We start from the raw sequence: 51,375 nt of genomic DNA, 5'->3' as shown, positions 1-51,375 counted from the left end.
CTCAAAGCAGAACTGAAAGGATCAGGATTATTGCTAAAGCTGCAGGGAGATTCCTTGGAACAAAGGAGCTTGATTGGGCAGATATAGAAAACAGGCTAAAGGCGCTAAATGGGAGTCGGAGTGATGGGGGTCTGCTTTTGGGGAGTCAGAGTGATCAGAGTGACGAGATGGGGGTGGGGGTGGTCTCCTGTCCTCGCCCAGTCTCGTAGACGCACGGCTACCAAGCAGCGACATCAGTGGACATATTAAAGCCTATAGAATGAAGCCTAAAGAATAAAGCTGTACGGTGGAAGCACCGAACGTCAAAGAAGGAGAGGAAGATGAAGAAGAGTCTCCCTGGAATAAAGCCGGTCACAAAGACATATCATGACCTCATGGGCTTTGTAACACCAAAGCAATGGAAGGAGTTCTTTTACGGACTACGACAGAGTCTGAGGACTACGACAAAGTCTGAGGAATAAAGTCTGGCGGTAATGCAACACTTGGATGCCAACCGCCATAAAACAACAACAACAACAACAACATTTATTCCAGGGAGACTCTTCTTCATCTTCCTCTCCTTCTTTGACGTTCGGTGCTTCCACCGTACAGCTTTATTCTTTAGGCTTCATTCTATAGGCTTTAATATTTCCACTGATGTCGCTGCTTGGAAGCCGTGCGTCTACGAGACTGGGCGAGGACAGGAGACCACCCCCACCCCCATCTCGTCACTCTGATCACTCTGACTCCCCACAAGCAGACCCCCATCACTCCGACTCCCATTTAGCGCCTTTAGCTATGTTATCCAAGTGTTACATTACCACCACAGGCCAGCTGGAATAAAGTCTAAGGAATACCAACTTCTTTAGACTTTATTCTTTAAGTTTATACTTTATTCTTTAGAATTGATTCGTTAGACTTCACTCTTTAGACTTCTTCAGCTCCTCTAGACGTTGGACGTTAGACATTGAACTTTGTTCTTTAGATTCGTGGGCTTGGAACTCCTGTGCTTTGAACTTGTGAGCTTTGAAACACCAAAGTAGTAGAAGAAGAACTGAAGAATGGAGTCTATAGGGTAAAGTCTGAAGAATACAGTCTGGCGTGGGAGAAGGCCAGCTGGAATAAAGTCTAAGGAATAAAGTCTGGCGGTAATGTAACACTTGGATACCAACCGCTATAAAACAACAACAACAACAACAACAACAACAACAACATCTTTAGAATTTATTTTTGAGACTTTAGACTTCTACTTATTCTAAAAAAAGAAGCTACATCCTCTCATCACATAAAGGTTGTGACGTTGCCACTGTTTGGGACGCTGCTCTGCTCTGTGAACAACAGCGCCCTCTGCTGCCTCACAGTGGAACAGTCCCACTCTGCTCGGTGCTACAGCAGTGTGAAGATGGCGGAGGGTGAACTGAACGTGGACAGCCTCATCTCTCGGCTCTTGGAAGGTGAATGCGTTACTTTTGTCTTCTCACGCACAGACACACTTGTGACTGTGCTCTGGAGCGGTTTGGTGCACGCAGGGATGCGCTGGCGTCAACCGTGCACTTGCTGAAAGAAGCCGTAGTATGCTAGCGTTAGCCCGCGGTGTGGCTAACTGAGGCTAACTGTGGCTAACTGTGGCTAACTGTGGCTAACTGAGGCTAACTGTGGCTAACGGGACCGCTGGCTCTGGCCGTGTTTATAAACACTGACAGCGGTCAACGCCCACAGCTTTCGCGCACAAATGCGACATTGCTCCGGGGAAATGTGTCACTGCGGTGTCGGTAACACTTGTGCCGTGCAGTCTGCTCTGCTCTGCTCTGGGGGATTGGCTCTACTACGTATGAGGGATCCCCATTTCTTTTATTATTTGGAAGTCTGGATGTGAGTGAGGGGCGGGGACGTGAGGCTTTAGCGCTAAAGCATCATACAGCTGGAGCACACGCGCTCACTCTCTGACCGGGTTATTCATGCTCATCTGAATGTTTCACGTGAACTGTTGCTTAACTTAAAGGTGCACTATAAGGTTTTTTGCTGCGGTCCGTCACCTGCTCGGTCTCCATGGAGATGTCATTGCGTTGCCTAAAATATCTTAAGGCTCTTTAGCCACAAAAGTATGACTAAATATCCGTGTGTATCCCACAGCCCTTCACCGCTGACCTGAAATGCTCTAGTTAAATCCTATGCATCCTTGCAGTTTGGATTAACTGCACTTTTACACTAAATAAACTTTGCCAAATTAGCTACAATCAACAACCTGAATCCTCCCGATGGTTTCTGTGGACGGACTTCACACATGTGTGAGAGAAACATAAGTAACACAACCAAAAGACTAAAGGAGAGTGGAATATGGAGCTGTGTGAAGGTGAGGCGGCTTTAGCCTCGGAGTGATTCCAGGTTGTTGTGTCGTTTGTGTCATGTGAAAGTATTTATGGAGAATTCGATGAGTGGAGTGAAGTTGCCCAGTACTTTCCAGTGTACTTTGGCCCTTCATAAAAAATGGCTTCTTTATACCAGATCCTACTCCAGAAAAGTCACAGCTTTTAACATACATTTATTTCAGTTGGCATCAAGATATTCCATGATTTCTTGTTTATTCTTTCTTGCTGTTTTTGTAATGTGTCAATAATGTGGGATGATTGATTTGGCAGAGATTGGTGTCTTCTTTTGGAGCAGGAGCTCCCTTCAGAGATGTGTCCTTTTGAGTCACACCACAAAGACTTTGTCCTTGGCAGAGATCCCATCGGTTTTGTGTGACTCAGATGGACAAACTGTTGGGTTTAATACAATATGATAAAATAGAGTTGCTGTTAATCAGGATATTTGAGGCCGATCACTTATACCAAAATCTGACCGATCATATTGACTTTGTGTCAAATTGTAATAAATCAATTTTTTATATTCATAATTTATTAGAACGAAGGCTTTTTGATCATATGAAGTTTGACCAAATATCTCTAATTTATCGGAGCAAGAGTTTCCATGGTAATTGTAGGCACTAATGTGCTTGTGCTCATCAATGAACGGCGTGGGTTGAATAAATACTTGTGGCGTTCACGTCCGTGTCGTGCAGCCGTGCGTCTGGAGCAAACATGGTGGAGACAGGAGCTTTCATCCTCTGAGCAGTTTGGACAGTTTGAGGAAGGAACATGTGCAGAACACCACTTATGTGTTGTGCCACTTACAAACAAAACCATGATGAGCTTTGCACTTTCACTTTCCATACGCAGCTTTTTAGTAACTGCAGTTTCAAAAATCCTTCTCGGCAAAATAAGACGGGAAAGTTTTCACAGGCTCATGGCTCTTTTTACATTAAAAAAACTGATTTCTTCTTTCCCTTTAGGCTACATCACTGTAAACTTCATCATCAAAGTGCTCTGCTGGACCATGTTGGGACCATGGACAATATCACTAGAGCAAAGATCACTAGAGAGCAGATAATTGTTAATCTTTTCCCCATTTGTACTAAAACAGCTTTAAAATGCTGAATGCTGCTGAATCCTACGTGAAGAAACATTTCATAACAGAGCTCAAGATGGTGAACACGTGTTTGGCTTGAACAACCCTCTTTGAGAAGCTGTGGTTCATAGACAGCAAAATCATCTTTCATGATGGAAGGCCTTTTTTATAACAAAATGAAAATGTCCCAAAAATTAGGTACAATTTCAGATTGTCATCAATAGTACACTGTATTCTTAAAGGTTGAATGGACGATTTTTTTGACCCAAATCTGAGTCTTATTTCCTCGTGGCGTGGACTGCCGATTAGTCCTGCCACGTATCAATCATAAAACGCACCTACTGCTCACCTGCAGCCGCGAGCGGGCTCGTCCCCCCAACCAGCACGTTTCCGCGTGTCTAAGCGCATTGATCTATCATAATATAGTTCCCTCAGTGTACGGGACAAAATGAAGACGGAGATCAAATCAAATCAATTTATTTTTGTAAGGCCCAAAATCACAACAACAGTTGCCTCTGAGGGCCACAGGGAGAAATGAATCAACAATGTCTGTGGTGGCGATGAAGTCAGACAATGTCTGTGGTGGCGAGGGACGATGTCCCAGGGTCCTCTGTCCTTAGACTCTCCTTCTCGGCCAGGAAAAACTACAAAAAAAACCTCTTTGGGAAAAAAGCGTAGAAACCTGGAGGAGTTCCAGTGAAGGAGAGATCCGACTCTCACAGACGGACAGACGGACACAAGGAGACTGGAGCTGGACCCACTCTTCAGGCAGATGAGGGACCGTCTGAGTCGAACTGGACCCACTCTTCAAGCAGATGAGGGACCGACTGAGGCGAACTGGACCCACTCTTCAGGCAGATGAGGGACCGACTGAGGCGAGCTGGACCCACTCTTCAGGCAGATGAGGGACCGACTGAGGCGAGCTGGACCCACTCTTCAGGCAGATGAAGGACCGACTGAGGCGAGCTGGACCCACTCTTCAGGCAAATGAGGGACCGACTGAGGCGAACTGGACCCACTCTTCAGGCAGAAGAGGGACCGACTGAGGCGAACTGGACCCACTCTTCAGGCAGATGAGGGACCGTCGGAGTCGAGCTGGACCCACTCTTCAGGCAGATGAGGGACCGTCCACACAGGGCAGGGACCACTTCACCAGGGGAGGGGCATCTGGGTCCACAGGTCCTCAGGAGTGAGAGAAAGAAAAGAAGGCGGTGAACAGTTTGCAAGTGGAATCAAAAAATAAATATTGTTTGATAGCATAAGTAGTCAGAAGAAGAAGAGGATAGTGCTCAAGTCATACTTCCCCCAGCACAGTTACTCCTAGGGCAGCGTAGCTGAAGCTGTGGGTTTATCTTTCTGTTCCTAACTAGTCTGACCATAAGCGATTTCAAAGAGGAACCTTTTAAGCCTGGGCCGATAGACTGTTCGAGCTGACTTAGAAGAAGACTGAAATCTACGAGACGAGAGATGCGATGCAATCCGTCGCGCTAATAAACAAACGCACGTGTGTGTTGTATCACCCGTGCGGATTGAGTTCTCAAATCGCCGAAAAATCGTCCATTGCGCCTTTAAATATTCTTTATTGAGAAACCTTCGGTCAACATATTTAAACCTTTTTTGGTTGATTTATTTTAAGTGGGGATTTACAGTACAATATTCATTGCGATATTGTGGAGAGGCAAACAGAATTTTAGAAATGTTACTTTGTCCTTTTTAAAAATGTATTGCAAAGTATCAAGGTCTTTGTAGTCCCTAATGTTACTTTAGCTGCTGCTACAACACACCAATGAATGTAGCCCACGGTGGCGTTGAGTCTTTTGATGAGACGGTATTTTGGTTATTGTTACATCCCTAATTTAAAACAAATTCAACCTACAAGTTAGTCTTGTCGACTAATCTAAAAATGCTAAAATCTACTAAAATACATAAGAGAATGATGTGAGTGTACAGAGCAGTGGGCGTGTCTGGGGGGGTCGGGGAAACCTTGATTGCAGGAGTAAAAGGATTACTCAAACATGCTCTTAATGTTAGGTTTTATTTCTTCTCATTTAAGTTGCAACATGGCTAAAGCCCAAAAAAAATAATTGTGTGTTTCTGGTAACTCGACCAACCTGAATTTCAAAATAAAAAAACAGACCTTTAACATCTTATCGCATATTTACCGGCCGTACGTTTCGAGAATGTCAAATTCTGAGAGAGAATCCAAAAGCTGCGGGAAATAAATCATCTGTGGTGATCGTAAGATATGAAAATCGCTGCTCTTTTGATAGGTTTTGTTTTACCTACGGCCGTATCCATGTTTGTGCGGAAAAACCTGCGCAGATGCTCATATTCGGTCAGCGTGCAGGCCGGCTGTCATGGCCGTGGCGACAGGCAGCGGTGAAGATATTTTGCGTGACGGTCAAAAAGTGCTCACATCTTGTAGTGACAATCAGAAAAATGGCGCGGGACCGCAACAGAGCGGTAATTACTAAACTTTTTTTTAAAAAGTTGTTTGCTAATGGCTCTTTTCCTGTGGTTGGACTAGTATAGATGTAGAGAACTATTTTATTCAATATCTGCAAACCAATAAGGCCACTTCAATGCGAAGCGCTCACTTCTGAGAAAAGCAATCTGTGCAAAACCTGTGCCAGGATTTTAAAATACATATTAAAAAAAAAAATCCAACCTAGCTACCTTTTTTTTCCAATGTTACCGGAAATGCACTATTTATTTTATTTGCCCTAACAACTATTAAAGTTGATGATGTCTTAGTTGAAATAGTTCAAAACGGCTCGATAATCCCTCCAGTAGAACGAGACACAAATAAACGATTTCCCTGCTCCACTTGTGTCTAACGTTGCCTTTTTTGGGGGTGACTCGGCTCCGCTCTGGCCCCCCATGACCGTCCTCTTGACTGTTTTCTAGGTGAAGGGCAGAGTAAACATCAGGATAACGTCGTTGAACTTTTCTGGAGGATTATTAATGGCGATGATTAGATATACAAAGACGCTGCAACTGCGTGTGGGCGGTGTTGGCCGTTCAGAAATGTGCTAAAATATGACTGTAGATGTCCCGGTTTAGGTTCAAGTATGTGCAGTCGATCAAGTTTGAGATTGAGGCTCGGTTAGTCTGGTCAGCTTTGGTCTTTTTAATCGATATGTCAGTAAAACGTTTGGTTTGGAGCAGAGTTCAGACCTCGAAGAAAGATGGTCAACTGTTTTATTGTTTGATTGGCTATTATTAAAAGTCTGTATTAGGAGTGAGTAATGATCATTAAAAGTTCCCCAATCAAATCTTGACGGCGCCCGAGTTTGCCCCTGAGCATTAAACCTGAGTGACACTGCCGTATTTATGAACTAATGATACTCATAAGGTTTACTTTCAGCTAAGTGAAGAATAAACAGTGCGTTGGAACAGCGTGTTGTGCTCGTTCCACTGCTGTGTTTACTTCAGCTGTGTATTCTTGTGGACCACTTTTAGTTAGCCCTTTCTTTTGATCTATTATAAGTTATTTTAATAATATTTGCTCTTATTTACTGAACTAACTTGACCTGTAAACCTCTGTTTAAAGACATTTGATTTGTGTGCACTGTTTTTATGTGTCAGTGACACATAAAAAGACAGTGTAACGGCAGGTGCAGCAGCAGGTGTAGCAGCAGGTGAAACAGCAGGTGCAGCAGCAGGTGTAGCAGCAGGTGTAGCAGCAGGTGTAGCAGCAGGTGAAACAGCAGGTGCAGCAGCAGGTGCAGCAGCAGGTGCAGCAGCAGGTGTAACAGCAGGTGCAGCAGCAGGTGCAGCAGCAGGTGCAGCAGCAGGTGTAGCAGCAGGTGCAGCAGCAGGTGTAGCAGCAGGTGCAGCAGCAGGTGTAGCAGCAGCAGCAGCAGGTTAGCATCGCTTCATCCTCTTAGCTCCAGGACAATAAGCCCACACTTCTCTGTCCTCTGAGTGGACACAGAGTTAGTTTAGGAGACTTTTAGAGCCTTTCACATGAGTCACATGAAAAAGAACTTGAGAAAGTCACTTTCCTTTGACTCACGCCAACAGCAAACAGTTTTGTGAAGAATAAAACCGTGTTTACTGTTTATATTACGCTCTGGCACTACCTGTCTCCTCCTTTCTCTTTCTCTCCTCCTTTGAGTTTGTGTTTTCCGTGGCTCCACCTTCGGCTCGTGCTGAGTTGCTGCTTTACGCTCCAGCGCGGCCCCCCGCCCCGCCCTGCCCCTCGCTCGGCCCTTCGCCCTGCCCCTCGCTCGGAGGACAGGACAGGACAGGACAGGACAGGACAGGACAGGACAGGACATATTCTGGTCATATCTATAACTGCACTACAGCCCATATTGTTCTGTTTTTAATGTATTTTGTTGACACATTATAACCATGTGCTTGCATTCTCATGATGACCTCAGTCTGGACTCTGCACAGATGGTGCCCGTGCTGTAGCTCATGCTTTTATTCTATACACAGAACCAGTCTGCTGTGAAGTGACTAATCTTTCCTTTGGCCTTGTGCGCAAGTAACTACCTATACAGAGAATGAAACATAGTATTGAAGATTGATATAAGATATAACCATAGGCTAGGACGGTAATAACATTTGATTTTAATTAATCAATTTATCGAGATTCAGTCATTTCTAATCATCAGTGATCAGAGTTTAGGCCTTAGAGGAAGAAATATGATTTTTTTTCTGTGTTAATGGCAGTTATTAAGTCTGTATTGTGTAGGTTGAGGAACTGAATAGTGAAAGCCTTTATTTGTTTTTAATAAGACAAATCATTAATTTGAGTAAAATTAAGTCTGTACATTTGATCATCACCACTTAAATGATTCAGATCATCTGCCAAGTTTAGAAAGAAGTGATGGTATCTTCAGCTCTTGACGGAAGAACCCAGCGGGTTAGGGTTAACCCACATGTTCACTGAAGGATAAAACCACAGTCCAGGGACCCTCCTGCTGTGAGTGTAAGTGTGCTGACCGCCCTGCCAGCATGTAGTATGTAACCACGACATACACCCTGCTCTAAAGGCTTATTGTAGTGATGAGAATTAGACATAGAGTGCATTTTGTCCACGCTGCAGCTTCTGCTTCAGAGAGCGCTTTGTGGGCGTCTAGCTTTAAGGCACTAAAATAGTTGGTTATTACATAATACCATAATTCGCTGAAGGATTTGTTTAAAGATGGTTTCACCGGGCTTTACAGCGCTCACATATGATGACCTCACTGTTTGACTTGGAAATGCAGCTTTATTCCTTTTGTTGATGGAAAAAGACGTTGAATTATCCAATCACACCTGGTTATTAGAATTTAAAGTTGTGACGAGCACCAGAAAGAAAAAAACTTTGCAGCTACAACCAATTACACATCACGGGAAAGCTACAACATCCATGCTAACCGCGCTATTATTAGACACAGACAGCGCACAGTGGTCTTTTTTTCACCCTTAGAGCTACTTTAACAGTATATGTATCTGTACTGCAGAAAAACAGATGTGACTTTATCACTCTCAGTGCTCTGTTCACCAAAGCTGTGTCGGGCACGTTGCACAGGCACAAACATCCATGAGAGGCGATGGTCTATTGCGATAGTCCCTTGATGGTCTCCCCTTTTGTTTACTTGGTACCTTGAACCATTGGTCCAATATATGACTGTCAAAAACAATCAATGGTGTTACAGTTGATAAAATGGCCTGCTATACAGATACTTTTATTTGACCAAACCAGAACTTTTAATATTACTAAAAAACAAACCATTGAATCAAATGAAGTGGGCAACGTTTTTACAGTGCATTATTTGTGTCTTCTTTTTTTTTTTGGCTAAAGTTGTCAACACACAATCTGTAAGCGGGGAAAATAAATAGTGTGTTTCGAGTGGCAAATGTTTGAGGATAAAATGTGCTTCAGAAGCTGTTTTGAAACGAGACAATTCTCAGGTCATTGATTTATTCTGTCTATTGTATTATTATCACTTTGTTTGTTTTTCCCCCCTCTCTTTAAACTGTTCTAGTCCTGACAGTGGGTGTTGTTGTGTTGCAGTGCGTGGATGTCGTCCCGGGAAGATAGTTCAGATGACGGAGGCCGAGGTGCGGGGCCTGTGCATCAAGTCCAGGGAGATCTTCCTGAGCCAGCCCATCCTGCTGGAGCTGGAGGCCCCGCTCAAGATCTGCGGTCAGTAACACTCTCTCTCTGCGTCACTTCACCTCTCTAGAACTGGATCTATATTGAAGGGTAATTGCTTCTCAGAATGCTACAGTTGGCCTCCTCTCGGATTATCCTCTGATTATCACAGTGTGGGTGAAGTGTCTTTACCAAAGACGTGATTATGCACTAGTTTTAGCTCAACCATCGTTCCCTTTACCATGAAGAGCTTGATGCCCCACATAGTCTAAAAGCTTGTCTGTGGATTGGTGTAATAGTGTTTTGTTTGTTGATGTACAATGAGTTCTTAGGTCTGGTATTTAAAGGCGCAATGGACGATTTTTCGGCACATGCCACTCCCCCGTGTGGACTGATACAACACACATGTGCGTTTGTTTATTAGCTCAACGGATCGCATCTCTCGTCTCCCGTAGATTTCTGTCCACTTCTGCTTCAGTTCGAACCGTCTTTCTCCGTCTTCATTTTGTCCCGTACACTGAGGGAACTATATTATGATAGATCCATGCGCTTAGGCACGCGGAAACGTGGGGACGAGACACACGCAGCTGCAGGTGAGCGGTAGGTGCGTTTTATGATTGATACGTGGCAGGACTAATCGGCAGTCCATGCCACGAGGAAATAAGACTTAGATTTGTGCCAAAAAAATCGTCCATTCAACCTTTAAGAGAAATCATCAGGTTCAACATTTCAGAATTTCAAGTCCAAGTAGTTCCTGCCTGAGGTTAATGCACCAGCAAATTCTACATCATGAAAGCAGCAATGTACCTGATGTTGAAAATGTCCTCAAAACAAGTGCAAATGGAAAAAAACAAAACAATGTAATAATCTAAAGAAGTAGCCAACGTTATGAAAAACATGCTTGAAGATTTAATACCACACATTTGACTAAAGGATTGTCAGCAGTACTTTATACATTAGTGTGGAGAGGGGATGATGGCCATCGCTCCCGCCCACAGCAGCAGAGCCCACAGCAGCGGAGCCCACAGCAGCGGAGCCCACAGCAGCGGAGCCCACAGCAGCGGAGCCCACAGCAGCGGAGCCCACAGCAGCGGAGCCCACAGCAGCGGAGCCCACAGCAGCGGCGCCCACAGCAGCGGCGCCCACAGCAGCGGAGCCCACAGCAGCGGAGCCCACAGCAGCGGAGCCCACAGCAGCGGAGCCCACAGCAGCGGAGCCCACAGCCTGGCCCCGCACGCCTCCTGCAGCAGCATCCCTTTGCTCTGGAGCCGCTCTGCCTCGATCTGCCTGTTCTTATGTAACCACACCAGAGAATAGGGCATGAGCTGGTCTGTGCCAGTCTAATGAAACAAACAAGAGAGTGAAGAATAACAAACGTGTCACTACATTTGAACTTGTAAGTGTTCAGATCTCCACGAAACCTCGGGGGTAGAAGTGGATAAATTATCAAAAACATTATATTGTGATTGTTGTTTTTTAAAATAGCAAGCATTTATTTATTTTAATTGTATTTTATTTTATAAAGCTGCAAATAAAGGTGTTGGAAAAGGAATATTAGAAGTAGCATAAGACACACAGGTCCAACGAACAGGAACATTAAAATAACATTTGCATATTATTGATGCCATCTCCAACTTGGTTTGAAAGACATTTAAGGACAAGACCTCAGTCCATTTCTTGTCTTCCTGCAGCATGTTCCAAGCAAAAGAACCCGAAAGAACAAAGGCTTTCTTCCACTGCGCTGACCTTCCTCTTAGACCGTTAAATCATTTATTCAAGTTAAACCAGACTGTTAGAAAGTGCACAGCCTTGTTTTAGCTTCACTCTACCGCGGCAGGTTTCGCTCTTGTTTACCTCCTTGTTTATTCATCTGAAGTACCAGAGCGAGCCGTGGTCAGTAGAGTTCAAGCGAGCATGTGGCGTGAGGGTGACTCAGCGCTTCACCTTTTCAAAAAACACACCCTGATGAAGAGTAAAGAGCGGCTCCCCACGCTTTAACGCACAACATGCTCTTTACCGTTCAGTCACCAAACAGAACTGCTGACGCGGCGCCAGATGGAGCACTTCATTTTCATTTCAAAGTCAGACTAAACGGGAAGTATTCGCTGGTGATTGCTGACTAAACCACGGGCGGTTTGAAACTTGCTATCAGCTCTGCACCCCTACCGTGTTTTCCACACTATAAGGCGCACTTGAAAGCTTTTAATTTTCTCAAAAATCCAGTTTACCTTTTATATATGAATTCATTCTGGTGGTGCTTACTGACCTCGAAGCGATTTTGTGTGGTACACGTTTTGTTTCGCTTAATGCGCCTTATAGTCCGGTGCGCCTTTTTATATATGAAAAATGATCAAAAATAAACCATTCATTGACAGGTCACTTTATAATCCAGTGCACCTTATAGTGAGGAAAATACGGTACCTTGTTTCAAACGATCGGTCGTAGTTGGAGGAGCTGTTGGCAGAAAATGGCAACCGCGCTTCATCAGCCTGCCCCAGGACAAGTCTGACTACACAACAAGCTCATTATAGTTGTTTCTCTGAAGAGTGACTACTATACATTATTTCTAAAACATGAGACGTCAAAGTAAAGGTTTGTAAGTGCATATTTAAAGGCCAATCACAATACAAACTATGCACGTGTGTCCTTTTATGATGTATACTTGGTAAGAACTAAATGTAATGTATCTGTTCTGGTTGGTTCTCTAAACCGCTTGCTCTGGTCCTTTACAACAGGACTTTTATAGTACCTTTTTTATATAAAGCCTGCACACCACCAAGTGTTCCACAATTTGAGAATGGCGGTATAGGTAATATACTATAGTAGTTAAATATGTGACATACTGGTGTGGGGCTGGGCGATCAATTTGATTAATTCATGTCTTTAATAATCGATGATGTGAAAAAAAGGCTACATCATGAAATACTGAAAAAGACTGTATGCCCATAATAATACAGACTTTATAGCCTTGTATCCGCCCTTCATGTTTATGAGTTATGTTTTAAAGAGCAGCAGTCAGCCGTGACTTCACTTCAATTTGTCATACTGCCCAGCCCTAGACTGGTGTGTGGGGCCTGCTTTTTTTGCACCCAGGGCCCCTCAACCGCCACTCACACAAAAACGTACAAAAGGTGGGTAGAAGTTAGCGCTCGACTGAAATGGGTTTTTCCTTGGCCGACGCCTCAAAGTTTGGGCAGCCGATGGTTGATGGCAGTAGCCAATTTTCAAGGGCAATTTCTATGGACCATTTTCTTATTTTAATAAAGGAAAAACATAACCTTGGCTCACTCTCCCTGGCTCACGCTCCCTGGCTCACGCTCCCGCTCCCTGGCTCACTCTCCCTGGCTCACGCTCTCGCTCCCTGGCTCCCTCTCCCTGGCTCACTCTCCCTGGCTCACGCTCCCTGGCTCACGCTCCCTGGCTCACGCTCCCGCTCCCTGGCTCCCGCTCCCTGGCTCACTCTCCCTGGCTCACTCTCCCTGGCTCACGCTCCCGCTCCCTGGCTCACTCTCCCTGGCTCACGCTCCCGCTCCCTGGCTCTCGCTCCCTGGCTCCCTCTCCCTGGCTCACGCTCCCTGGCTCACGCTCCCTGGCTCACGCTCCCTGGCTCACGCTCCCGCTCCCTGGCTCCCGCTCCCTGGCTCACTCTCCCTGGCTCACTCTCCCTGGCTCACGCTCCCGCTCCCTGGCTCACGCTCCCGCTCCCTGGCTCTCGCTCCCTGGCTCCCGCTCCCTGGCTCTCGCTCCCTGGCTCCCTCTCCCTGGCTCACTCTCCCTGGCTCACGCTCCCTGGCTCACGCTCCCGCTCCCTGGCTCCCGCTCCCTGGCTCACTCTCCCTGGCTCACTCTCCCTGGCTCACTCTCCCTGGCTCACGCTCCCTGGCTCACGCTCCCTGGCTCACGCTCCCTGGCTCACGCTCCCTGGCTCACGCTCCCTGGCTCACGCTCCCTGGCTCACGCTCCCTGGCTCACGCTCCCTTGCTCGCGCTCCCTGGCTCGCGCTCCCCGGCTCGCGCTCCCCGGCTCGCGCTCCCCGGCTCGCTCTCCCCGGCTCGCACTCCCCGGCTCGCACTCCCCGGCTCGCTCTCCCCGGCTCGCTCTCCCCGGCTCGCTCTCCCCGGCTCGCTCTCCCCGGCTCGCTCTCCCCGGCTCGCTCTCCCCGGCTCGCACTCCCCGGCTCGCTCTCCCCGGCTCGCGCTCCCTGGCTCACGCTCTCTAGCTCACCGCCGTTTTAAAATGAACAAAATGTAAAATGATGATCTACCTCTACTACTAGATCAATACTAAGAACCTGGAATAACAGCATAATATGTCCCCTTTTAAGGCATAGACCATTGCCCATCCACAACAATGGCAGTTGTAGTACTAAAAGTATTTATTTCTGTACCTTTTTTTTTGTTAGCTCTGTCCTGAAGTCACACTTTAGTTTCAGCCCGGCTCTTGCGTCTCCACTTTCCTCTTTATCTTAGGGCCGATTACATCCCTTTAACCTCTCAATCTAACGGTAGACTTTTCCGGCATGATCGCACACAGTAACGAGACAACAATGCCACGCCTTCAATAATTCACCACATCCACAGATCATGTTGTGCGCCCACGTGCTCGGCTAACGTCACCGCTCTCTCCTCGCTGACCCATTTTAGCTGCGCGTTTAGAGGCCGCACGCGAGATAATGTTCTAGATCTGATCATGTCAAAATGTCGGGATGGGATGACTCTTCGTGCGAGGAGCTGTGTTTGAAAGAAAGAACATTGCCAAATTTATCTTGTGGCTAAAAGGGACAAGAATAACTGACTGTAATGACATCATCACTTGGTGCCATTGTTACTCAAACTGCAGATTCATAAAGGTAACCAGGTGGAACCCTAACCCCAGTAGAAAAAGCTTCAGTTGTAGTCATCTGGACTCAGTTTGAAAAAATAGACGTTTCGACTCTCATCCAAGAGTCATTGTCAATAACAGAATTTAGATCGGGAACTCCGATATTAATACTGTTCTGTGGTAAGACCCACCCATTGGGAGGAGCCTTCCTGAAGTAGAAAGAGTTGTTTGTTTCAACAGAAACTTCCCCCTGTATCTACCGAGCCTATTCAGAATTTTAATGGGCTATTAGAATCCTCTTTGTCTTTGTGAGACCCTGGCTCAACCACCCTGAGTACCTGATTAGCATCTAAATGTCCTTGTCCTGGTCCTCTACCTTTCCAGGGGTTCAGTAACCCATTATAAATAACAGGAAGATTAAACCTTAGCCCTCCATTTCTGTTTAAAGAAGGTCTTTCTTTTTTAACAAAAATAGCTTCCTTGACTCCTCTTTCAAACCATCTTTTCTCCTGCTTAAAACCTTCACCTCACCGTCTTCAAACGAGTGATTAGAGGCTTCAAGATGGAGATGCACGGCACTCTGAGGTCCTGAACTAGTATTTCTTCTGTGCTGATAGAGCCTCTTGTGTAGAGGCTGTTTCGTCTCACCTATGTAACGTTCTTTACAGCTTTCTTCACTGCATTGGATCGAATAAACTACATTGCTCTGTTTTTGAGTCGGCAACTTGTCCTTAGGGTGAACCAGTTTTTGTCTTAAAGTGTTTCCTGGTTTAAAATAAACAGGGACTTCGTGTTGTCTAAAAATTCTCTGCAGTTTTTCCGACAGGCCAGACACATAAGGGATAACCCCAGTCTGTATTTCTGAATGCAATTATACTAAAGCGTTTTCAGAGAATTCCGCAACATTTAAGACAGGCAGGTTTGGTTGGCCACAGATTTGCCCGAGAAGTTAAATCTGAGAATAGCTGTGTGCAGTTGCCTCTTGGCCTCTGTAATCTTCTGTTTCCAGGCTGCAGTTCCAGCCACGCCCTCTGCAAACAAACACACAAGGCGCTGGTGCGGGCCTTACGTGGGCTTTTGGTTTGACTTTTCAAAGTTCAACGCGCTCATCGGAATAGAAAAAGCAGAAATTATATGTAATGTAGCAAAAATGGACTTAAGTTCCAAGCAACTTCAATGCTGCTGGTTACTGTTGTTATCTGTGTTTAGATTCCTTCAAATCGAGTCTTTTCTTGTACAAACATTTGGGCTTGGATGATGTTTTGGGCTCTCCGACTGCAGCTGCAAACACGGTACACACCGTACGCGCAGTACACACACAGTACACGCATGCACACACACTAGTCAGCCAAAGACAACAACAGCTTGAGCCACAAAATATAAATCCATATGTAAGTGTCCTTTTGCTCAGTGTCCAGTCCATGCGCTGCACAGTTGTAAAGTTGTTGTAAAAAAAGTTATAGCACCAGAGAATGCATGGAATTTCAACAATAATCTGTGACTAGAGACGCTTTTGGGTTTTCATACAAGAAGTGAATGCATCGAAATGTATATAATATTGTGAAAGTTGTAGATGTCGTTTAAAGTAATAGATGCTACAAAAAGAGCTATATATTAAAAAAAAAGTCATGTTGTAAACGTTCAAATAAGGGTATAGGTGATATTTCTGCACTTTTGTGATTCATTTACACAAACATTTCACATTTGTCTGATATTTTAAGACATGCTTAACACGTTTCTGTTGGACTCGTCTAAATATCGAGTTCACAGTAAGCACTATTGGCCTGAATAAGCGAGTTTGTGAACCCGGTGGAGGATATAAAAGGCAGTATCTCTCAATCAGTAGATGAAGTGGCGTGATGTCTGAAAGCCTGGCCTGACCTTCAGTTCCCTGGAGGAGGCTGCAAATGAAACCCACAGGTGTATTTTATTGGCCCACATCTGGTCGTCCTCCTCCACGGCTCATTTCACTGGGCTCATGACTTTGTTTGAAGCACTATCATTTGGCCAATCAGCTTTTGATTGTCAGACATTTAACAAGTAGGTGGCAGTGCTGTAAAAGATGCTGCAAAATGTCCCACAAAATAATAGAAGTTATGCAGAGGACATCACAACATTCTGGAGTGTCATTTCCTTCTGTCAAAGCTCAAAACACATCTAAAATGTGAAAGCGCTGTTACAGTTTAATCACAAATATCAAAGTGTACGATGGTACTAAATATTTACCTGAAAATCAAGTAAACCACAGCAGAAAATCAGATAAACTCACATTTATCACTGATACAGATGTTTGGATCACACACAGTTGAACCTTCTCTCCTTCAATACAATGTGTTACTCATTATTATAAAGTAGAGTTGAAGTGTCCTTTATCACCTTCTGCCGTTAGCTTGTTTGCTAAGCTAAGCTCTGCACAGTGACAACAGAGAAACAACTTTCAAACAAAGGCTCCACGAACAAAAAATAAACCTTTTGATAACACAATACTGTTATTATTTATTAATTGTTTTTTTTTTTACTGAACATGATATGTAATTAGGTGTAGGGTGTATATCGAGGGAAATGTTGCAGTATTTTTTTTATTGCAACCCTAACCAAACCCCATTCACCATGATCCGTTCCCTAGTTTCAGAGACCCAACGTGAAGAAGCGTCTGTTTAAATGCCCTGTTTGTCCCTCCGTGTCCACAGGAGACATCCACGGCCAGTACACAGACCTGCTGCGGCTCTTTGAATACGGCGGTTTCCCTCCCGAGGCCAACTACCTGTTCCTGGGAGACTACGTGGACCGGGGGAAGCAGTCCCTGGAGACCATCTGCCTTCTGCTGGCCTACAAGATCAAGTACCCCGAGAACTTCTTCCTCCTGAGGGGCAACCACGAGTGCGCCTCCATCAACCGCATCTATGGCTTCTACGACGAGTGTGAGTGTCTCAAAGAAACCGAATACAGGGCTCGAAAAATTATGACCGTCGCAAATGCACCCTAAAATTATGTCAGTGCAATTGAAGAAACATATGTGGTAGCATATGTGGGGCAGAAAGGAATTGCCAAAATAAACAGCCGTGAGCAGCAGTGAAGAGGTTATTTACTTTGCCACAGAGCTAAGAGCCAATTACAAAGCCCATGCTCCGTTTTCTGATCAGACGAAGTAAATCACCTAAATGAGTGAGAGTCCTACAGTTTTCTCTTGGTGACGGCAGTGCTTGTATTTACCACTGTGATTCTAAGTGGTTCTAGTAATTCTTTACTTAGCAACGACCAGAGGTATGCCCCTGGTGGACGTAGTGTGGCAGGATCAGGAGGTATGCCCCTGGTGGACGTAGTGTGGCAGGATCATGAGGTATGCCCCTGGTGGATGTAGTGTGGCAGGATCATGAGGTATGCCCCTGGTGGATGTAGTGTGGCAGGATCATGAGGTATGCCCCTGGTGGATGTAGTGTGGCAGGATCATGAGGTATGCCCCTGGTGGATGTAGTGTGGCAGGATCATGAGGTATGCCCCTGGTGGATGTAGTGTGGCAGGATCAGGAGGTATGCCCCTGGTGGACGTAGTGTGGCAGGATCATGAGGTATGCCCCTGGTGGATGTAGTGTGGCAGGATCATGAGGTATGCCCCTGGTGGATGTAGTGTGGCAGGATCATGAGGTATGCCCCTGGTGGACGTAGTGTGGCAGGATCATGAGGTATGCCCCTGGTGGACGTAGTGTGGCAGGATCAGGAGGTATGCCCCTGGTGGACGTAGTGTGGCAGGATCATGAGGTATGCCCCTGGTGGACGTAGTGTGGCAGGATCATGAGGTATGCCCCTGGTGGATGTAGTGTGGCAGGATCATGAGGTATGCCCCTGGTGGACGTAGTGTGGCAGGATCAGGAGGTATGCCCCTGGTGGATGTAGTGTGGCAGGATCATGAGGTATGCCCCTGGTGGATGTAGTGTGGCAGGATCATGAGGTATGCCCCTGGTGGATGTAGTGTGGCAGGATCATGAGGTATGCCCCTGGTGGACGTAGTGTGGCAGGATCATGAGGTATGCCCCTGGTGGATGTAGTGTGGCAGGATCAGGAGGTATGCCCCTGGTGGATGTAGTGTGGCAGGATCATGAGGTATGCCCCTGGTGGATGTAGCGTGGCAGGATCATGAGGTATGCCCCTGGTGGACGTAGTGTGGCAGGATCATGAGGTATGCCCCTGGTGGATGTAGTGTGACAGGATCATGAGGTATGCCCCTGGTGGATGTAGTGTGGCAGGATCAGGAGGTATGCCCCTGGTGGACGTAGTGTGGCAGGATCATGAGGTATGCCCCTGGTGGATGTAGTGTGGCAGGATCAGGAGGTATGCCCCTGGTGGATGTAGTGTGGCAGGATCATGAGGTATGCCCCTGGTGGATGTAGTGTGGCAGGATCAGGAGGTATGCCCCTGGTGGACGTAGTGTGGCAGGATCATGAGGTATGCCCCTGGTGGATGTAGTGTGGCAGGATCATGAGGTATGCCCCTGGTGGATGTAGTGTGGCAGGATCATGAGGTATGCCCCTGGTGGACGTAGTGTGGCAGGATCATGAGGTATGCCCCTGGTGGATGTAGTGTGGCAGGATCATGAGGTATGCCCCTGGTGGACGTAGTGTGGCAGGATCAGGAGGTATGCCCCTGGTGGACGTAGTGTGGCAGGATCATGAGGTATGCCCCTGGTGGATGTAGTGTGGCAGGATCATGAGGTATGCCCCTGGTGGATGTAGTGTGGCAGGATCATGAGGTATGCCCCTGGTGGATGTAGTGTGGCAGGATCATGAGGTATGCCCCTGGTGGATGTAGTGTGGCAGGATCAGGAGGTATGCCCCTGGTGGACGTAGTGTGGCAGGATCATGAGGTATGCCCCTGGTGGATGTAGTGTGGCAGGATCATGAGGTATGCCCCTGGTGGATGTAGTGTGGCAGGATCATGAGGTATGCCCCTGGTGGATGTAGTGTGGCAGGATCATGAGGTATGCCCCTGGTGGATGTAGTGTGGCAGGATCATGAGGATTTAAAAAAACATCGTCAAACTCATATTTTAAGTAGCTTCTCTATGGTTTACAGTGATCCTTCGCTATATCGCGGTTCACTTTTCGCGGTCTCGCTGCTTCGCGGAGTTTCATCATGCATTGTGTTCTGCATTCTGATTGGCTAAACAGTCTCTCCACGTCTTCTCTACCTGTGTGTCAATAACTTATTGGATTAATATGCACACGTACGTAAAACCACTTGCCAAATTGAAGTTTGCGAGGCCGGTGAGAGCGCGCGTGTGAGCGTCAATGTTTTATGGAGTATTTCATTGTATAATAACTGTAAAAAAATAAAGGTTTCTACTTCGCGGATTTCGACTCCCGCGGGTTCTTCTTGGAACGTAACCCCCGCGATAAATGAGGGATCACTGTATATATAAATTAGATAAATAACAATCCCATTGTAATAAGTAGTAGTAAGATAGAGAGAGAAGAGGAGGCGTAGAGCAGATGAGCTGCAGTGAGAGGGCGGGACACTCTGGATACTTTCATGGTCCTCATCACTTAACATTTTTTAGTAAAAGTAAAAAATAAAGTCCAGGGGCGTCTTTATGTGGTGCTGCACAGTGAGACGAGGTGTTGTTGCTGCGGTCCTAAATGATCAACATGTGACTCATGGTGCAGCATTGTGTTCACTGCAATCCCAATCAGAACCTCTTTATTGTCATTGCACGAGCTTCACCGTGTTCTGTTAAATCACCTGCTAAACCTGAGTCACATCAGAACTCCACCTACAAAGGCAAAATCTAATGAATTTGCTTTCTTTAAATTTGGTTGCATGCAAAATGAATAAAATAAATGATAATCTCCAGTTAAATACAATAATTATTCATATCAATCACGTTTGTCTTAAGCTCAATTTAATTCTAAATGCGACTTGTTCATTATGGATTGTTTTGTTAACACATTTTGGTGATTTTTAGCCTTCTTAAAAGCTATTGGAAGCAGGGATGGGACGATATGGTTTTGTCACGACTGGACACACGGGTTCTCAGCAGCAGGTCCGCCTCCTCCTCTCTGCTCCTCAGAAAAGAACACACACAGCTCTCCTCTCCTCTATTTTACTACCAATTATGCCTGTCAAATGTGTTTTCTACAGACAAATCTGAAGATAATGTCTTTAAAAATGATTGCGTTTTTGCACTGAGATGCTCCGCGTGTGAAGGTGTGTCTTAGTCATTCCTGGGTCAATTTACGTCAAATAAAAAGTGACAGAAAATAAAACCCTTAAACCTTAAAAAAATTAAACTTTCCCTTGCACTCTAAAATGAAAATACAGGGCACACATCGGACCACCTTCTGGAGAATCGTCCCCTCCCTAATTGGACCATGACCCTTTGCTAACAGTGCTTCTGTGGTCTGGGATGGATTGAAATGATACATAACTTAACTATGCATTGAAAATAGACTAAAATGTTCTTATTTCATATACAAGTGCTTACTGACCGTATTGTTGTATTGTTTTTTTGCTTCAGGTAAACGCCGATTCAACATCAAACTGTGGAAGACCTTCACAGACTGCTTCAACTGCCTGCCCATCGCTGCAATCATCGATGAGAAGATCTTCTGCTGCCACGGAGGCAACCAGCACTTTTACTCCCACTTACTATGTCCTTTTACTGTGAGCCTGAATCTAACTGTGTTCTGAATGTGCTGTAGGTTTGTCCCCTGATCTGCAGTCCATGGAGCAGATCCGCAGGATCATGAGGCCCACAGATGTACCAGACACAGGTACTTTCTGCTCACGTTCATATTCTCACACTTATTTATGGAACATCATCGCATTCAAGGAGGCCGACTAAAAATCAAACCATAATGATGGGATTTAAATGTAACTAGTCGTATAATGTCTGAAATAAACATTGTGTTTTTGTGGCGCTTATATTTAATTTTAGTCTTTTGCCTCAGAATAAAGACTGGATTAAAGTTTACAGCCTGTTCTGTTAGAGTCCAGCAGCAGATATTACTCTCATATTACAATGAGGTGAATATCTGCCAATATCGGTACTGTACCAATATATCGGTGCACCACTAGTTGTTACAAGTGTAACTTATAGGGCTATGAAACGTTTGACACCCATTATGCTCCATGTTCTCACATTGTTCCCTCCTCAAAAACACCTGAAGTCATTTTGAGCTTGTTTCATTGATTCTGTTTGCAAGGTCCTCTTCTCTCACAGAAACACTGTAAAGTCAAAGATCGATATAGGGTTGGTCTCCTGGGCTGTTTACAAGTCCATAAACCATCACCAGATTGTTCTGAGCTTTTCTGCTTTTCACGTTCATTAGAACTGTGGTTAGCTTGCTTTTGTATTATTTATTTCTGCATAGTAATTTCCTCTGCTGCCTGTAGATGGCATGCTAGTACCAGTTCTGATAAAGAAATGCCTAACTGATGAAATAACGTTGATGCCAATGCATCTTATAATAAGGAAAATTATGGAAATTAAGGAAAATGATGATTTGTAAAAGCAGCTTTATAACAATAAGTGACATTTAACAATATATAGCATAATTTACTCAAGACAAACAGTGTCACAAATACAACCACGAGTCTTGAAACAAACTCTTCACTTCTAATTAGTTGCCGGTTACATCGATTTGAAAGAATAACATCAAACGACAGTATAAGTCTACAATACAACATTGACTTCACCAGAGAAATCCTAGTTTAGTTGTTGGGACTGTAATAAAAGGACTGTTGAACTGTTGTTTATGCCCTTGTAAAAGCCTTTATGGGCTCACTTAAATCTTGTGCCAGGACCAAAACAAATCCTTGGATAAATCAACATTAAATTGGACTAAATTAGGGCATAAACAAAACTTCCTGGGGGCGCACAGCGAATCTGACAAACGTCTAATTGTAGGAAGACCCAGTCACAGCCGCGCATTTCCAGCACACGTCTTAGATTCTGAACAAAATGTATTGTAACTTAATTTGCCTCAGTTTCCTAGTTTCCAAAATAAGAATATTTTGTATAGTTGACTAGTCATGATTAGTCTAGCCATAAAGTAAAGGAAATGGGTGTAGAGAGAGAAATACATTTGTGACAAATATTCTGCCTGATACATTTTAATAATCCAGGTTTAGTTAACTCTCATATGAACTGCTAAAAAAATACAAAAATCTTATGCACGTCGGAAGATGTTTGTAGATGTCTAAAGTAAACCACACGGGTCACATCTTTTATGTAGAAAGTGACCCAAGGAAGACACGACCTTGAGCGGTTCACTTACGACCTTTGACCCTTGTGCTTGACCGTTCCCCAGGCCTGCTGTGTGACCTGCTGTGGTCCGACCCGGATAAGGACGTCCAGGGCTGGGGAGAGAACGACCGCGGAGTCTCCTTCACCTTCGGGGCAGATGTGGTCAGCAAGTTCCTGAACCGCCACGACCTGGACCTCATCTGCCGAGCGCACCAGGTGACCACGCCCGGGGGCGGGGCTTAAGCAGGGCAGAGCGTTGGCAATGTTAGAGGTCAAAGGTGGCTTGAGTTAAGAACACTGGTTTGGTGGCGTTGACAAGTTTAGATTTATTTACTCAAAACCCCAGTACATTTTAGCCCAAAAAAAAAAAAAAATTAAATCATAATTTCATTAAGTTTTTTGATGTTTTTTATGATGGAAATGTTCTTCCTTTGGCTATAATCTTCCAGTGTATGGCAGAAAGTTACTGTTCGTTTAAGTCTTGAATTGATGTCTTTCAGAATACTTTACTCAGTACATTATTATTATTATTTTAACCCATAATTTGTACCTGATTTTTCGTCTTTGAAACATAAATTAAAGGCCGTGGCTGGAGAGTCACGGCCATTTGACCGCGCAGTTTCAGGGACCGCGGCATTTCCCTTATAGCCCGTTATAGCCTCATGGCTAACCCTAACCTTAACCCTAACCTTAACCCTAACCTTAACCCTAACCTTAACCTTAACCCTAACCTTAACCCTAACCTTAACCCTAACCTTAACCTTAACCCTAACCCTAACCTTAACCCGGCGCGGTCTAAAATGGCGCTAAAACGCGGTCAAATAGCGGCGCAGTTTCAGGAGCCGCGGCGCGCGGCCGTTACAAAAATAACATGGCTTGTTTGGCCGCGCGCTGCGGCTCTAAATTAAAAACAGAACTAGTTAATTTTAAACTCTTTGCAGGATTCCACATGTCGCTCACTTGCCTAATGCCTTCTGAGCATCTTAAATATTCACTAATGATTTTATAAGCACTTTTCATAACTTTCAGAGGCCACCGCGAGTATTCCGTCATGGTAAAGCTAACCACTAGCATGCTAAGGCTGCACTTCCTGCTCCACTCTGTAATTAGCAAACACCAGACAGTGGTCTCATTTTCACCTGAATAGATGCTTTTACATGATATCTGTACTGGGGCTAAACAGATTGTTACATGAAAGACATTGGGTACTTTAACTTCTTCTCTTTCCTATTGGCAAATCATCTGACAGAAAAAACAAGAATAGTTTTTAAATCAATCAGAAAATATAGCGATGTGGCAGAGTGTTCAGCTTCTGATGGGGAAAACAGTTTGATTCCCAGGACACATGAGGCTCTTTGTGTGAGGCTCTTTCTCCATGGCGACCTCCACAGCCCCATCTCTGAGTCAGGGGGACAGTTTGTCTCTCCACATCTTCTCACGTGTCCTTGCGTTTCCCACAATATAATATCTCACTGCAGCGACAAATATGTGGCAACGACGTAATGTTTTTCTCCAACAGCAGGTGGCGCTGATGAACTGTGGAGAGGACTTTTATAAACAAACTATAGTCCTGAACGCTTCATGGTGTCACATAAAGGGACAGAAAGAATAGGATTATTACAGCCTTTGGCCAAAAAAGGATGCATTTATGTTCATTTACACAAGGCTAAAATAAAGCTAAGCTAACTGCTGTGCATGACTATCACAGATAAAATATGCATGTTGAAAATAGGGGTGGGCTGTAGTGACAACGATGGAAAAATATAGTATTTTGGAGTAAACTGAGCTCTTTCTCCTCTTGTGATTAATGACTGTGGGCGCCGTGCCGAAACAAGCCCCGTGTGAAACAAGCGCCACACAGTTCTGTGCGCTCCAAACGCCACAGATTCACACGGTTTTAATTCAATATATGGATTAAATGACTCAAGGTAATAAAATAATCAGAGCGCTCCCCTTCTGGTGACTGGAGATGCAAACTCTACAAACAAAAGCTCCTAAAACAAGCTCTCACGACCTCACGACCTCTTCTGCCTCTCCACTGCGTCATTCACACTGAACACAAGCCGCCTGTCGCCAAATCTCAAGGATAGATAAAGTCTGAGTGGCAGGCTAATCCTCCAGGTAGTTAGTCCTGCCCAAACCAGACTCTAGATCTGCACAAGGGCCCCTGGGCGGGGCTGCTCCTGACAGGTTAAGGATTGGGTCAAATACAGAGGGCACATGTTATCTGAGCAATAATAAGTGCATCCTTAAACATTAAGACTGAATTCAAACCTGCATATATTCATTTCACTTTGTGTTGGCTGCTCTCTGCACACACACACACCACACACCACACAACACACAACACACAACACACAACACACAACACACAACACACAACACACACCACACACCACACACCACACACCACACGCCACACGCCACAACACACACCACACACCACCACACACCACACACACCACACACAATAAGTGTATATAATAGTCAGCAATAGTCTGTGTAGTCCAGAGAACAGTTCTGATTTCGAAGATACGACCTACTTGTAATATATATTTTAAAACTTGCATTTTACATAAGCTCCTATGGCATAAACCTGACTTCAGTTTCAAACTTTAGAACAGTTGAATGGCCTTTTCAGCCTGGTGTTTAGTGGCACTCAGGGGCAGCACAGCTCACCAGACTGTAACGAGCTTTACCATGGCGACGCCGCTGCACTATACTCTGTGTGACGGCACAGCCAGGCTCTGGAGCTGGCTCATGATTAGTTTTTTAGCTTGTATTGATTTCTCTGGGCAGTGGAATAACGCTGTGCTTCCGACAGGTTGTGGAGGATGGATACGAGTTCTTTGCCAAACGCCAGCTGGTCACCCTGTTCTCTGCACCCAACTACTGCGGAGAGTTCGACAACGCAGGCGGCATGATGAGCGTGGACGAGTCCCTCATGTGCTCCTTCCAGGTGAGCGGCCCCTGCAGCGGCCCCTGCAGCGGCCCCTGCAGCGGCCCCTGCAGCGGCCCCTGCAGCGGCCCCTGCAGCGCCAGGGTCACTGTCCAGGGCCTTTAGTGAGGGCTCTTTATTCTTTATCCTGTATCTGGGCAGCTCGCTTCTATTTCTGTGGCCCTCAGAGGCAACTGTTGTTGTGATTTTGGGCCTTACAAAAATAAATTGATTTGATGATTTGATGATATTTGAATTCAGTGTTCATTTTGGGGGAGAAAAAAGAAATAAAGCAATTTGGTCAATATTTATTTTCAGTTTTAGTGAGGTTTTGGTTGAAAATGTCATGTTAATTAATCCATAGTAGTTTTATGCAACCAGAAAAGATGTTTTATTTTATTAGAATCAGAATCAGTTTTATTTGCCATTTTCTGTGAACAATTCACAAAGTAGGAACTTGCTTCAGCGTTAATGTGCAACATAAAGCAAGGTCTTATAATAATGATGATTATTAGGCCCGAGCGCCACAAGCTGGTGAGAGGCCTATTAATCTCGTAGGCCCATGCAAAGCACGGCTGCGAAAGTGCGCACGTAGTGCGCACGAAATCGAGCGCGAAGCGCTCGCCCACTTCCAAACACTCACTAACGCACTCCTCCACTCATGCACGCCCCGTGCAGACTAATTAGTAGTAGGAAAATGGAACATTACCGTTGCGCACTAAACGAGCACTTTACATTGGGATGACGACCGCTTTGCGCTAAGTGTCTCACGAATACGTTCCCCATCTCTTGCATGTTCCGTGCATATAAGCATGTAATGCAAAAATGTAACATTATTACTGTATAGAGGGCCAAGAACACAAAGTGGGCGGAGCCCACTCAAAATTAACGAAAGTACCCGTCAGTGACCAGGGACCCACACCATGAGGTAGGAAAGCGCGAGCGCGTTCCGAAAATGTATAGTTTATGATATTTGAAAAATGGGAAACATTGTTTTCACATCGGAATATTATTCTTTCTTCTTCTTCTTCTTCTCGGGACAAACCCCCTTATTTTTCACCCAGTGAACATTGACGAAAAGTCACAAAAATTTGCACACTTCTAAAAATCGTGCCTCTACATTCTGGCTATTTCCCTTTTCTAAAATAAAAAAAATTGGCGCGTCAGCGCCCCCAAATGTACCAAAAATGCATTGAGAGATAGGAAATGACCCATGATCGTAGAATCATGAAATTTGGCGCAGAGGTAGATGGTGACAAGAGAAGTAAAAAATATTATTATGGCAACGCCGTCCGCCCAACCAAATGTCGGCCATATTGGTTCAAAAATGGCTAAGCATGACTCGGGAGTTTTTCCAAACGTCGTACTTTTACGAACTCCTCCCAGGGCGTTGGCCCTAAAAAGCTTGAATTTGGTGAAAATGCTACTGAGGAGTGGGACATCAAAAGTTATCCAAATTACATTGATACCTCTCACGGTCTCTGTGCGGCGAAGCCTCAAACTGTAGCAAGAATTTCAGAAATCTCCCAAATTTAACATTTCTGCCGTTTGCGCAGATAAAGTCCGAATTGCGTCAAATTAGAATCAGTTGTTAAACTCTTTGCCCTAAACCTACTTGAAGTGAAATTAATTAATTTGGCGCCACAGCGCCCCCTACAGATTTTATATGGAGGTTAAATGTTTAGTTTTGCGAAATTATATGAAATTTGACACACAACTCGATTTTGGCCCCATCAAAAAAGTCAATGAGACCCATGTCATAATTGTTATGGCGTTGCCGTAACGATGACCAAAACCTCCCATGTTATTCCAATGGGGAAATCGCCAGAACATGTTTACACTTTAGACTTTCACGAACTCCTCCCAGGGCGTTAGACATATTGACCTGAAATTTGGTGAGACTCATCTTCAGGGGTGGACCATCAAAAGTTATCCACATTTTTATTCAAAGAGTCACGGTGTCTGTGCGGCAAAGCCGCACATTTTGCCAAGAATTCAAAATAAAATTGCTTTTTGATGGTAAAACAAAGGGGAGAAGATGTGACAGCGTCACAGATTCAGCAGTAGATGTAATAAAAGGACAATTGGGGCGCGTCAGCGCCCCCTCCTCGTGCTGCGTGGCGGCGGCGGCGGCGTGGCGAGGGCCGATCATTGCCGCTTGCGGCTTTAATTATTATTATTATTATTATTACAACATTTACTCACAAATAATCCACTTAAAGCAGAGCAAATTCATTTTCATTTTTTTTTTGTCCAGCGCTGCAGATGAAAGAGCCACTCCAGTGTTTAACAGTGAAATGAGCAGAGCCACAGGCCTTTGGTGCAACTCGCGCTGTATTACCCAAACTTCCCATCTTCTGTTTACCAGGAACAAAGCGAACGTTCAGCCTGCACCAGCCAAAAAATGCATAATGGAGAAGAAAAAAACATAAGTAGCACTACATATACTAGTAGCACTACACCAAGAGAATGAAATGCGGTTGCAAGTGTGAAAATAACAAATAATATCACATAAGTCGCTCTGTAGTATAAATATAAGTCGCACCCCGGCCAAAACTATGAAAAAAGGTGCAACTTATAGTCCGGAAAATACGGTACAATCTTGTGACGCTGCGGCTAAAGCAGAAAACACACTCGGCTTCATTGTCTCTTTACTGTGAAGTCATTGGGCACATTTCCACTTATTAAGGGATCATCTCAAAATGGGATGTGACTCTTGTGGAACCTACATTTCGTCTTTTTGTTGCTTTGAAGCTTCAATACATCGTTGTGGCAGTAATTGTTTGAAAAGCTAAAAAACTCTCTCAGCAACGAGCATTAGGCCAACATTAGGCGGCGGGTGCGGCGCGAAGCACGGGGAGTGCGTACGGGGGGGTGCACAGGGAGTTCGTACGGGGGAGTGCGTACGGGGGGAGCACGGGGAGTGCGTACGGGGGGAGCACGGGGAGTGCGTACGGGGGGAGCACGGGGAGTGCGTACGGGGGAGCACGGGGAGTGCGTACGGGGGGAGCACGGGGAGTGCGTACGGGGGGGAGCACGGGGAGTGCGTACGGGGGGAGCACGGGGAGTGCGTACGGGGGGGAGCACGGGGAGTGCGTACGGGGGGGAGCACGGGGAGTGCGTACGGGGGAGCACGGGGAGTGCGTACGGGGGGGAGCACGGGGAGTGCGTACGGGGGGAGCACGGGGAGTGCGTACGGGGGGAGCACGGGGAGTGCGTACGGGGGGGAGCACGGGGAGTGCGTACGGGGGGGAGCACGGGGAGTGCGTACGGGGGAGCACGGCGCACCGTGGCCCGTGCGCACGGTGCGTTGTGATCACGGCGCGAGGGAGCACCCGCCCCGCTCTCCGCGCTGGCCACGGCGGGTCGCGCCCCACTATTTGAGGACTGTTTTAGCTCAAGGTTTCAGACTTAAATAATCGTACTCGCTTTACGTTCCCATGTGGAAAAGTCACATTTCGTCCCTTTTCTGAGGATCTAGTTTTGGCATGGATTGGTATCTGACTTCGGACCCTTTTGCCGTGTTTGTGGTGAGACTCGAACACCGTTACTTACCTCTGACCTCCTCCACGTCTGCCTCCTCAGATCCTAAAGCCGTCGGAGAAGAAGGCCAAGTACCAGTACGGTGGGGTGAACTCTGGCCGGCCGGTGACCCCCCCGCGCACCGCCCAGGCCCCCAAGAAGAGGTGAATCCCCAGCTTCTCCTGCTCCTCCCCCTCCCCCCCTGCATCACCCAGGGGGCGTATCTAACCAAGCCTCCACTGACGGCTCTTTTCTTAATGTGTCCGTGTACATACATTCGCCGTGTATTCATTCTCTTGCCTGTTAACGTCGGTATTTTTGATATTATTAACCATTCTTACAGTGGTGGACTTTTGAATTTTGAGGTTCTGTGTTGTATAATAATATTAAAGACATGTCTTCTCTTCTTTTGAGAGGAAGTCAGAATGTGTTTTTTTTTTTTCTTTTCTTTTTTTCTGAAAGTTCAATAGATATGATATTGTTTTTGCCTTGATCGCTCTGAACTGTAGAGACGCCTCCCGATGTATTTAACGGACTGAGATTCCTGTGCAATGTTAAATCAGAAAAACACATGTATTTTTTAAGGTTTTAATCCTTTGCATGTGCACGTGTTGTTGTGCACTAACCGTTTGTCTGTTCTGTTGGGCAGAAGGCATTGGAAGGGTTCATTGGGTTAGGACTGTGAAAAGACCAGCGTGATTGAAATGTGACTTCAAATGTATTAGACATCAGACAAAAATATGATATTACAAATGATATTTGTAAAAAAAAAAAAAAAAAAAAAAAGAAAGAAATTCAGCAAATTTACAGTTTTTACAATTTTTTTTTTTTTTGGAGCAGCACTGGAAGTCTGCAAGTGAGGTGGTGTTTACAGGCATTTGGGTCTTATTGACAGGACTAATTTGTCTGTTCACGTTTGAAATAGAAAAAATCAGGTCAATTGGCTCGATTGAGAAGCACTTTGATGTTATGTTTATGCTGTGCTGCGGTCGTCCTCAGGGGTCGGACCTCGGACCTTAAAATTACCTTTTCTGTGACTTTGTTCCAAAATCCAAAATGCAGATCCAATTAAGTTAATTTATGACCCAGACAAGTACAGTACAGTACAAAACTTATAAAATGTCATTTGAGTGTCGATTTTCTTGTTTTTTGTTTCATGTAGCCGTTAGCAACATTAGCATTAGCGTGCATTTATAACCTCAGAAGCAGCACAGGAGCAGGTTCACTGACAGAAGAATATGTGAAAATAACTATCACTGTCACTAATAAAGCTGTCGGGTTATTTCTGAGACGTAATGCTCTCCCTGTGCATATTTACAAGTATATTAGAACCCGAGGACGACCAGCACCATTAGTCCCAAATGACAGGTTGTCCGATTCCCCTGATATGATGGGGCCTTGTTCGGCGTTTGCACGTTCTCCCGTGTCTCGTAGATCCGTTTACGCCGGGTCGCTTATCCTATACCGCCGACATGCACACGCCAATACTCCAACAAAGTACTCCTGACCTTGAATCTGGATCTAGAGAAGCTACTTGTAAGAAATGGTTCATGAAGTCGTAGGCCACAAACGCCCCCTCACTTGAAGACGATGTCGTGTGAAGATGATGAAGGCGCTTTACCATCAATTCTTCAAATATATATATTTTTCACCATTTTGGGACACTTGTTAATTTCACTAACTGATTTGAGGTATATTTATGGACAAAAGACTCAATGTTATAGATGCAAAAATGTGTTTGAAAGCTGCATATCTTGTCTTGACTGAGTTGGATCTGACTTATAGCGCCCCCTGGTGTTGAAGTAATGTACAACAGATTTTATATAAATAAATGGAAGTTTACAGGTCTGTTTCTGTGTAGGATGTTAAAGGGTAAATAGCATTTAACAGTACACTATCACAAACCGCTGCTCTTTTGAGAAACTGTTGCCTCTTTTTGATTATTTTTAATATACTTATCCATCTTTGGTTTGATTGCTCTTGGAGGTAAACACTTGGTTGTATTTTTGTTTTCTTTTCCCAGTGTTTACCTTGTATTTACATAATTTATTTCCTAAACTTCAGAATAAATGTATTACAATGAGGTGTTACCAAAAGCTGTTTTGCAATTTGTACAAGTTTGTTTGAAAGTCTATACGGTTAAATAAAATCGATGGAAACGAGTATTGTGGCAAGTGTACTTTTTATTTGATTTACTTTGGCATAGAATAGTAGTGGGCACAGTTACTTTCACTACAGTAACTTTATGAATAGTCCATTGCTGTCATCACCTTGTATCATCAATATGTCAATAACTTCAATACTATTTTTGAAAATTGTTAACTTTAATTTAGACTTTAATATGATTTTGTAATGTATTTCTATGATATAAACGGTATGTAAGGTTTCATCAACACCAGCCAACCACCAACATCTGTCTCCAGATAAATACAGTATGTTCAAATTCACTGTTAACAATTGTAAAGTTGATTTATTTCCGAGTTGCACGCAATTCTTTCAAAAATAATTATTTTTTTGCTTTGTTAGTATTTTTTTTAACTGTCCACTTTTTCAGTTTACGTACATCCAGAAAATCTAGGGCTACTTTGAATTATTTAACTTTTTCATATATTTCGCATTGATCCGTGTCAAAAAATAAAACCTGGGGAAAAAAACACACGATTAAAACAGAAATATTTGTAATCCCCTAAGTAAAAAAAAATTGGGCAAAGTTTGAATTTTTATGGCATTTTGAGTAATATCGATTTACAAATTCTTCTTTCCATAACCCCACTGTGTACATATTAGATTCAACAACAAAAAACTAAAAGTAATGCATTTAAGCCTGACTTTATCATTCAACATTTTCCAACTTTCTTTTAGTTTTCTTTTAAGTTTGTTCCCCTGGGCCCTCACTCAGTATTCAAACCATCTGTTTCCTTAAACTCCTGGTATTCTAATCATCAATAATAACCATCATCAATAATAACCATCATCAATAATAACCATCATCAATAATAACCATCATCAATAATAACCATCATCAATAATAACCATCATCAATAATAACCATCAATAATAAATAGGTGCACAGATCTTGCCCCTGCAGCAGCTTTAATGTTCTCTTTTCGCGCTTGTGGTTGAATGTGTGACTTTTGGCCCTGGAGAAGAGCATCTGGAGCGGCCCCAACATCACCCCATGGATCTATTAGCATCACCCACATCAGCAAGAGGCCCCCATGTGCAGGGGTCCCATGTGCAGGTATGACAGGGCCCAAGCATGATGTCAGCCACAGCGCCACCCGCAGGAACAGGACTGTGTTTAGTAGATCACCTTTTTCTTCAGGGCTTCCTTCTGGCTCTGGACCTGAAGAGGTAAAAGTCACATGTTCTAATTATATTAATCTCTTAATATTTTAGATTAAAAATGAAGGCAGACTTCCAAAAAACAAGCTCTTGAATTGAACTGAAACATAAAAAAATAAAAAAAAAGCCATAGGCTTTATTAGACAGTAGATGGAATGAGAAAGAAAGAAAGGGGAATGATGAGAGAGAGAGGAGGACATGCAGCAAATGTCGGAGTCGGGATTCAAACTCACAATACTGTGGCTGGCCGTTCATTTTACCACATTTCCCCAAGAGATGGCACTGTTCCCTCTAAGCTGCTCGCACTCAGTGCACCGCAGTGCACCGCTCGCACTCAGTGCACCGCAGTGCACCGCTCGCACTCAGTGCACCGCAGTGCACCGCTCGCACTCAGTGCACCGCAGTGCACCGCTCGCACTCAGTGCACCGCAGTGCACCGCTCGCACTCAGTGCACCGCAGTGCACCGCGCGCACTCAGTGCACCGCGCGCACTCAGTGCACCGCGCGCACTCAGTGCACCGCAGTGCACCGCTCGCACTCAGTGCACCGCAGTGCACCGCTCGCACTCAGTGCACCGCAGTGCACCGCTCGCACTCAGTGCACCGCAGTGCACCGCTCGCACTCAGTGCACCGCGCGCACTCAGTGCACCGCGCGCACTCAGTGCACCGCGCGCACTCAGTGCACCGCGCGCACTCAGTGCACCGCAGTGCACCGCGCGCACTCAGTGCACCGCTCGCACTCAGTGCACCGCAGTGCACCGCTCGCACTCAGTGCGCACAAGAAAATCTATGGTGCGCAGAAAATAAAATTCACCACAAATGGCCACCGGGGCCAATCAAGCAGGAAGCGCAAGTGTTTGACACAGTAGAAGACTCTTGTGGACAGTAGAAGACTCTTGAGGACAGTAGAAGACTCTTGTGGACAGTAGAAGACTCTTGTGGACAGTAGAAGGCTCTTGTGGACAGTAGAAGACTCATGTGGACAGTAGAAGACTCTTGTGGACAGTAGAAGACTCTTGTGGACAGTAGAAGACTCTTGTGGACAGTAGAAGACTCTTGTGGACAGTAGAAGACTCTTGTGGACAGTAGAAGACTCTTGTGGACAGTAGAAGACTCTTGTGGACAGTAGAAGACTCTTGTGGACAGTAGAAGGCTCTTGTGGACAGTAGAAGGCTCTTGTGGACAGTAGAAGACTCTTGTGGACAGTAGAAGACTCTTGTGGACAGTAGAAGACTCATGTGGACAGTAGAAGACTCTTGAGGACAGTAGAAGACTCTTGAGGACAGTAGAAGACTCTTGTGGACAGTAGAAGACTCTTGAGGACAGTAGAAGACTCTTGTGGACAGTAGAAGACTCTTGTGGACAGTAGAAGACTCTTGTGGACAGTAGAAGACTCTTGTGGACAGTAGAAGACTCTTGAGGACAGTAGAAGACTCTTGAGGACAGTAGAAGACTCTTGTGGACAGTAGAAGACTCTTGAGGACAGTAGAAGACTCTTGAGGACAGTAGAAGACTCATGTGGACAGTAGAAGACTCTTGTGGACAGTAGAAGACTCTTGTGGACAGTAGAAGACTCTTGAGGACAGTAGAAGACTCTTGTGGACAGTAGAAGACTTGTGGACAGTAGAAGACTCTTGTGGACAGTAGAAGACTCTTGTGGACAGTAGAAGACTCTTGAGGACAGTAGAAGACTCTTGTGGACAGTAGAAGACTCTTGTGGACAGTAGAAGACTCTTGTGGACAGTAGAAGACTCTTGTGGACAGTAGAAGACTCTTGTGGACAGTAGAAGACTCTTGAGGACAGTAGAAGACTCTTGTGGACAGTAGAAGACTTGTGGACAGTAGAAGACTCTTGTGGACAGTAGAAGACTCTTGTGGACAGTAGAAGACTCTTGTGGACAGTAGAAGACTCTTGTGGACAGTAGAAGACTCTTGAGGACAGTAGAAGACTCTTGTGGACAGTAGAAGACTCTTGTGGACAGTAGAAGACTCTTGTGGACAGTAGAAGACTCTTGTGGACAGTAGAAGACTCTTGTGGACAGTAGAAGACTCTTGAGGACAGTAGAAGACTTGTGGACAGTAGAAGACTCTTGTGGACAGTAGAAGACTCTTGTGGACAGTAGAAGACTCTTGTGGACAGTAGAAGACTTGTGGACAGTAGAAGACTCTTGTGGACAGTAGAAGACTCTTGTGGACAGTAGAAGACAGTAGATAATTAATCATTATTTAATGCATTTGGAAAACAATTTGTACATTGAGCCTTGCATTTGTTGCTTTCTTACAAGTTACAGGTCAAATCTTGCGTGTAATTTATAGTAATTCATTCGTTCACACAAACACAGCATATTTTCCTGGCCCGGCCCCTCAGAACCCAATATGGCCCTCCAGTCAAAAAGTTTGGGGACCACTGTTCTAGACAGACCTTTACCATGGTTAATAAAAAATGTATCAGAGTGCACTTTATATTAAATGTATTTAATTACATCTTCCAATACTGTTCTACTGTCCTGGAGACAGAAGGGTCCTGGCTAGATTCACATCTATGCTGGACCATGAGTGTCGCCCCCTGCAGGACACTCTGTCCGCTCTGGAGAGCAGCTTCAGTGAGAGACTGATCCACCCTCGCTGTGTGAAGGAAAGGTTTCGTAGGTCTTTCCTTCCTGCTGCTGTCAGACTTTATAACAAAAACTGTTAGTACTGAACATGTGATGTGCAATACCTGTGAATAAGAGTGTTCTATTTTGTTTTTATTCTGTTTACTTACCTGCTAATAGTATTTACCTAGTCTTGTGCTAGCTAATTTTACTTTATTTTATTTTATTCTATTATCATTATTTTATTATTTTTATCTTTATCTTTTTTATTGTTTATTTATCTATTTTATTTTATTTCCCAAGAGTTCTATTAAGAGTGTTTTTGTTTTTTTTAAACTTCCTATAATCTGTCCTTTCCTCCTGTTCTACTGCGTTGAAATTTCCCCTTGTGTGGATATTAAAGGATTATCTTATCTTATCTTATCTTAAATATGTCGGTGTAATCCCTCATTCGTCCAGGCGTGTTCCATTGTAGAAAAAGCTTCAGTTGTTTCATCTGGACTCGGTTAGAAAAAATTTGACGTTTCGACTCTCATCCAATCTTTTACTGTCGGGATCACATGCAATGGTATTTATTTATTTATTTATTTGTCTATGGTAGTTTTTATTTATTTATAGGAGATCTTCTACTGAAAGTGTTTTTCAGACTTCCTATAAGTGATCTGTTCTTCTGTATCTACCTCTGTATCTACCTGCGTTGCAACAATGAAATTTCCCCATGTGGGACAATAAAGGAATATCTTATCTTATCTTATCTTACTGTCCACAAGAGTCTTCTACTGTGTCAAACACTTGCGCTTCCTGTTGGATTGGCCCCGGTGGCCGTTTGTGGTGAATTTTATTTTCTGCGCACCATAGATTTTCTTGTGCGCGCACTGAGTTAGCTTCAAACGCTACTTCTTTTGTTCCAACACTGCTGCCGCTGACATGTATCGCTGTGTCTTGCACGCCTTGGCCTCTGTTTACACCCCCACCGTCTCCACACTTGGCTACGTCACGGGGGGTGGGGTCTGCATTTCCGGGTCTGTGAGTGGGATCCAAGATATGGGTGATATTTCTTAACTATTGTGTTATGGGTGTTGCACTACACTTAATATCATCAAATATGCCCTAAGGGTAGACTACGAAACAGGAAAAATAGCTTTATATGGGATCTTTAAAGGGGAACTATTAGTCAATGTACCAGACAAATATTCCATGGTGCTCAAGAGGCAAAAGCTATGAGGGATTTTTGAAACGTTCCATATCTAAGCTCTATATTTTGGTGTCACAGTTCTCAGCCCTCTCTCAAACATGTCAGTGACAGGCCCTCCAGCTGATATTACGCCAACATTTCACAATACCATTTTCTTTTTTAAATTACCTTTTTTATTGCACAGCAATTACAAAAAATGAACATGTAACAAAATGTTATAAAATATAAAAACATATTTTTGTTAGAAAAAAGTATAAAAGTTTTTTTAAAAAGTATAAAAAATAAAAGGGTATCATCTGAACTATTAGAAAATAATTAAAGTGAATAGATCAAAATGTCATTAGTCTTGAAAAGCATGTCTAACGTCTCGGGCTGCAGGAGTCTACGTGCAACTGAAGAACTAGCATTTCTTTCTCTTCCTTGGCCTGCCGCTCTCCTGACACTGCTCCTCATTTGTGGCCAGAGTTTCCTGGAGCTCTTTGTTCTCTCGCTTCAGGGCAGAGTTGGTCTCCTCTGATGTGGTCAGAGCCTCAGGGACATGTATGGTCTCCTCCTGCTCTGTCACTCTGCAGTGGAGTTCTTTCACTATATTTTCCAGCCTGACCTTCTTGTCCTGCAGGGTTTGGAGTTTGCTCTCAGCCTCATGGATGATGCTCCTCTGCTCGATCAGGGCGGATGTCAGAAAGGACACTTTCTTCTCCAGCTCCTGACTCTCTCTCTCCTGCAGCTCCAGTTGGCTCTGAACCTCTCTGGTGGAACACTTCTCTTGGTCCAGAGTAGATTTGAGTGTTTTCAGAGCTGCTTTGTAGGCCCATTCCTGCAGGTCAATAGAACTCTGTAGTTGGCGAACCTTGCGCTTCTTCGCCTTCTTGTCCATGTACTTCTCTTTCAGGTTCTGTTTGAGAGCGTCCTCCTGATGGGACTTCTGTGTGATTGTATCTAGGAGACGCTGGGTTTGCCTTTGTGTTCTGTGTTCTGTTCTCTTAAGATATGATTGCATTCACTTTAACTGTTTCCTCCTCCACGGCTTTCCTGGCTTCCTCCTCCAGTGCACTGAAAGCAGAGGTCTTCTCCTCTTCCTGCTGTTTCAGGATATTTTCCTTCCACTCTTTAAACTGGGTTTGGGGATGAGTTTTTAATGAAGCCTGGTTCTCCTCCTTCTGCCTCTTCAACTGCTGTTTCAGCTCCTCGTTCTGTTTGAGCAGATCTTCTCTGGAGGCCTGGTTCTCCTTCTCCCCTGAGTCCTGAGGAATGTATGTGCTCTTTGGCCTCCCACTCTCCTGCCACTGCTCCTCATTTGTGGCCAGAGTTTCCTGGAGCTGTTTGTTCTCTTGCTTCAGGGCAGAGTTGGTCTCCTCTGATGTGGTCAGAGCCTCAGGTTGCTCCTCTATCTCCTGCTCCACAGTCCTCAGCTGTTCTTTAAGGCTGTTCCTGAGGCTCTCCTTCTCCTGGCTGCCGTCCTTCACTTGCTTTGTCAGCTCATTTATTTGTGCCAGAGCAGAGACATGAGCAGCATGGCATTGTATGACATCATTAAATGTGACCCTCTCTGTTTGAAGGTCCTGGTTCAGTGTTTGTGTCCTGGCCAGCTGCTCCTGTATGGTCTTCTCCAGGGCAGATTTGAGTGAGTACACTTCCTGTGTTTGTCGCTCCACTTTGTTTTGAGCTGCTGTGAAGGCCCATTCCGGCTGGTTCAGAAAACTCTGTAGATGGAGCACTTGAATCTTCAGAACCTGCTTCTTCATTTTTGCCTTCTTCAGGTTCCATTTGAGAGCTTCCACCTGATGGGTCTTCCGTGTGATTGCATCAAGGAGACCCCGGGGCTTCCTTTTTGTTTTGTGTACATCTCTCTTGAGTTTGTGCACAATTGCCTTCAGTTGATTTATTTCCTCTTCCACGGCTTTCCTGGCTTCCTCCTTCAGTGCACTAAAGGCAGAGGCCTTCTCCTCTAGCAGAAGACTGATCTCCTCTTTGTGCTGTTTCAGGATTTTTTCCTTCCATTCTTCAAACTGGTTTTGGGGCCGAGTTTTTAATCCCCAGATTATTTTGAGCATATCTTTTTGGAAGGCCTGGCTCTCCTCCTTCTGCCTCTTCAACTGCTGTCTCAGCTCCTCGTTCTGTTTGAGCAGATCTTCTCTGGAGGCCTGGTTCTCCTTCTCCCCTGTGTCCTGAGGAGTGTGTGTGCTCATGGGAGTGTTCTCCTGTAGCACAAACTGCTGATGGAGCATCCCTCCCTCTGGGCCCACAGACATGTTATATATGTCTGTAGTATTTTGCAGCTCCTCTGTTTGCACGGCTGTGTGCTGCTGCCTACAGTTCATTTGAACGCTGGCTCTTCGAGCCTCTGAGTTCTGTTTTTTGTTCATCTCGCTCGAGTTTTCTGTCTGGAAGTGAATGAGACTAAAATGTACAGATCACACATATAAGTAGATCCCCATGTGACATCATCACACGCATCACAAAGGAACAGAACAATATTTTCTATGGTTACAAGTTGATACAAGCTTCTTTGGTGTTTTATGGCTGCTGATAGGCTAGCAGAGTTTGTTATAAATAAAAAAAGGCGGCCTACAGACCGGGGTGTCCAAAGCGTCCAGTTTGCATTCAAAGTCTATGTAAACGCACGTCAAACGCGTCCTGCATTTTGGATGAAATATCACTTATTATGGGATTCTGTTTTCTGGCGTTTTCGGCGTCAAGCACGACATGTCCAAAGCATCTGATGCAGAAAAGTTGAGTTTTTTCCAACTTTTCTGCGTTGGACGCGGCGCAGCCAATCAGAGATGACGCTCCAGTGACGAGCTACGCACGACCCGGAAGAAGACCCAAAACAAACCCCGCCACAATAAAAATAAAATCTTTAGACGCAGCTCTTAGAGCAAATAATGATATTGACTAAACTCTGCTCACCTCTGAAGTATCTGCGGGTCCCAGACGGGCCCTGGGGCCCATCGCCTCCGTTTTTGGACTTTGTAAAGTTAATAAACCAATGCCATGGTCCAATATTAAACTCCATAACACCACGAGAAAAGCAACACAGCACAACTCCTCCACTGAGCATGAGCGTCTGCTTGTGAGTTTATTTGTCCGGGGCGTCTGTCTTGAAATGTACAGGCGTCCAACTTCTGTGTGGGGCGCAAAATTTGGTGCCGCGGTGTGAGGACGGCTTTACATTACCGCCAGACTTTATTCTTTCGACTTTATTCTTTCGACTTCCCATGTTGATACATACGACGTACACTGGAGCCACTCAGGAGGAGAACTACAGTCTAAGGAATAAAGTCTGGCGGTAATGCAACACTCGGATGTCAACCGCCATAAAACAACAACAACAACAACAACAACACTACAGTAGGTGGCGGTGATGTAACACTTGGATACCAACCACCATAAAAAAAAGATGTTGATACTTTGTGACATATTGATTCTTTGTGACATCACGCAGGTAACTCCGTTCATGTCCATGTCTGAGGAATAAAGTCTGGCGGTAATGCAACAATTGGATGCCAACCGCCATAAAACAACAACAACAACAACAACTACGAAACGTCTGAGGAATAAAGTCTGGCGGTAATGCAACACTCGGATGCCAACCGCCATAAAACAACAACAACAACAACAACAAGATAAGATAAGATATTCCTTTATTGTCCCACATGGGGAAATTTCATTGGTGCAACGCAGGTAGATACAGAGGTAGATACAGAAGAACAGATCACTTATAGGAAGTCTGAAAAACACTTTCAGTAGAAGATCTCCTATAAATAAACAAAAACTCCCATAGACAAATAAATAAATACCATTGCATGTGATCACGACAGTAATTGCACATCAATATGTTTCACGACGGCACATAGATTGCACATGAATTTCACAGTAATTGCACATGAATCACAACAGTAATTGCACATATGACGGAATTGCACATGGTTAGGTCAGTATTGTGAGTGTTCAGGACTAACAGTGTTTGTTATAAAGTCTGACAGCAGCAGGAAGGAAAGACCTACGAAACCTTTCCTTCACACAGCGAGGGTGGATCAGTCTCTCACTAAAGCTGCTCTCCAGAGCGGACAGAGTGTCACAGGTACCAGACAGGAGGTCTTCCAGACCTGTGGTACCACCCTCAGCTTCAGGCTCATGCTGAAGACATGCTCCATAACTCCACACAGTTCATCTGCGCAGGACTTAAGGAGCCTGGGGCTGATGCCATCAGGTCCTGCTGCCTTCCTCACTTTAATCCTCTTCAGCTCACTCCTCACCTGTGCTGCTGTGACAGTCAGTGGTTGGCAGGGGGACCGTGTGCTGGGGGGATGGGTGAGTCCAGGCGAAGTGCGGAGCTGATGGTCCGGGGCAGATAAGCGAAGAGGAACAGATGCAGGGCATTGTCCAGCTGTGGAAGAGGGAGCGTGCAGCTGTGCAGGGGGAGTGAGCATTTAAATCATTCACCCACTGTAGATCCCCCTCTGTCTGGGCAGGGGGGATTTTGAAGCCCGAGATGGTTTTCAGGCTCCTCCACACTCCCTGAATGTTCTTCTGCTGCAGCTGCTCCTCCATCCTCCTCTTGTAGCCGGCCTCAGCCTGCCTGATCTTCCTCCTCAGCTCCTTCTGCACAGTCCTCAGCTCCTCCTTGTTCCCTGACCTGAAGGCTCTCTTCTTCTCCTTCAGCAGAGCCTTCAGTTCACGGTTAATCCAAGGCTTGTTGTTTGGAAAACACCGCACCGTCCGGGAGGGAACAATGTTCTCAAAACAGAAGTTGATGTAGTCCGTGATGCACACTGTGATGGTGTTGATGTCCTCCCCATGTGGGTCATAAAGCTCAGTCCAGACAGTGGTGGTGAAGCAGTCCCTCAGAGCCTCCTCGCTCTCAGCAGACCACATCCTCACCTCTCGGGACACCACAGGCTGCCTGCGCACGATGGGTTCATACACAGGCCTCTGATGTACAAGGTTGTGGTCCGAGCTGCCCAGGGGAGGGAGGGGGGAAGAAGAATAAGCCTCCTTGGTGTTGGCAAAAAACAAGTCCAATGTTCTATTGTTTCTGGTGGGGCAGGTAACATACTGGGTGTATGTTGGTAGAACAGAAGAGGGAGAAGCGAAGCACACATTTGCAAACACATTCTGATTTTAGCCGTGTTCCGGGAGCCGATAGTGAGCCAGGCCCCTTTGGTTCTGTTAGAATCCAGCAGCAAAAAGCCTCTGTCCAGCTGTCGTTTTGTAGCAGTTGTTTCGGAGGGCGACAGTGGAAAAACTGATAAAACAATGTCCATAGGAACATGGGGGGGATGTCCCAGCATCCCGTGTCCTTAGACCCTCCTTCTCGTCCAGGAAAAACTACAAAAACCTCCTTGGGAAAAAGTAGAAACCTGGAGTTCCACAGTGAAGGAGAGATCTGACTCCCTCAGACGGACGCGAGACAGAGAGTGGAGCTGGAGCCACTCAGGAGGAGAACCAGTTCTTCAGGAGGAGAACCAGCTCTTCAGAAGGAGAACCAGCTCTTCAGGAGGAGAACCAGCTCTTCAAGAGGAGAACCAGTTCTTCAGGAGGAGAACCAGTTCTTCAGGAGGAGAACCAGCTCTTCAGAAGGAGAACCAGTTCTTCAGGAGGAGAACCAGCTCTTCAAGAGGAGAACCAGTTCTTCAGGAGGAGAACCAGTTCTTCAGGAGGAGAACCAGTTCTTCTGGAGGAGAATGGTTCTTCAGGAGGAGAACCGGTTCTTCAGGAGGAGAACCAGCTCTTCAAGAGGAGAACCAGCTCTTCAAGAGGAGAACCAGTTCTTCAGGAGGAGAACCAGTTCTTCAGGAGGAGAACCAGTTCTTCTGGAGGAGAATGGTTCTTCAGGAGGAGAACCGGTTCTTCAGGAGGAGAACCGGTTCTTCAGGAGGAGAACCGGTTCTTCTGGAGGAGAATGGTTCTTCAGGAGGAGAACCAGTTCTTCTGGAGTAGAGACCGTTTCTCCAGGGACTCGAGGAGCATCTGGTTCCACAGGTCATCAATGTGCCTGTTCCACTCCCCGGGAAGTGGGAGAAGAAGAAGCACAAGGCAATTAACAGTTTGCAAGTGAAATTAAATATGAAATATTGTTTGATAGAATAAGTAGTCAAAGCAGAGGATAGTGCTCAAGGTCGGGATCTAGATTAGGCTTTTTCAGAAGAGGTTTAATGACTGCATGTTTGAAGGACTGTGGAACATAGCCACTTTGGAGTGAAGTATTTATTATATTAAGAATAGGGTCTATAATTAGGGGGAGAATGTCTTTGAGGAGTCTGCTTGGAATGGGGTCTAGGACACAAGTTGAGCTTTTAGAGGACATAATGGCTGAAGTTATCTCTGCTTGATCAACAGCTGTGAACCTTTCTAAGTTTACAGGTGGATTTATATGGGACGTTAGATTTACAGCTTGGGCTAGTTCAGGGCTAATAGCGGGGGTAATTTCATCTAATTTATCTCTGATTGTTTTTATTTTATTGTTAAAAAATAGGAGGAAATCATCAGAGCTGAGTGTAGCTGGGATTGAGGGCTCTACTGCACTGTGACAGTTTGTTAGCCTAGCTACAGTGCTGAAAAGGAATTTAGTGTTACTTTTGTTGACTTCTATTAGATTTGAATAATATCTGGTTTGGGCCTTACGCAGAGCCTGCTTATAGGACAGCAGGCAACTTTTCCATGCTTTTAGGGATTCTTCGGTGTGAGAGCGACGAAATAATCCCTCTAACTTTCTAACTCTTTGTTTATGTGAACGCAGTTCTTGGTTGTACCATGGGGAGGCGCGCTTTGGCCTAATGACCTCTTTTAACAGAGCTGCAACATCAAGTGCAGATTTTAGGGAATTCATGGTCAGGTCGACAAATTGGTCACTTACACTGGGACTAAACCTGTTCTCAGCAGGATCACATGACATGATCACATAACATGATCACATGACATGATCACGTGACATGTCACTGAATATTGGCTCTATTATTTCTTTGAATTTTGAGATAGATTTTTCAGATATTGTCTTTTTCATTATAACAATATTCTGTGGGACTGGATGATCTTTAAGAATAAACTGAACGGTAATTAGGAATTTATATTACAATATAGGGTTTTGAGGGAAGACAATGAGGTCACTAATCTCTATTCCATACGTTAGGACAAGATCCATTTAAAGATTTATTTATTTTCCTTTTTTGCCCTTAGGCATCTTTCTGCACTTGTATCCATAAAAAATATGATGTGTAATGAATTAAATAATAGATTCAATAGCCTATATTATATTCATTTCTCACTGTGGCCCTCAGAGGCAACCGTTGTTGTGATTTTGGGCCTTACAAAAATAAATTGAATTGAATTGACACACAGATAACCATTCACTCAATTTAGAGTTGCCAATTTTGTCAACCCGTGCGTGTCTTTGGACGGTGGGAGGAGTCGGAGAACCCGGAGGGAACCCACGGTAACACCATGGATCTATTATAATATCTGGATAGGGTATGGCTAGGCGCAGTGTGTCGTAACCACCCCCAGTGGCCACTCCGTTGGTACTGCAGCCAAAGAAATCCCGCGGCCCAGAAAGCTTTTTTTCCCTAGAGCGCAATGTAACGAAAAACTGCTCGTGTTCGGCTGACAGGGCACTTAGAGCTTTCAGAAATGTCGGATATAGCGGCAATTCTTACCTATGTTCGGGTCATTGACTTTGTCTAATTTTAAGATTCTTCAGTTGTCTTTAAAACGCATTTTAAGCTGTTAGCTTCGGCTAAACTCTAGCGATTAGCGATAGATTTTGGTAAATACATATACAAAATGTACAGTTTAGCAGTATGTATATAATATAATTAAATTGACATGTAAAAACAAAATTGCATTAATGAGCAAATGTTCTGATGTAAAAGTAAAGAAGCAGCACAACAGCGTCAGACCCTGAGCTGGAATCCACCCACAAAGATCATGTGATGTTGGTCTGGCCCGGGAATCAAACCTATGGCAAGAGCGCTAACCGCTGTACCACCGTGTTTTCTAATTTATATTTAATCATTTTTGATTATAAAAACCTTTAATTTCCTCAAAAACCGTCAGTGTGCTTTATAATCCGGTGCGCTTAATATATGGATTAAATCTGGTTGTGCTTACCGACCTCGAAGCAATTTGTGTGGTACACGGCGCTCGCGGCGCTCGGTCAAAATGTAAACTACATTATTACTACAACATTACTGCTGTGATAAGGACACTTAAATAAAGGACCCTGAATTCAGGACCCCAAGGGGGCTCCTGACAAAAGACCCTGGATCTATTATCGCAAGAGACACGCTTATGATGCAGACTTTAAACTCTGGTCTAAAGTATCAGAGCTTTCACGAAGGCCAGAATCATCACTGAACTGCCACAACACTGACTCGGAGATGGATCCGGGATGCGGGATGTTTGGAATGCAGCCCAACTGTTAAACACAGACACTGAAGATGAAGAATTTGAGGGATTTGTGGACGAGGAATGAACTGAAAAAGTGGGTGCGTTGTGTTGTATTTTACGTGTTATAACTGAGCAAGTCTGGGAGTAGTTGTCAATTGCTAACGTGTCTTTTAGCTGTATCAGTGTTTCTGTTCGTGTTATGAATGAGGCTGGGAGTTGTTGAATGTAGAGATGTAGTGGGGCTCTCATTCAAAAAGTGTAATTCCAAGTGCTCAGGTGGATTTATTGTGCCAAACTCTAAAGTGCAAAAATAGTGAAAAACAGTGCAAAATATTTACAGTGAAAACCCCAAAATTCATATATTTACATCGTTCAAAAGTGGAGTTCAACTTTAACTCACGTCTTCTTTAACTCCATCAGACTCTGCACCCCTGTTACCTGCTCTGTGGCCGGTGACAGACTCGCCCCCCAGCCAAGAGCCCCTCCCCTTTATCCCTCACATGCCCCTCCCACTGTGCAAAATACATGGATAAATCCCAAAATGAAGTTACAACAATTATGTGTGGCCTCTTCCTACTTAGCAAGAGCTCATTAATTAAACATTCATATTCAAAATAACCTAATAAAAATGCATAAAACTGTGGTTAAATAGCTGATGTCACATGGTCAGCACCACGGCATGAACAGCGCCCATTTAAACTACCAGGAGATACTGGCTCGGTTTCGGTCCAACGCGTCGCATCGGAAGCTGCAAGACAATAGGTAAGATCTGGTGTGTATGATTATTAGAATTAACATAACGTGCGCAAGTGTGCACCCTCTGCGAATTAGTGCCGGAGGAGTGCGGGGAAAGATGTCAATGATCCGTGTGGTGCGAGTGAATGAAACAGCGGGGAATGAACGAGTGTGTTGGACTGTGCGCCCGGGCATGAACAGGCCGCGCGGTTGTTCAGCAAACAAACGGAGACTACAATTACAGACGGACTGGCTCTGTCACTCCGTTTCTTTACGTGTTTTAACTGAGCAAGTCTAGGAGTTGTTGTCAATACGCTAACGTGTCTTTTAGCGGTATCAGACTGTGTTTTTTTTTTACATGTTATAACTGTACAAGGCTGGTAGTTGTTGTAAATACGCTCATTAATGTTTGAACAATGTTGATCTGAATGAGTTGAACGTGTTTAATAAAGCTCAACTGACTGATTTATCTGTTTTGTTTCGCTTGATGCGCTTTATAGTCCGGTGCGCTTTATATATGAACAATTATCCAAATGGACCATTTATATTCCAGTGCGCTTTTTTGAGCGGAAAATACGGTACACGTCCCACAATCCTTTGCTGCGGCCGCCCCTCCCCGTGCTGCTCTGCGCAGAGAGCAGAGGCCTGAGCGAGGAAAGAGACGTGTGGTTTTGGGAAACACGTGGAAGAAAGAAAAGAGACGGTTTAGTGGACGTTAGAGCTGTGCTAAAAGTGGCGCTAATGTGGAGCTAACAACAAAAAAACAACTTCTGTGATGATGCTCTGTGAGGAAAAGATCCAAACCAGTGCAAACCTGGACAGATCAGGACCCACAGGTAAATACAGGTCAGAGTGTGATGAAGTATGAACATTACTGTGTCCACACTAATGTGACCGTGACACAAACACAATAAACTCATTTGAGTCACTACATGAATCATTTCAGAATCAGAATCAGAAAGGATTTATTGCCATTGGCAATAAACAGAATTCACAAACGTGTTTACATCTGCTATGGGATAAAAAACAACAACAACAACAATGAGCTATAAGATAAAAATAAGAATAAAAAGAAAAATAGGCTATGTACACAAATTTACAGTTGAGTTTACATATGTAGTGTAGAAAGTGACGTAAATTATGTTTAAAGTGACAGTGTTTTGGAAGTGTTCATGAGTCCAACAGCAAAGGGAAAGAAACAGTTCTTATGGCGGGAGATTCTGGTCCAGATGCACCTTAGCCTCCTGCCTGAGGGGAGTGGCCTCCTGCCTGAGGGGAGTGGCCTCCTGCCTGAGGCGAGTGGCTCAAATAGTCCGTGTCCAGGGTGAGAAGAGTCGGCTGTGATCGACCTGCTTGTCCAGAGCCCTGGAGACGTACAGCTCCTGCAGAGATGGAAGTCTGCAGCTGATTCTCAGCAGAGCTTACAATGCGCTGTAGTCTCTGTTTGTCCCTGGCTGTGGCTCCAGCGTACCACACAGTGATGGAGGAGGTGAGGATGGACTCAATGATGGCCGGGTAGAACTGCACCATCTACCCTGGCAGCTTGGCTTTCCTCAGCTGCCGTAGGAAATACATCCTCTGCTGGGCCTTCTGATTTTTCACTAAGATCATCTTAAACTCTGAAAATAGTGATCTCATATTGAGTTTGAGCAGAAATTTTATCTCTGATATTAACATTACATTCAAAATTCCATGTTCCTGTTCATGCTGCTGATGCATGAATATGGACTCCAGTCTTTCTCCTGATGCAGATTTTTGCATCAGTGTCCACATAGAACTATTACTAGGCTATATAAATCTATTTATTTTTTATATTTTTTATTGTTTTATGTTTTACGTTATGTTTGGCCCGCAACCCAGCCTGAGCGTCGAAATTCGGGCCGTCAAATGAGTTTGACACCCCTGTATAATCTACGGGAAAACTTGGAGCACCTTTATTTAGATTCAATTAGATTAGCCTTTAATGTCCTGTCTGTTTAAAGTTTGGTCAGGACTATCTTTGCAGGAGGATCTGACCTATTACGCATGTTTTGGGGTCCAATTTGACCATGAATCATTTGACATTATGTTATTGTAGTTCTTGTAAGTATCATCATTAACAAAAGGTGCACTGTCACTTTAAACTAGATCACGTCCTTTCAGCTGAAGCCCCGCCCAGTTTGCATTGCGCATGCTCTTCCTATCATCTGGATCACCCGAAAACATATAAGCGCCTCCTGTCGGCGCAGCTCCCTGTCATTTACGTATCTACACTGCAGTTTCAACTCGTCTACCGAACCAGAAATGCAGGTTAAACACATCCTGCGTCCCTCGGCCCACAAAGAATTCATAAAGACTCGTTTGTGAGGAGAAATATCTACTGTTAACCGATTAAATAGTTTAAATTGACTGTTTGATTGTGGAGTCGGCTCAAAATGTCGGAGAATGCGAATGATGAGTCATATTGGTCCATTTTCGCTTGTGTTTACCGGTGTAAAGTTCATCCCTGCAGGTACACTTGACAAGCTAACATGTTTCAACTGTTGTACACTAAATATTTGTTATCTGATTGTATTACAATGCACAATTCCACCAATGCAAGTTTGATTAATTCAGCTTGCCTTGTCTGCAGGGATACGTTTGTATCATTTATTCATATTTTGGTTACAGAAAAACAGCTAAAGCTAATGTTTTAAACAGGTTGCTATGCCTTTGGAAACTTCCGGTTATTACTTAATTTAGCCATATATTTAGTAATAGAGCCTTAAATTATCACCCACACACATCAAACTGTTTTTAACAAGATTTTGAGGAATTGTGCAGAAGGATTTGTTTCTGATTCTATGTCTAAGTCTGATTTATTAAAGCTTAAACTCCAAAATAATCTGTATTTAAATGTTCAAATTTGCCGTAAGTTGACTTAAATCCCTTGAATCCTCTTACTGAATGGTTAGTAAATGAAGCAGTGATGTGACAGCTCATGTTACAGTTTCAAATCTCTTCCCTTCAGGTCACTTTCCATCGCTCTAAAACCGGAATGTTCCTCTCCCACTTCAACAATGAACTTGCCATTCTCACAGTGAACAATGGTGAGGTTCAGGCGCAAAACATGCATTCCCGTCTTGGCCGTGCTCGTCCTCATTCTCGTCGCGTCCGTGGTGCTGAGGAACCTACCACCAGAAGATTCCAGCCCCGTCAGCTTGGTCCAACCTCCCGAAACGGACCAGAGAGACGGCGAGGCCCACGGTAAAACCACTAAAGTGCCTGCGCCCGCCCGACCGGAGCGAGACGCACAGCTGGAGCAAACGTTGAGAAGATCCCCCCCTCCGAATTACTACGTGCACGTGTTCTACTATCCCTGGTATGGCAATCCGACGTTTGACGGGATGTACGTGCACTGGGACCATCCGCAGCTGCCGCACTGGGACGCTAAAGTGGCGCAGGGCTACCCACAAAGCAGACACGTCCCTCCTGACGACATCGGCTCCAACTATTACCCGGCGCTCGGTGCGTACAGCTCCAAAGACCCGGCCGTGGTGGAGAGTCACATGCAGCAGCTGCGATTGGCGGCGATAGGTAACCAAAACCTGCACAAATGTATAATATAAATGCGTGTCTGCAATTGTTTGACCCAAAAAGCTGCGTAGATGTCGCTAAAACCTAAGCATTGATGAGTTGTGACTGGGGATCGTCATCCAAATGTTATTCAATTGTCTCGTTGTTAACCTGATAATGTTACTGTATTTAATGCAGTTTTGTAGGATGCTCTGATCAGAACTGTCCTTGTAGGGTGGTCAAAAGTATCGAAAATCAGATACTAATCGATACTAACACTAATATCGAGACAAGATACTCATTTGAGCAAGTATCAATACAATTAAAACTCATAAATGTGACAGAATTGGACCAGTTTTAGAATGAGCTCGAGCTTTATCTGTGCGTTCACACTATAGCTAAAGTAACTACTAAACCTGGACAAGATCAGGACTAAACGAGGACTAGAACAAACCCAAGTCCATATCAGGAACAAGCAAAGACAAGTGTGAACGCAGCCTTGGACCACTATTATTTTGTGCTGAATGTCAGTCCCTTTGGGCCTCTCTCAGTTGCCCGCATGGACCTGATCTAGATTTAGAACAGCTCAGCCAAAGGGTTCACATTTGGCCAAAAACGCTGCTGTTTATATGAGAGCTGGACAGTAGACAGTGTAGAGAGGGCAACAGACCCAAACCAGGACTCACACAGAACTGAACCAGGTCTGACCCAAACCAGGACTCACACAGGACTGAACCAGGTCTGACCCAAACCAGGACTCACACAGAACTGAACCAGGTCTGACCCAAACCAGGACTCACACAGGACTGAACCAGGTCTAACCCAAACCAGGACTCACACAGGACTGAACCAGGTCTGACCCAAACCAGGACTCGCACAGGACTGAACCAGGTCTGACCCAAACCAGGACTCACACAGGACTGAACCAGGTCTGACCCAAACCAGGACTCACACAGGACTGAACCAGGTCTAACCCAAACCAGGACTCACACAGGACTGAACCAGGTCTGACCCAAACCAGGACTCACACAGGACTGAACCAGGTCTGACCCAAACCAGGACTCACACAGGACTGAACCAGGTCTGACCCAAACCAGGACTCACACGGGACTGAACCAGGTCTGACCCAAACCAGGACTCACACGGGACTGAACCAGGTCTGACCCAAACCAGGACTCACACGGGACTGAACCAGGTCTGACCCAAACCAGGACTCACACGGGACTGAACCAGGTCTGACCCAAACCAGGACTCACACGGGACTGAACCAGGTCTGACCCAAACCAGGACTCCTACAGGACTGAACCAGGTCTGACCCAAACCAGGACTCACACAGGACTGAACCAGGTCTAACCCAAACCAGGACTCACACAGGACTGAACCAGGTCTGACCCAAACCAGGACTCACACGGGACTGAACCAGGTCTAACCCAAACCAGGACTCACACGGGACTGAACCAGGTCTAATCCAAACCAGGACTCACACGGGACTGAACCAGGTCTAATCCAAACCAGGACTCACACGGGAACTGAACCAGGTCTAATCCAAACCAGGACTCACACGGGACTGAACCAGGTCTAACCCAAACCAGGACTCCTACAGGACTGAACCAGGTCTAACCCAAACCAGGACTCACACAGGACTGAACCAGGTCTGACCCAAACCAGGACTCACACGGGACTGAACCAGGTCTGACCCAAACCAGGACTCACACGGGACTGAACCAGGTCTAATCCAAACCAGGACTCACACGGGACTGAACCAGGTCTGACCCAAACCAGGACTCACACGGGACTGAACCAGGTCTGACCCAAACCAGGACTCACACGGGACTGAACCAGGTCTAACCCAAACCAGGACTCACACGGGAACTGAACCAGGTCTAATCCAAACCAGGACTCACACGGGAACTGAACCAGGTCTGACCCAAACCAGGACTCACACAGGACTGAACCAGGTCTAACCCAAACCAGGACTCACACAGGACTGAACCAGGTGGTCTGTGCATTCTGTGAATGGCCAGAATTGTAACTCACACACTTCAAAACTAGTGCACTGGAGTCACGCTACTGTCCCCACATGGACAAGATAATCATAAAACAACATTCATGGCATAAATGATAGAATAATGAATACAATCAAATTGTATGTTGTTTTTTCCCACTCACGTAAACAGTAGGGTTGTGTTCAAAATATCGATAACGGCGATATATCGTCACGGACTCCGTATCGATACGCATATCAATACTGAGTCACAGTATCGATATTTTTCTTTTTAATTAAAAAAAAAAAAAAAAAAAGATTTGTATTTTCCGTAGGCTTTAAACGAAGTGGAATAGTACTTTTGATCTGCTGTTTGTGCTGCGCTCCTGCGAGGTTAGAAGATGTGCAGAAGATGAGCTAGAACGCATGCTTCCCACAGTTTTGAGAATAAGATAGTGTTATATATGTAAGTTTGACAACCAATGGTTTAGCCAATCAGAGCCTAGTTGACAGAGAGCGCTGTGAACAAACTTCTGCTCAGCTGATGTGTCAAACAGCT

General features: G+C 44.9%; 2 protein-coding genes across 2 annotated transcripts in view; both read left to right on the top strand.

The window, feature by feature from the left end:
- Nucleotides 1–1,316: 1,316 nt before the first annotated feature.
- On the top strand, nt 1,317–31,204 carry LOC140370204 (serine/threonine-protein phosphatase PP1-beta catalytic subunit). Its single transcript, XM_072457246.1, has 8 exons — nt 1,317–1,433; nt 9,440–9,571; nt 17,032–17,262; nt 20,851–20,955; nt 21,035–21,106; nt 22,646–22,797; nt 25,406–25,540; nt 29,105–31,204. Exons 1-8 carry the CDS (start codon nt 1,382–1,384, stop codon nt 29,207–29,209), a joined length of 984 nt encoding a protein of 327 aa, XP_072313347.1. The 5' UTR covers nt 1,317–1,381; the 3' UTR covers nt 29,210–31,204.
- A 16,303-nt stretch (nt 31,205–47,507) lies between these two features.
- The window catches only part of manea (mannosidase, endo-alpha), a 9,191-nt gene continuing 5,323 nt past the window's right edge, over nt 47,508–51,375 (top strand). The window contains exons 1-2 of the mRNA XM_072457975.1: nt 47,508–47,789; nt 48,288–48,853. Coding sequence (XP_072314076.1) covers nt 48,364–48,853 — 490 coding nt within the window. The 5' untranslated portion in view covers nt 47,508–47,789; nt 48,288–48,363. The remainder of the gene's footprint in view (nt 47,790–48,287; nt 48,854–51,375) is intronic.

Source organism: Eucyclogobius newberryi, unplaced genomic scaffold (genome assembly GCF_026437365.1).
Source record: "Eucyclogobius newberryi isolate DKJ021-1_F unplaced genomic scaffold, fEucNew1.0.hap1 SCAF_21, whole genome shotgun sequence".
Classification (NCBI taxonomy): domain Eukaryota; kingdom Metazoa; phylum Chordata; class Actinopteri; order Gobiiformes; family Gobiidae; genus Eucyclogobius; species Eucyclogobius newberryi.
This window is presented reverse-complemented; position numbering and strand designations above follow the sequence as displayed.

Excerpts from the sequence above, each read along its gene's own strand:
- LOC140370204 (XM_072457246.1), top strand. The coding sequence starts at position 1,382 with ATGGCGGAGGGTGAACTGAACGTGGACAGCCTCATCTCTCGGCTCTTG. Across the intron at positions 17,263-20,850 it reads CTATGGCTTCTACGACGAGT|GTAAACGCCGATTCAACATC; the intron begins GTGAGTGTCTCA and ends TTTTTGCTTCAG. Across the intron at positions 21,107-22,645 it reads CACAGATGTACCAGACACAG|GCCTGCTGTGTGACCTGCTG; the intron begins GTACTTTCTGCT and ends ACCGTTCCCCAG.